At 40.0% G+C, this 71752-nt stretch overlaps 4 protein-coding genes across 10 annotated transcripts; 1 reads left to right on the top strand and 3 right to left on the bottom strand.

Annotated features, from left to right (window-relative positions):
- Positions 1–1159: 1159 nt before the first annotated feature.
- Positions 1160–14780, bottom strand: cass4 (Cas scaffold protein family member 4). 2 transcript variants are annotated; one of them, XM_026344616.1, is made up of 7 exons: positions 14654–14780; positions 5307–5510; positions 4354–4437; positions 4101–4217; positions 2554–3849; positions 2380–2457; positions 1160–2194 (listed from the first exon to the last, which is right to left on the bottom strand). In XM_026344616.1, exons 1-7 carry the CDS (start codon positions 14654–14656, stop codon positions 1781–1783), a joined length of 2196 nt encoding a protein of 731 aa, XP_026200401.1. In that variant the 5' UTR covers positions 14657–14780; the 3' UTR covers positions 1160–1780. The 2 variants fall into 2 exon arrangements, with proteins under 2 accessions (XP_026200401.1, XP_026200400.1); XM_026344615.1 differs by having other exon boundaries at positions 1161–2194; positions 5094–5510.
- Positions 14781–15581: 801 nt separating this feature from the next.
- On the bottom strand, positions 15582–23552 carry cstf1 (cleavage stimulation factor, 3' pre-RNA, subunit 1). The gene is made up of 6 exons (XM_026344626.1): positions 23490–23552; positions 22892–23111; positions 22541–22818; positions 22255–22452; positions 21183–21573; positions 15582–16614 (listed from the first exon to the last, which is right to left on the bottom strand). Exons 2-6 carry the CDS (start codon positions 23058–23060, stop codon positions 16355–16357), a joined length of 1296 nt encoding a protein of 431 aa, XP_026200411.1. The 5' UTR covers positions 23061–23111; positions 23490–23552; the 3' UTR covers positions 15582–16354.
- Positions 23553–26171: 2619 nt separating this feature from the next.
- On the top strand, positions 26172–37789 carry znf831 (zinc finger protein 831). Of its 4 annotated transcripts, none has more exons than XM_026344602.1 (4): positions 26172–26259; positions 28243–32545; positions 33578–33789; positions 35159–37789. In XM_026344602.1, the coding sequence occupies exons 2-4, from the start codon at positions 28291–28293 to the stop codon at positions 36041–36043; spliced, it is 5352 nt and encodes a 1783-aa protein (XP_026200387.1). In that variant the 5' UTR covers positions 26172–26259; positions 28243–28290; the 3' UTR covers positions 36044–37789. The 4 variants fall into 4 exon arrangements, with proteins under 4 accessions (XP_026200387.1, XP_026200389.1, XP_026200386.1 ...); XM_026344601.1 differs by lacking the exon at positions 26172–26259 and adding an exon at positions 26482–26706; XM_026344603.1 differs by lacking the exon at positions 26172–26259 and adding an exon at positions 26482–26706 and having other exon boundaries at positions 28243–32540; positions 33576–33789.
- Positions 37790–45868: 8079 nt separating this feature from the next.
- Positions 45869–53047, bottom strand: LOC113151733 (endothelin-3). Of its 3 annotated transcripts, none has more exons than XM_026344637.1 (4): positions 52837–53047; positions 51402–51621; positions 48479–48625; positions 45869–47755 (listed from the first exon to the last, which is right to left on the bottom strand). In XM_026344637.1, the coding sequence occupies exons 1-4, from the start codon at positions 52904–52906 to the stop codon at positions 47722–47724; spliced, it is 471 nt and encodes a 156-aa protein (XP_026200422.1). In that variant the 5' UTR covers positions 52907–53047; the 3' UTR covers positions 45869–47721. The 3 variants fall into 3 exon arrangements, with proteins under 3 accessions (XP_026200422.1, XP_026200424.1, XP_026200421.1); XM_026344639.1 differs by having other exon boundaries at positions 45869–47752; positions 51402–51624; XM_026344636.1 differs by having other exon boundaries at positions 51402–51624.
- Positions 53048–71752: the final 18705 nt, after the last annotated feature.

Raw genomic sequence — 71752 nt, forward strand, 5'->3', positions numbered from 1 at the left:
CCACCAGGAGTGTTCTCGGTGTCTTCCTTCCAGCCAAAGTAAGTAACAGGATAGGAATTAGTCAGAGAGGTGAACAGAACCCAGTGAATGGCCTTGAGTGGAACATGTAGAAATGTCACTTACTTGCTTACTGCTAGAGGGCAGCATTTGCTCATAGTGTAAACTAAATGTTCTGACTAACTAAATGGCCCACTCAGGTCACGTGAGTGTCCCATGCGGTATTTTTAATACACTAAACTATAAGTTTTTTCTTAAAATAGTACAGTCAAGTGCAGTATTGTGGATTTTAAATTAAACTATTATCTATCATTAATACACAAGTCCAACGAGTGTAACATTTGTAAAAATGGGAAGTACAGATATTAAAAAACAACTTTGAAGACTATTAAAATGTGTATACTATTATAGTCTAAATGTAGCCTGTTAAATATGCATATATTTAACAGGCTATGCTAATACACATGTATGCATATTTTTTGTTAATACACTTTATGCACTATAGCATACACTTAATTTAAATTTTAATACTAGAGTACTTAGCATGGAAGTACATGGAAGCTCTGGGTATATCTATGAGTTTGTCTAATCTATCAATACTTACAACAAAATACCTTTGGTACAACTATTGTACTTAAAAATAGTTCTAAGGTTCTGATGGTAATATTGTAGCTTTTATGAAGTTAGACTTAGGTATATTTTAGAGTATGTACTTAGTACTTTTATTTAGTTATTACTAAATCAAATTATTAGAGTTATTACATATTTGTAATACATTACATACTTACTTTTACTTGAGTATTGAGTACCTCTGGATACAGTATAAATTACATATTAAAATTCATGTGACTTTCCATTGTGCTAGCAGTTCAAATAGTGCTGGCATCCTGTGGTCAGAACAGTGGTTAAACTTTAATGCTGCATCTAATCATGTCACCAACCCTGGTTGGTAAATACCCATGTCGTTTCTACTGCATGCCCCATTTTCTAGTGTAACACAGACTTCATATGTAGATTTGTAGTATTCAAGCTTCTGTCAATGACCACATGTGGCTACTTCCTCAAACAAGTCTTCCTGGTGTACTGTGCATCAGTAGGAGCCCAGCGTCCATTGTATGTTAAGTAGCCTTTATTAATTTCTTTTTTTTTTTTGTCGCATGATTCATTTGGATATGAATAAAACAATAAAAACACTTTTGGTTTTTAATTTAATATCAATAACAACTCAATATGTGATGTCTTTCGTCTTTTGCCAAGAAAATGTTTGGGAATGCATTACACATCTTTTAGAATATTTACATAGATATTCACAAAAAGTAGACTACTACCACCCAGCAGAGTACGCACAATGAAATGAAAAGCCACATAGCAAACAATACTCAAAGAATATAACACTGTTGCAAATTCTATAAAACAAATTGTATTTTGTATTTTATACTGAAATAGCTTTTTAAAATAGGCTTGAATACATTATCATAAATGTGCAATTTTTTGTAGCTTCACTGTGTCTAAGTACTTTACTTGCGTACAAATTCAGCTCCATATTTGAATTGCTGTTTATATTTGAATTGCTAAATGTTGATGATGCGGAAGCCCACATCATCAACATTTAACCAGTACTTGTATTTATTATAATAAGAACACTCGACTTAAAGCAGTGACCTTTGCATCAGGTGAGGCTTCAAGGGGACTGAATATGAAATGAAAGAACAAAGACATACAGTAGCTAGCTAAATGACTAATGAATAAACCAAAGTCCTCCTGTACAAACACACAATCCCTCTCAGAGGTCAAGCGATATCCGAAAGTGCTGTGCTTTTTGGGCCAGTTCCTTTGCAAACTCCTGAGCCTCATGTAGAGCTTGCTTATCTGGAAAATGCAGCGCTGCCTTCTTAGTGGCCACAGCCAGCTGCTTCAGGAGAGCACACAGGTGGTTGCTTTTACACAGCAGGCTCTGGTTGGACCCTTCACATTGTGCTTCCCTGCACAGGGTGTCCACCAGTCTTTGGCCCACCATAATAACCAGCTTACTGTGCGAGATGAATTTCTCTGGTGGCTGGCCATCCTGAAGGCTGCCCACAAATCCCCCTATGGCCTTCTGGAGAGCGCCAAAGTAAAGTCGGCAGTGCTCTGTCATGGAGGATGATCGGTTTTTCGTACCATTGTTGGACTCACAGGAATGACGCTTGTTATCAGCCTGAGAAGTGGGAAAATGCAACAAAGTAAGTGAAGATGGCCACATGTTAGGCCAGAGTGACTACAAGGAAGGTTTTGAAGCCTGCGAGTATGAAATTCCAGTTTTCTAAGAGGCAAATGCTGCTTTTGTTCTTGACATGCTCTTCAGGAAAGAACAAATTCCTCGTAATAGTTGGAGATACTTACCTGTGCCTTGTTGGAAACAGGTTTGGCGGTTTGTTTTGGGCGCCTCTGCACTTCTTTCTGCTGCTTTTCAGTTTCATTCTGAGAAAAAGAAAAGTCATAGTGAAAAGCTCATTCAGCTACCTTGGTAACCCAGGTAGATGTATATGACAGTGAAGAGGTTAAAAAGCTTCTTACCTGTAGCTCTACATAGTCATTGTCATCCTCTACTGAGTCCCCTCCCTGTTCGTTTCTGTTAGAACTCTTCTTTGTGTCTGGCTGACCTGTGGTGTTGAGAGACTCTGGATCTTTCTGAGGAGATCTGAACAGAAGTTTACCATTGGCATTGGTGATGGACACTAGGCGCTTGACGTCTTCTGGAACAGTGCGTGCCACCATAACAAAGCGCTCCAGTTGATCAGGTGTCTGCACATGGTCTGGGTCCTGGCACAGTAAGTTGAGGGGCCAGCCAGCCATGGCCAGAGCACCTACTGTCTGCTGAAGGATCACCCCCGAGTCCTCCACAATGGACAGCTGTTTATAGAGTCTTGTCTGAAGGTTGGCATCAGTCAGACGATGGGCATTACCCTTAATGTCCAGGGCAAAGTTTAGGAAGCATGTAACAGAACATGCAATCGCCTCTGCTGCTTCTTTAATCTCCTTTAGATGTTTTTCCAAATGTTCCCTCCTCCTCCAGTGACTGCTGACGAATTCCATAAGCTGGGGCACAGCCCGGCAAATGGACTCCTGCAGGTCCAGAAGTCTGCGGCAGGCCTCATCCTGGCTCAGGGTCACTTCTCGTAGAGGCTCTGGAGAGGACGAGCTCAGAGCCAGAGAGTCACAGGAGCTGGTGGATGAGCTGGAGGCTGTGCTAATTCTTTGACTGTCTGCTAGCGTGACACGTAATGTTCTACCTCTCTCATCATCCTCCTGCACCAGTGACTGTCCAATTCCTGGCAAGTCATGGAAAGACGTAACAGCCAGGAAGTTTCTCATCCGCTGCAAGCGCACCCTTTTCAGTTCATGAGCATTGTTTGGGTCAACCCTCCACTCTAGTGGTATGTGATCACTGGGAGGATCACTAAGACCTCGGGTGAGGAGCTCCTCTTGTGCTGGAACATATACTGACGCCTGTGTAGGCATCTTAGTTGGCTTGTCATAAATTGGGATTTCTGGCAACTCCTTGCGTGGACTCCAGATGTCAACAGAGCTGTGCTTTGGTATATCGTAAACTGAGGGAGTTGGGCTATCTTTTAGAATAGGCATGGCACCTGTGCCGTGTAGCTGTCTGCAAACAGCTTTGGAGGGCAAAGTGTCATAGGAAGCTTGATGTGGACTCTCTGAGCCAACTGGTACATCATAAATCCATTCAGACTTTTGTGGGTTGGGAAGGGTCTTGTATCCACTAATACTTGTCTTTTGTGTCTCTGTGGCTGAAGGAACAGGGATATCATAGTTGGGGTCCTGATGCAAAGGAGGTGGAACTGCATAGACCTGTGCATGAGAACAAGTTCCATAGTAGTTAGGCCAAATTGAGGACACAGTGGTCAAATCATCTAAGAGCATCTGAGACTTAAATGGTCTGTATAGCAAAGGTTTGTGGTGTGTATGTTGTTGCATTTCTATTAAGTATAGCAAACCTTTAACAGAGTTGAAAAATTTGTAATTTGTAAGTCTACATTTCAAGGTGAGCACATGATGGATTTCTTTTTTTTTATTGAGCCCTAGAAATGTTGGAAACTTACATAAGAGTCTGTTGGACTGCTGCACCTTAAGCTCTCTGGGGAGTTGAAGCTCTCTTCCAGCCGCAAATTTGGAATTAGTGAGTGCTTTCGTGACATATGCCTTGGAGCTGTTGATGCCTGCAAATATAGAATCACATTGAATAAATCACATTGATTTGAATACAGCAGACAAATAACTCACTCTAGTGGCACTATATCTACAGAGAAGCTTGACTAACGATCCTCTTTGTTGTGGATATTTTCATGAGCTCACAGTTAAAGGTGATGTCTGTCTTGCTTTGATTGGGACATCGTAAACATCTGGTGTTGGACTGGACATCGTGCTGAAGAATGAAGGCTGAAAACAAGAAAGACAGTCTGTAATATTGGGATTGACTGGAAACACTTGCACTGCTTTGATCAAAGTAGTAACTACCTCATTGACCTCTGCATCGATGCATTTATGTTTTTACAGGGACAGTACTTGCTCTGAAGCCTGTTGAGCGTGCCCATTACACATGCACTTTGCCAATTAACATAGCTCTATAATAGAAACCATGCTGCTCATTGAATATTAGGTGGCTACTGCAGACGAAAGCAGGACTCCCCTGGAGCTGGAGAGGGAATGGTGAACATATGGGTATATATCCCCACTTTCTGCTGTACAGGCACCCATGCAGACACTTCTGTCTTTCTGGGATCCCTGGTGGATTAGGTTACTGTTTGTAGTTAAAAGTGTCTGAAATCTGTGTCTGTTTGTTTTTTACAAGCCTGTAAAGACTCCTGTGCTGCATGCCTGTCCCCATGGAGGGGCCCCGGGTCCCCATCTGTAAGCTCTTTTGCCAGCAGGGGTTTCACAGCATAGCATTTCTGCAACAGTCTACCTCGCTAATCAGGAGAGTTAGCACTTACCAAGGATGTAAACCAACTTTGACCTGGGAACGACTGACTAACAGCTACATTCATTCAAACAGAATGCAATGATTTATGCATAATTTTAAAGCTATGTTGTACCTTGTTTCCCTCAGGTCTTTCTGTGCTGTGCTCAAGTGCTGATGGATTGTTTAAAGCTGATAAAGGAGTGGACGGGACATTGCATATCATGTCCATGCGTTCGTAAGCTGGGCTGCTGGAGAGTCGAGGCACACTTGGGATCTGGTAAATATTTTGCATGCTGTCATCAGTTGTAGTATCACTTAATTTAAGTTTTTGCATGGCGTGGCTTACGGAGCCTGCGGTGGTTCCAGTTTGTGGTAAAAGCTGCAGTCTGTTTGCAGGGGCCAGGCCATGCCGTCCATACAAAGAGCACATCCACCATCCACTAGTGCCGGCGACGTTTTGATCCATCACTGTGATGATGTCTCCTCTTCTGAAGGCCAGTTCATCTGCACACTCTGCAGTGTTGTCGTACAGGGCTTTAGCAAGTTTGCTCTACAATAAAAAAACAGACAAAATGGAGAGAAGGATTAGTAGGTAAAGGGGCAGGTAGTGTGTACATGACAAAAGTGAGATACTTGACAAAAATCTTTATTTGCATCAGTTTTTATTACCAACTCCACAAACTTTAATGCTTATACAGGCCATTTGTTCCAACACTTTAATAAACCCATACAAGCATTTGAAATAAAAGTGCCCCCAAGTATGGAGGCATGCACCCCTTTAAGTGTTGGGTGCAGAAATGATCTTGCACAATGGCACCAAAATTGCTGTGGGGTAAGACTTATTTTGGTCCTTAACAAGTATGTCATCAAATGGCATATGTATTGATTGTTTTTTATTTTTTTTGGCTGCTGTTACGAACGACCTTTAAAGTCATATTTTTAATTTACATTTAACATTCTAGATTTAGATGGATGGACATTGATAGAGCATATGCCTTTTCTATGCAGATGACAACCTACCTTTCTGATGAAAGCATAGTCTTTTTAGTCTTAATGACAACATTTCCTTTTGTAAAGTCTTGCAACCAGTCATCAGTCATCAGTAGATAAACAAGCCAGTATAGCAACAAGTGAAGTGAAATAATTAACAACGCAACACATTTTTCACAATTTCTAGGATAAATGTAGCAAATTTGTGATGAATGCAAACAAACTGTAACCTGACCTGCTACGGGGTCATACTGTAATGTATTCCCCAGATCATGAACGAATATGGCAATGTCTCCTTTTATGCTGCCTAATGGCAAGATTTCCTTTTGTAAAGATAAAAAAAACAATGTGTACAGTGTAAAGAACACTTTTATTTGCTAGTTTTATGTCTTTTGTATTGTATTGCATTGCACATTCAAATCATCAGACTCACAAGAAAATACATGAACAAACCCATTCTATTAATAATAATAACCCATAGCTAGTTATTTTAAAGTAACAATTTGATTTAATGTTTGCTTTATTGTGAACAAGTCAGAGTGGGAGCCCTGTATTTGTGTTTGAATGACATCTTTTCTTGCTCTGTATTTTCACTTCCTACTTATGCTTCCTCCAAAGAGATAAAAACACAAATAAGCTTCATAAACACTTCCTGTTGCAGTCTTACAAGCACCCTATCATGTCATTCCAAAACATGCTGACTTTTACAAAAGAAGCTTCATTTCACTCAGTGCATACTATGAATCCACTTTGTACTCAGTAGAAGGACAATAACTTGTTCCATGGACATATTGGCACAGTCTTCATCATCACTCATCGTGCAGCCAATGATCTGTCTTGCCAGTCTAAATCTGATTATGCTACAATGAATGACCACAAACACTGACGTGAAAGGCTGCCTTTTGCTCCCATCACACCTCTGAGAAGATTGTGGTTCAACTAACTGTGAAGCCACAGTTAGTCAGAAATGTAAATTTTCAATTCCCATGAGAAACATTTATTATGTTTAGATAAGTGATATGTGAACCACTTCTAACTGGTGGGCTCACTTCCACAACGTGCCAATAAAACAGTGACTATAGAGTCAGCTTATCTTCATTTAATTTGCATGTTGCATTAACTGTTGCCTATTATTGAACACATAAGGTAGCTGTTTGAACTTCATTTAAATCATCTTTATTTAAAAGGTCTGCCATGTAACCATCAGTCTCGTTTGATTTCTTTAATTATTTTATTTCAATTATTTTTTTAAATAGGAAATTCTTACCATGGCCTGTAATAAAAATAAACAGCAACTTTCTAGAATAAGTGTTTTCTTTTAAGAAACATTTTAATCAAGTTAATATAATGAGTTAAGTGAACTCTTAGTAATGAATACATGTAACTCATTATTTGCCATGAAAAGAAGTTTAAGTCAGAAATATTATTTCTAAGTTCTGAAAATAAAAAATAGAAATGGTGCTGGACCTGGAATATTTTCTTTAGTTTATTTATACTTTTTCGGAATATTCTGACTTTATTCTCAAAATAACCCACCCCCACATACACCACCCTCAGCTGATGAACCTCTGTGTGTGTACATGTGTGTGTTTGTCTGTTGGGGTTGCGACAGAGGGAGCAGAGGTTCTGCTGTCTCGGCCCTCTCTCTCTCTCTCTCTCTCTGAGGGTGAATCCTCTGCAACAAAGAGCCCATTCACCATCAGAGTCCAACACGCTCAGCACCTGTTAAGATGCAGGCCTGTGGAGCACACTGACCACAGGAGACACACACACACACACCAAACTTCAGCAATCTCCCTGCCTAATCCCCTGGGTCATGCTACAGACATGCAGCCGAAATACATAGGGTCAGATGACAGTCATCAACCACAGCGCAGAGATTTACGTTGCAGTACTTTCTCTTTGGAATTATCAGTGTACTATCTTAAGATAACATTAGCAGGTTTTAGGAACATCAATAACATTTTGTTTGTGTGATACAAGTAATAAATAATTACTTCATGTATGGTAATATGTATGTGTGTAAAAACACACAAAAGTTTCTGTGCCTTTCATTGCAGTGAGCCACAAATGCCATTTAAACCACAGCTTATAAGGGGGTCTGATTATTGGTGCATTGTTTAAAACAACATTTCAAACCACCTCATCTCATGATGTGTTTACTTGTGCCTGTGGTTCTGGCTGTTGATCACCAAGCACAGTAACAAAGTCAGATTCAGCTGTGACTCTTTTGGATTCCTGCACACGCCTGCTTGTGCTGATCAGCCCCTCTGACAGCTGGCCTTCAGCGCTTCAGCTGCACAGCTGTCTCTGCCCCTCCCTCGCCTCTCCCGCTGCCCTGTTCACAAATTAATATGGGCCTGTCAGGCACAACGCACGAAAGGCTTTTAAAACCCCGACATAGCAGCTTCTGTGCGATCAAATTTAAGCTACTTTTGACATAAATACACAATTATATGTTAAATGAATTAGCTGTTTTACGGAAACAAACCTATTGTAGATACCAAGCAGAACCATTCCATTCTTACTTTACACTCGTTTTTTGTCCTGTTTATTGGATTTTTACTGCATCACTGAAGAGAGCTGATTTCAGTCTCCTGTATATCCTGTATATCTTGATCATATCTAGCAATCTCTTGATTATTGTTTCCATCAGCTGATCTTTGTTTCCACATACATAATGTGCAGTAGAGCGCATTATGTATGTACAGCAAAACACTATTTACCTAAAAATTGATAGCATTAGCCACCCAAGCTAACCATTATACCATGTCAAAAGTAGCATAGTTTAGCTGTAAGGGATTTATGATTATCTGATTTGGATGCACTAAATTCACTGTTTGCCATTGTGTCGAATGTAGAGTGTTCAAATATGCCCACTATATAATGCGCTCAAATATTTTGCTATAGAAAAAGAAAATAGTGTACATGGCATGTATTTTATGTTTGCTATCGACTACCCAGTGTACATTATATAGGAATGAACTAATAGGGAGTGATTCTACCATCTGTTATGCTCTGCATTGCCCAGGTGACCTAATAGTTGTGCTCAAATTACAATTAACAAAACACTAGAAAACCTACAAATCAAGCAGAAATTGTTGAGTGGGTCACAGAAAGCCTTCATAGCACCCCTTTACATTGAGATATGTTTTGGAGCACATTGCCTCTTCAAACATAACAAAGGTTTTATGCTGTAGCTGTAAATGACATGTTGAAAGGCTTGAGAAATGGGGAATTGTTCTCTGAGCAGTTGTAATCAGACTGATCATTACTCATGTAACCAATCTGTAGCCAGTGACGTACAATCATCAGGTATTTCAAAACCGGTTGGAATGGAAATACCCCATTATGAAAGAGTGCTGCTGCTGGGTTTATTGCAGTTTTTCACCTATAGAGACACATATGAAGTCAACATAATAAGAATTCCAGCAGAACAGGATCCAGTCCAGGAAGCAGTTCCCAGTGTGGGAATGACACCCTCTTGGTTCACTCTAACCTTTTGCCAGTCAGTGGACGACCCCAGGGTCAGGTCGGCACCTTCATCCATCAAACATTCAGACACATGCCAGGCCCAGAACAACACTAATGGTGGCTGCAAACAAATCTGTCACACTTGCCTACAAATTCATTTTTTTCCCAGACAGAGTGACAGGAGCATAGTGATGAGGCAGAGCTCATAGCTTAGATAATCTGGACAGGAAGTCAGTCTGTAAATATGACATATCAGACTTTCCCACAGTATCTTAGCTACAGAAGATGGGGGCAGGGAGAAACGTGGATGGGAGACAGGGATAGACAGACAAACAGAGAGAAAAACATTGAATGAGACATTTGGTAACCCAGTAAATGATCTTTCAATATGTTTGGAATTTGTTCCTGGTCGATCAATCTTATAATATTAAATGATCTTCAGATGTGTTCCATGGAAAATCACCTTTCTCAATCTTTTCTCCAACCCAAACAAATCCATGAAGAGGCTGTGGAGACTAATCCAGGCTCTGTGGCAGTGACACTGACTTGCTACAGCTGCCCTGGTATTTCCTGTATGGGAACTGGTGAGAACTATGTCAAAATCTCCTACACAAACACACACGACAGATGAAATCTCCCAAAGACCTTTCAATGGACAATCAACATTCCACATAGACAGCTAGTATTCTCTCAACAAAAACCATAAACGGTCTTAATATGTTTTAAATCTAAACAAAAAAAAACCTCTGAATGATCTTTGAAGTGATGTAATCTCTAATAAATGGGTTCTTTTTGGACGCAGAGCTTAAGATTTGCTTCGCTATGATTGATTTATGTCTTGTTTTTTATCCTGTGTTTTCTTAATAATGAAACTGCAGAGTCTTTCAAGCCACTTTGACTGGTGAGGATGTCAACATGTGGGATAAAGGAGATGGAGTAGGGAACGTTTTATAGGACAGACAGAGTTTTGGGTGGCAACCAACTATTTGGTGAATTTTTAAAAAGAAAGAAAGCACTGGTAAGTTCAGAAACATCAATAAGCCCAGGAGACTATGAAAATTTAACAGTGGTGGATGATAGAAGAATTCTTTCCCTGGTGAAGAAAAACCTTTACCCAAAGCAGCCATGTCTTCTAGAAAGCATGGTGGAGCTGGTTGTACTGTGGTGTGGACTCAAGACCAGCTCTCAAGATCTACTTTACGTCGTCTATGTCTTCTTTATGATGAAGTTGGACAATCCAATAAGCCAATGGGACAAAGGAGTACAAGGGTATTGATGAGAAATGGCTGCATTACAGGAAATCTGTTTAGTGTTGACAGTAAATAAAGCAATGATTTGCTTTAAAGCTCTAGAGGAGCTTTAAATACTAAGAAACTTCTGAAGGAACCAATGACAAATTCTTCCTCTTACAAATAAAAAGGTGATTTCACAAGCAGCAAAATGCACCATTTGTCAAATGAATACACTCTGTGGTTTTCCTGCTGCAGCTTAACTAGGTCAGCTTTCACGATAGCTTGTAGTGGTTAATGTTGTCTAATGTTAGTGACCAGGAGAACTGAGTCATTTTCGAACTTAATGAATCTTCTCTACTTGTGACACTTATAGATCTTCAACACCAGGGCAGGAAATTAGATCACTGGAAAAACTGTGGATGTTTAGGGAAGTTTGAGAGACGTCCAACAAAAGGCTGATTCGGCTACATGTGAATGTTTGATGGCTGTGAGAGACCAACACACTGCAGATTCCTGAAATACCGAATAACAGAAAAATTGTACGATGCGAAGTGCTCAGTAGTTTGTTGTATCCTAGATGTTTCTAAAAATTGGTTGCAACGCTGGTGTCTCTTTGTTGTAACACCAGCGTTATGTAGTTAAAATCTTTAGTTGTACTGAGGATTAAAACATAAAGACGTCCTGAACTCATGTGGAGGAGATTTGAAAATAGCGGTATAAAAATATCTTATTCATCCCTCTCTTTACTGAACTCCACCATGTTTTTTGGGGGTGGGGCTTTGTAGTGCAGCATTCTCCTGTGTATTCACATATTAATCATTTACGCCTACATAGAAATGTAATAATTTTTACCAGGAGCGTTAAACTTAAAAAACGGTGTCTGATACATAGTTAATGAAATGTTACTGTAGGTAAATAACTATTGGATCGGGCTCAGATCAACACATATAATATGTTAACACATTAAAGACATCTAGGCGGAGATTATGTTCTAACACACTAACCTGTCCAAAAACTAAATATCTTCCATGTGAATTCACTGTATAACATCACACACAGAGGGACCGCAGCCTCATTGTAGACAGTTTGTCACCCATTGGTCATTTGCTGAACTGCATCTGGTGGACATGTCAAGTTCATTTCTGAGGACGTACACAACCCAACCAGTCCAAGGAGCGCAGGAGACAGTCCCAACTTGGGTATGAAGTTAAATTGAGTACATGAGCAGTTTAACAGCAGGAGTAGATGGCAGAGTGGACAGTGTGAGCAGTGGAAGATAGCTGGCAGCCTGCGGGCTCGCGGCTCTGTCACAGGAACTTATCTCACTGCTCACTCTGGTTTTATTTAGACTCCCACTTCCTCTGTCTCATCTTCGCTATTTTGTCACAGTGTATGTACTATGTGGTCACTTTGTTGTCTTGTTGCTACTTGTAGTCCTTACAGTATTGTCAGTATGTTTGGTGATTGACGTTGTATTCTTGTGACCTGTGATCAGAGAAACTCATTTTGGGGGTCAGCTTCTACATAGAGGAGGAAACTTAATGGATCATTCCAAAGCTGTTTTTTAACCACTGCTTTTGGAGCCAGTGTTTTGATTAGCACATACCTGTTTCATTGGCATATTCTAGCTGGAAGCAAAGGACACATGTCCACAACTTACATTTAGTCATTTAGCAGTCGCTTTGGATAAAAGCAACTTACAAGTGAGAACAATGGTAGGCAGGGTAAGGATAAGGAGGGGTCTTGCCTACTTTCCTACTAGAGGTAGGCTACAGCTGGGATTTGAACCCCAGTCTCCCACACAGGAGGTAGTGATGTTACCACTACACAAAGCAGCCGCTGTTGTCGACTTCACACTTTGTTATCATGATCAAAATCTTTTCAGCTCTAAATGTTGACTTACCATTTTCTTGTACTGGCAAATCTAAACTTCCATAGACTTCACACTGCTTAGGAAATGAAACTGTGTGTATGCCAGTCTATTCTGCCCTTTCTGAATGTTGGCATTTAGTTTGACAGGTCACAGTTTTTCAAATGAGAGAAAGGCTTTTCTAAATCAGGCTCAGGTTTATTTGTTGCCTTGCAAATGAATGTAAAATAGAAATGCACACAAGATAAAGTCAAATCCAAGTACTCAGATAATTTACTTAAATGTAAAAGTACCAAAACCACAAAGTAGAAATACATTGGCTCAAAAACAAAAGTAAAACTAATTTATTTTATGGCTCTGAATATAATGTTATTGGTAATTCATTATTGATGCATTATCATATGCATAATTTTAGTGCTGCAGCATCTGTTTTAACTCTTTATACACTGGTTTGATGCTCATATGTGTTGAATCGAATACCTGCAGCTTGAATTCCATTATTTACTCCTGGGTTGCTTGTGAATTTCACACCAGGGGTCAATGAAGTGTTATAATATTTGAAACTGTAGCTATTATTTGAGGTTATCAAATAAATTTAGTGGAGTAAAAGTATAATGTCTGCCAAGTCAAAGTATATGGAAATACTAAAAAAATGGATGTACTTAAATATACTTCATTAACGTTCAAAACTGATTAAAATAAGGTAAAAGTGAAAAATTAGCAAATATAGTATTATAAATACAGGTGAAGAAATTCCTGACAATGCTAATAAATAATGGTCTTCACATGAGCATGCTAACAGGATGAAAGATGAAGGAGTCTCTCTCACTTTTAAAGCAGATTAATGGGAAATTAGAACCTAAACGATTATTTCAGCTTTCCTGAGTGGGATGGGAAGCGGATGCTGCCACTTCTTCACGCCAGCCTCATGCTGTGTAAAGCTCGCATGACTGTCTACTGACTCCTACCCTCAGATGACAAAAGCAGACACAGCAGCGACCCAAAATAGCTTTGCGTGAACAAAAACAGAAATAAATTCTGATACTAAATCAAATTATAGATGGAAGTGAGATTGCTTCAGTGGACACTCAGTCATCGGTTTTTGTGTAATGCTTTGCAGGAGGAAATGTCACAGTGATGCATCTTTCCCTCTACTGTGAGGTCCACACACAGCAACAGGGAAGCTTTTGGGAACATTTCAATGTAAGAACCTCCAACAAACACTGTCTGAGTGGAGAGGCCCCCAGTCTGACAGAGATATTCTAAACTGTCTAACTAGACTTAACAAAACAGGAATTACAGCAGAATCCTCTCACTGCTTAATGTTTTCCCCATCTGCTGTTGGCTCCAATCTATCCCCATCAACTGCAGCTTCTCTGTGGCTCTTAGAACAAAAAGCACTGACTTGCAGAGATGACATGTCGCACACTTGTTCATTATATTGTATGCATGAACCAGATAGTGCGAGCATGTGCACCAGTGTTGAATCATACTTCAACTTCGTCACCGACCTTTGCAACAGTTGGTGATCTGAGGCAAGTGTGGCAACCAGACCAGCCACATAAGAGTCACCCTTCGAACAGCGGCTAGACATGGAGCTCGGCAACAGATGCGTGCCGAGATTTTAGATGTTAAAAGCAAACATGCGGACAGATTCATCACCTGTTTGAATGTTTGTAAGATGTCCGATTGTTTTTTTCATTCACTAATCAGTGTAAAATATTAACGACACACAAGCTCACAATACAACATTTAAGAAGTTAAACTGTTGCCTAATGTCCCAACTGTGTGTGTCTGAGCAGCCTGAGTTGATAATCCCCCTACTGATGGCCTGTGTGTTAAAGAGGCTCATAAAGTTTCACTCTCTGCCCTGAGCCTCTCAGGTTACAGCCTGCAGCGGAGCATGTGTAGAAATAGGTGGTAGCTGACACCGCAAGTTGAAAGTGACATCCAAGCAGGTTGGTTAACATTTCCTCATGGACAAGAACCAAAGTCAACAGATACAGCAGATCCTCATCACAGGTTGAACTCACATCTCACCTGACAGATCATTCCAGTATCACCTCTGAGCTGGGAGAAAACCTAATACTGAAGCAAGAGAAGTGGCGACACGGCAGCATTACTCACCATGTTGGTTAAAGCAGTTGTTTCCACACAGTGCACAAAAAAAAAGTGTGTCCACACAGGGTCAGTTCTCAGAAAGCCATCTCAGTCATGAGTGTGTGTGAGCTCTGGGATTTACTCCTGCTCTGTGTCTCACAGGCATATTGTCTGAGCTGTCACTGAGAGACAGACTGTTTTACACCCTGGGCGTGGAAACCAAGCTCCATGTCATTGACAGAGATGCTTCCCTGCAGCCCCATTGGCCTGGAGAGTGACCCCCCCCCAAACCCCTCTGTGCAGCTGCCCCACCCCTACGACTACTTTTTTTCCACTCTACACTCTTTCCCCTCCATCTTTCTGCTAAAGGAGAAGTACAATCACTTGTTGCTGGTTTACTTTTCTAAATAACTGAGGGAATTTTTTTTTGCTCATCCTACTTTGTAGAGCTTCCTCTTTTCTTATAAATTTGATGTACAACTCTTGTTTTGGAGGGAGAAAAATGGAGTGGGGGTGATGAGGGGGGTAGAGGGAGAGTTTGTTTGAAGCAGAAATTCTTGTGGGTTTCCTTGTTGTTGTCTGGACGATGCAAGACAGCAGCGTCTGGGAGAGTTGGGGTGGGGGTTGGGGAATGCAGGGGCACGGTGACCTTCCAGTTGGAGGGTGCAGGCCAGAGTCAAGAAGGAAAATCAGCAAATTAAAGAAAGTTGATTTTTGTTCAACACTGATTTTTGAAACTAATACCACACTATTTCTAAATGTGTATAATGCCAGTAACAGGTTTGTGTGTGATGTGGTATACCAGTGCTTACTTGTGCGCCAGTGCAGGCTGCAAACTTTCTACAGCAACAACTGTGATCTTAAAATATCTACAGGATATCACTACTAATGTGGTGAGCTGCAAGAGAGCCGAGGGGGACTTTTCAGCATCCAAGTCACAGAAGAGACTTTTTTCTTTGAACTGTTTAATAAAAATTCTGAATCACAACAGTAAGGACATGGACTATCTAGAAAAGTAGAAAAGACAGCAAACCTAATCTGCGATCGGTTCTGACGTAAAACAACAATACGTGAAATGTATGTTTCTGCGCAGGGACTCATTTTAAATGTCACACCTTTTACTCAGAACACAAATGTTGATTATTCACAAGTGTTTGTGTGGCAAAGACTTTTTCATTCAGTGTTTTCAAGTCAAACTTCAACTTCCCATATGATGAAATAGGCTTTTCTTGCTGTAATCTTTTTCCGGTTCCTGACGGCCTTTAAAAAACAACAGTGAAATTTGAAAAACATAACGAATGGGATATGTAGTCCTGCTTATCTGACATTCAGCTGAGATCAGTGTGAATTATTAAATCGTAGAGTGTAAAGTAGTTAACATCCACATTTACACTTTTTTAGTTTTTTTAGAAGAATTCTGTGGTGGAGGATCAACAAATTCTACTAAAATACTGTAACCAACAGGAACAAGAGAAATGACACAAATGCTGAGGCAAGCGAAAGCATATGGTACCTCACCTACGCAAACTATTTTTGTAGTTCTGTCCCCCGTATTCCACGGCATAACTTCAAATGAAATCAAAATGAAAGTAAAAGAGCACACAGGTCTGAGCAAAGTGACTTTGTTAGTCACTCAGACAGAAAGAGTCCACAGTCCTGTTTGGTTCTCTACCGGAGGTGGGGGACAGGGGACGCAGCAAGCATGGAAACATGGAATGGGTCTGGGACTCAGTCTGTGGTGGTGCGGCGGTACCAGAAGCGAGCCCTGAAGTCGTCGCTGCAGGTCATGAAGCCAGGATTGGTGGGCGAGTGGACAATGCAGCGCACAATGTTGTTGTGTCCCAGAGACAGCAGGTTTTTCCTCTCAGCTGTGCGAGAGTCCCAGCAGCACAGGCTGATGGTACGCTCGTCTGGCAGCAGCACGTAATCCTCTGTGTGGTTGAACACGCCCTGTGTGCGATGCATCTGACGCCCACTCAGCCCCGCACCTGTGACAGCAGGCAGAACATGTAGCAGAGGTCATATCACCACAAAGACCATTAACATTCAGTCAAATCAGAGCTAACAGTCCACATTTGAACTGAGAGTTGGCTACAGTACGCTCTGCCCCCTTTACTTCCTGATCAGAGCTTATTAAAATCTCCATCATGAACAGCCGTTACACAGTTTACCATGATGTTGGTGGCCGAGTTAACAGAGAGTCCTTGATTTCAGACAAAGGTAAACACCTATTTCGAGTCAGCAATCACTAAATACAGCTATGTTCACATGTCAGGCTGTAGTTCAGTTGGCAGGGCAGTTTTCCATATACAATTAGTAGGGTGATTCCCAGTTCATCCTGGTCCAATGGCATCATCTACAGTATGTGCAGCTGTCCAAGATCTATGAGGAAAGTCATCTCCATATAGTCTCTTCTAAAAGCAGAGAGGATGAGCTCTGATGGGGTGGACAGCGGAAAAACAATTGGAGCGCTGAATAAGGATTAGTGAAAAATAAATCAACTCTTCAGAACCCTCAGAATTTGGTCCTATTTAATTTAAAAAGTCCAGAAGAGCTGTGGAATAATTTTACTCATGTTCATATGGGGGTTCGTGGAGCAGCATGTGGTTCTAGGACACATGAAAACCACCTACCAAGTGAAATCAGATACAGAGAGTGTACAAAGATTGTATAGCTTTAATATAATTAGCTGGATCAATGGCTATTGTTAGCACTGGATTGAGGACTTCTGGATTTGCTGCACATTTTTCCGAAATTACAAAGCTTCCTCTGTAAAAGAGAAACCAGGCTCCCTTTCCTTACTGCATCACCTAGCACGACGCTAATAAATAAATGTTGTTGACTCTTCTCGTTCTACTGATCTCTGCAGAGGAGTTCTTAACCACCGTTTGACTGACCGTTTTTGGTCACCTCTCTGACAAAGGCCGTTCTTAAATTGTTACTCAGTAGCGTGCTGGTGGTTTCAAACGTCTTTCATTTCACAATTATTGAGTGGAAAACTCAAAGCCTTAGAAATTGTTTTTTACCACACAATGTTACTGTGGAGGGCTACAGAGAGATCCTTGGACTTAATGTCTTGTTTTTGTCCTGACTAGCAGTGTGAATTGTGGGTCCCTATAACAACAGGTGTGTTTCTTTCTAGCCTCTAAGAGGTTGCACAAGGTTTTACAGAAACATCTGGAGCCATTAAGAACTGATAAGTAAATGCTCAGTAAAACTAACTTTTGTGTGGGCTCACTAATCAAAGTTAAAATCATTAGTGGTATTTCAGTCTGAAAATAAACAAAGGAAATATGACAATTTTATCAAGAAACAGAAGTCATGAGAAAAGGAACTCAGGAAAGTACCTGCGCCCTCGACTAGACCAGTGGTTTAGTCGAGGGCACAGTTTGTGTACGAGAGCATTTAACAGAAATCCTTTAAGACTATTTTGCAAGTTACTGAACATCACAGTAAAACTAACTTCTCAATTATAAATGATACAGCCTTACCTAATAACAGACAAGTTATGAATAAGATGAGATACCAAGGCTGGATAGAGACATGGTCATCTATCATGCTGTCTGCACTAGTGGAGCTAAAAGCCAAACAGCACAAAAATTGTGTGACTGTGTGAGAAGAAATAACTGTGCAGGTATATCTAAGTATTTTTTGTTACAGTTTCACTTTCTTTGTTCCAGTTGATTAAATTGTTGTAAAAATATTCTTGTGTTGGAATGTTCACGTCATCAAGATAAAAAATAAGAAGAGCCCTCTTGACTATATTGTTTGCTTGCTTCTATCATTTCAGTCCTTCTCATGCACTGATGCATTAAGTCGAACAGCCTGGTACCATCAGTATGGTCTCTGTAACTGACCACACTGCTGCTGAAAAGTCACCAACTGGGGTCCAACCAGTGCTGTGGAACACACCTCAAAAACTAGTCCGACAGATCTTAATGGACAGCCAGACACTGGCTAACAGCTGGTCGCCTTGATGTGTCGTGGTTCTTAAAAGAGTTCCACTATTGCCAACTATTACTAAAAGATGAAACTATGAAAAAATGAAGTACCTAATGCAACATTACAAATTCAACAGTAAACTATTTTTATAGTAACAAATGTTCAGACATTAGGAAAATTACATTACTCACTGACCCTGTTGCTGTTTTTTGTACAACAATTCTTTCAACAGCAGCAATAACTGTACATTGCTACTAATGTGTTCAGTGTAACAATACTGTTAATGTTCACTGTGTTCCTGCATTATATGAACAGTTACATATGAATATGTAAAGGTAAAAGGTAGTTTTTCCTCTGCACTATCGCCTAGTGCTGCTCAAGTGAGATTGTTGGATTTTTCTATATAATTAATTATTCTGTATACAGTTACTTTTGTAAGGTCCTAAACCTTAAACACTGTAAAGTGCCTTGACATAACTTCTGTTGTAATTTGGTGCTATACAAATAAAATGGAATTGAAAATGAATTGAAAAGTATGATCTGTGAACTGTACTGTTATCACTGTTTTCTTAGAATTGCTACTATTCATTTCTTCAGCACAATTCATCTGAACTTTACATGCTTTCCACTGAGTCTCTCAACAGGTCTTTTCTGACGCTGAACTCTATCAGTGTATTTTAGTTACTTTTGAATAAAAAACATTAAACACTGTTGGATTTACTCTATCTAATCAAACTGCAAAGTCCTAAAGTAAGTGCTAATAATAACATTGGATTCCTATTCAAGTCTGTTTTCAGTCCTAAGTGTAAGTGGTGGACGGAGCAACATTTCTTTCTGCTTAGGACATTAATACTTTATAAATGTGGGAAATTAGACAGTCGACAACAGCCTAAATAACTGCTGATGAATATTCTCAATCATAGATCTACAGAAATAAATAAACACTGATGACTTCTCATATACTATACACTACAAATCATTAATCGACCCGGATGAACCTGACAAGCGTAGTATTGATAGTGACCTTACTGTTACTGTTCAGGAGTTCACTGTTCATAGGTTCTTTCAGTTTATCTGTGCATAAGTGTACAATGCCCAGGAAGTGGAAGTACTGCATCAAGGTCTGTAATCCTGCCTTGGGCTGCATAGTCATCTTGATATACAGTATGTTTGTTCAAATTCCACTTTTGCAATTCTATTGCTCTCGGTAAGGTGCCTTTTTTCCTTCTTTCCTAATCTATTCCTTTCTCTGTCACATTGGAATGATTTAAACCATTTTGTTTCCAAATCATCACTGCTTTGAATAAAAGCATCTGCTAAATGACTAAATGTAAATCATGCTAAAGGTATGGGGAGTAACCCCTGGTAAGTACTGTAGCAGCCACAGGTAAACAGAATGTGTATTTTACAGTATGGCACTGTACCTCCCAACATGAAACAAGATGAGACTTCACTTCACATATTTTCTGTTCCTTAAAACCATTCACTATGTCTAACACAAACTGAAATTAACAGATCACAAAAAATGGTTCCTGCAGCACCTCCTCTATGTCTGTATTAGTGTTCTGTGTTGGTGCACTTCTCCACTAACCTGCTAGGGGGCATCACTGTCTCTGTGCCATCTTCACAGACTTATCAAAGTCCTCCAACGCAGAAGTCAATTAGAGCAGTAGTAGAGCAGAGTGTGGTTTCTTAACTCTAATTTATTTTTTTATGCTAATTGTGAATCTACAGGCTCCTCAGTCCCTCCCCCCACACAAATCAGCCACCACCCACAATGTCCATCTCAGCTGAGCAGGTGAGAAGAGAGCTGAACAGGCTTTACCTTAAAAAGGCTGCAGGGCCAGATGGAATCAGCCCAAGGCGCTGACATCCTTTGCTCTTCAGCTATGTGTTGTTCTCCAACATATCTCTAACCTCAGCCTGCATCTGTAGAGAGTTCCTCTTGGGTGGAAAAGGTCATGCCTAGTTCCCGTGAATAAGACGCCACATCCAAGTGTCCTCAATGACTACAGACCAGTGCCTCTGACCTCACATACAATAAAGGCATTTGAGAGGCTGATCCTGGAGCCCCTCTGACCTCTGGTCAAACCCTCACTTGACCCCTCCAGTTTGTTTACCAACCCTATTTTGGAGTGGATGATGCCATTATACACCTTCTCCATCGCACCTACACCCAGCTGGACAGGTCCAGAGCTTAGTTAAAATTACAGTTATGTTCAAAATAATAGCAGTACAATGGGACTATTTTCCAGAATCCCCCACAAAGTCCCTCTGTTAAAAAAAATATTTTGAACATAACTATATGTTTTTAGATTACTCCAGTGCATTTAACACCATCAGACCTTGACTGCTTGGGAGAGAAATTAAAAAACATGCCTGTTGCCACTCCTCTGATTTTGTGGATCATGGACTACCTCGCCGACCATGTCCAGTATGTCCACCTGCAGAACTATGTCTGTCTACTGTCTGACAAACAAAGTATGTCCCATAAACCATGAAACATATTAAATGAAATTATCTGATCTGTATGATTTCATAACACAACACACTCCTTACACACAGTAGCCGAAAGCACACTTTGGTTCTCATCAAATATAAAAATCATCTTCACCTGTGTACTTGACCAGTGTGCGGCCCGTAGAGATCTCCCACAGTTTCACCACAGAGTCTTTCCCACTGGACAGGATGTACTTGGAGTTCTTGGAGAAAATGGCAGAGCAGACCTCTGCGCCGTCATGGGCCTTCTCAAAGGTGATCACGCAACGATTGGAGACACCGTCCCACAGCTTAATGCTGCCATCCTTGCTACAGGTGACGTAGCTGTTGGCTGTGGGGTTGTAGCTGACACCACTAATGGTGTCTGTGTGCTGGTCCAAGGGGTTGCAAGATACAAAGCACTGGAAGGTATTGACGTCGTAGAGACGGAGGGTGGGATGTTGCGTTCCCACCAGCAGGAAGTCACCTGATGGGTGGAAGGAGATTGAACGTAGCATTTCTGCTTCCTATAGGCACAGACATGGAGACAGGATTAGACTGACACGGAGTTTAGTAAAAGCAAGAAAACAAAATTATTGTTAGCATAACTTCTATTAGTTTATTGAAATGTCCTGAGTTCTCAGAAATGTCCGAGTATGTGTAAAGGCATTTCTAAATTCATTAAAACTTTTCGTATTAGTCCCAAAATAACAAATAATAACTAAAGAGATTTTCAAATATGCCCTCCTGACTACTACGGAGGATCGGGTCAGCATATTGCACAGACTTGTGCATTCACACATGCCGCACACAGAAGGAGGAAGTCCAGGGGACGTTCTTATTCAGGGAAATAGGTTGCTGTGTAGAAGTGACACAAAACGTATACCATAGAAATCAATAGTGTTTTGTTTACTGCCAATCAGTACAGCTGTTTATATCAGTAGAAACTACACTTTGTGTTTTCCCAAAGGAAAGAAGCATGATCCAACAACAGAAAGCTGTTGCAGCTTATACTTTTATCTCCAGACTATCATGTGCTGTTTTCACACCTGGTCATTGCAAGGGCTCAGAGGATAATGTCCAGGTAATCTCTGAGCTGAATAACTGAGATGTTTGCATTCTCACATGCAGCTCCAGAGTCCAAACATGTTCTGGGTCTCAGTACATGTGTGAATGCAGATCAAAAAGTTTTGCCTAAAAATTCTGACCTGTATATATTTAAATGCCCTTTTTGCAGAGGGTTTTGAGTAATCAAACAGTTTGAGGGTATAATCTCTTGAGCCAGAAGCTAGAATCTGTTCAGTCGGATGAAAGGCGAGACAGGTGACTTCATCCACGTGGTCATAAAGTGTCCGAATAACAGGGTGATTCTCCATGTTCTGCTGCGCTGTCTCATTCATCATCACCTGACATACACAAAAAGAGAAACACAAGTAAATAAGGGTATTCTGCTTCAAAACATTTAGTGTATCTGTATTCTCCAACCGGTCACACCTCAATGGGCATGGCACTCTTGGCCAACATGCGCTCAGTATCCAGGATCTTGATGGAGGCGTCAGCAGAGCCAGTGGCAATCAGCTGACCATCACGGCTGTATGTGGCAACACGGCATGGGCCCTTGTGAGACGTAACATAGCAGGTTTCATACTCTGACGCCTCTGGAGACATGGTCTGTACATCTGCATCAAACTCCAAATCAATGCCCACTCCAGGTGCCACTGTATCTGAGCGCCCAATGGCATACTGCACCGCACTGTCGTCATTCTCCATGCCTGAAAGTGTTTGCAGATTGTGATGTTAGTGTTACTCAAACCTGCATTAAAAATTGTGGGAAACAACACTCACCTATCTTTGCAAGCTGCATCAGCTGCTCAGAGGGCGATACTACGTTCTGTGGTTTGACCTCATTAATGAGACTGTTGGCGATGCTGGTGTATCCATCATACAGCAGTTGGCTTATGATTAGCTTGTAGAGGTGCTGTCGGTCCTTCAGAGTCGGTTTAGGACGGTACATATTGGGTCAGTGTGACCAGAACCGGCCCGTCAATACTTATAGCTCAGTTAGCTGAAACAAAACAGAAAATGTCAACACTTCTGACTATGATAGCTGCTGTTGCCTTATCTTATTTCACAAGTAGCTTAGGTCATTTCTTTATCATGTCTAACAAACATCTCCCACACGGATACTAGTGTAGCTAGTTAACGCTACAGCGAATGAATTGAACTTGTGATTAGCACTGTTGCTAGTATCGTTTGCTTTGTGGCTACGGTTAGCTAAGCCTGAGCAAAAACAACGGCGAAGGCTAAGTGCGGGTAAAATTGGTTGACCGTGCGTGTGCTCTCCAACAACAACAACATGCGCTACTTAGCAGCTGAACGTGAATTACAGGTGCTTGTTTTTAATATGAAAGCATAGAAATAAGTAGCTAACGCTAACGCTAACCCTTTCCAAAGTTCCACTGGCGCTTCAGGACGAAACGTGCGTTGCGTCTTACGTTTTGCGTCCTACGTCACAACACCAAAAAGCTGCGCAGAGAGCCCGCCCCCCGCCCCGCCCCGCCCCCATCCAATAACCTTTGAACTCAAAGTTTATTGGATGGTTAATAATTAAACAGCAGTTTAATACGTGTCTTATAATACTTTGCTTAATATCCAAGCGGCATTAAACATAATCAGACCTGTCCTTCATGGATGTCTTGTTTCCAGGGCTTTATAGTCTAATTGATTAATTTAAAAACAACACATTGATGTCATATAAATAAAACAAGTGTTATAAGTGGGTTGGTCTATTATTTGTTTTCTGTGTTCCATTCATCATTTCAAATTCTGAGTAGTGCATCTGTGTCTGATTTTCCTCCTCATTTGAAGGAAAACACTCCAGCAGAGGGTGCTCCAGTACAGCAGCTTGAAGACAAAGACATTGTCTGCTTCTGCTGGGGCTATGATCTCAGCTTTTGCAAATGTGTTGTGTATCAGTCTTTGCTGCTTTTTGTTTTTCTTTGTGACATTAAAAATGCATTTCACAGAGCTAGACACTGAGGACAACAGCTGAGACTTTCTAAGCAAAATAGAGGGCATAATTATAGTTTGTAGTGAAATACTAACAGGTATGTCCACTGTGTGGACTGTTGAGCAGCTTCTGGTAGTAGTGTTCTGGAAGTGGTGTTGAAGATAATAATGGAGAATGAGATTGCTATACCATGGTACTGAAAAGGACTAAGCGAACATGTAAGTCGATATAGGCCTCCAGCAATTCAGCACCCACCCACATACAGTCTCTCAGTTGCTGCTTCCTGCAATGAGGCCAAAAAAGACAGAAATGTAGTGTAATACATGAGGATGGATGATGGTAGCTTAGGCTGTTTTAGATATTGGTCTATTCAAAGCGGTCATAAATCCATGTACAAAAACGCAGCAAGGGACCCATTCAGACACTAATGAAGTAAGCTGGAGATTTCCCTCAGGTGCCTTTAATCTAAAGCCACAACTTGAAAGAGCTGAGCTCCTGCATCACACTCAAAAAAATTAGGTTAAGTCTTTTTGAACATAGTATTAAAAGCAATTGGAATCATATCACCACCATTTGTCCAGCTCAACATGTGTTTGACAAGCTACTTGATTATTAAAAACACATGCGCAGCTGCACCCTTGTGAATAACAGAAAAAATGCTTCAAAAATGATATTACGTTTTTTTAACAATGTAGAGGTTTTATAACTGTAAGATGGTGATGGGGGGGGAGACACATTTTCTTAGTGTTTTGTCACTGCTGATCATCAGCTGTAAAACTTGACTCAACCTTGTATCCTAGTAACAGAGTAACATGGCCAAAATATCATCTATCAGGAGCAAATCCACCCAGACTCTACTACACATAGTGCGATTAAAAAATACTTCAACTCACTCAGTCTTTTATAGACATGCCTGAAACCCGGCTCCCACCCTGCAGGATTGCGAGCTGTGAAAAACATGCGTGGTAGGTGGTGTCTTGTTACCATGTCAACACAAAGCATGCTCTTAGCAGACCAGCTTGCAGTTGCCTTGGAGACCAGCAAGAGTCTGTAGCAGAGAAATGATATTAAAAAAACTATTTGTTTTCTTTCAGCAGATGTCATCTAATAATTGCATGGTGGATCCCACACGATGACAGGCAAGCAGAACTTTGAAAACATCGCTTGACACCCGAGAGTAGAAAATATATATTTTCAAAGTTGTGCATTTATTTATATAGAGAAATAGGACAGAATAAACTCACAGTCCTCCTCTGTGGACAGGATATAATCCATAAATCTCTACTGTGGCATATAACAACGGATCAAACAAGTGTAATGGCAAGGTGGCTGTTCGAGTGACCAAATTCTCCTGTCTTACAACCAGCCAGCTGTTTCTGTCTCACTGCAGCCATCAGTGGTTCCAGCAGGAGGAAAAGAGCAGATCCACAGCAGACTACTGAGTTAGCAACTAGTATTTAGCTGCTAAAGAGTAAAATATTACTGTTAGCTAAAAGAAAAGTGTATAAGGTACTTATAATTGAATTTGTAAATTGTTAACTGATTGTGACAGGGTCCAGAAACAGTTTCAAATGGATGCTAATTATGATGCTAATGCTGATAGCTACTGGGTACCAATATGCTAGTATGTTAGCATAAACTACTTAAACTGCAGCAAACTGTTGGGCTTGTTGCAGAATGTGTGTGTTGCTTTGTCCTTTTATTTTGCTGTGAGCTGTAAAAAATTACTATGATCAACAGTATTACAGCACATCAAAATGATTTTTTTTAAAGAAGCTGATAATAATTAGTGAAAGAGATCAGTGCAGCACTAGAAGATGCAACAAAAAATATGAATACAAGAGACATGATTATTTCTTTAAAAAAAAGGCATCTGTACTATTGTAAGCATGTGCAGTGTGAACTTGTGCACCCCTGCAAAATGAGACATACTACAGCGGGGGCTGTGGTTGGAGGTGGGAAATGTTCTCTAGCCACTCACAACTGGTCCATTTGTTCTCTGCCTGAGAGAGTGAGAGCAGTGCACATGCAGCCAAGCGCACCCATGGCATTGCTGCACCCTTGTCTATGTGGGTGTATGAAACACAACGTGTGGGAGGAAGTAGGTAGATGGGGAAGCGGGTATATAAGTGAGTCAGTAGTCAGGTACTGCTTCAAACTGTTGATGGTAAAGTCAGTTACTGAACCAACATGACTGTTGAAGGTAAGCACTTCTTTTGCTAAGCAGTCGCTTGAACTTGTGCACACTGTGCCGTATTGGCCGTAAATCCCTCCATCTGTGCTCTTTTGGTCCTGCTGATCACTTTGTGTATACTATGTTTTCAACTTGTCCTCCGGAAGTCTTTGTTTGACAGCCACACACCCACCCAGCTCAGCCAGCCCTTCTCCTTCCCTCATTCTCCTCCTCTCTGCCTCACCACTTTCATAGTGCATCTTCTCTCTCATTTGCATTTGTTCCGCTTCCTCATGACAAGAAACAGTCCATGTCAAATAGCTGTGAGAGAACAGAAAAAACCCCCAGATTGGACAGGAACACACAGCCCAGATGACAGGACAGATTGAAAAGCAGGTACACCGAGGCTGGAGCTTTTCAGTGTAGAAGACTCTTTGAGCTGAATAACTCTTACTGACTCTAGAGTAAAGCAAGACGGTAAGTGACTTGACAGGTTGTTGCGCTGTCTGTTTTCTGTTTTTTAAGTGCCTGAGTTTTGGCCTAGTTACAGCATGTTCTGGTTTCTTCTAGTGTTATTCTTACCTACACTGTGTGGCAGCACAACAACACCATCAAATATTTCCTCTTTTTAAACGTTCCTTTTATGAAGTCAGGACAATCGTTGGCAATAAAGTAGGCAGCGTGAACACAGAAATTAGAATTTTTACTAATGTTGTTGGTCTTATAAAAGTAGAAGCTGTTATTCTATAAAGTTTGACTTTTTTTAATTCATTCCACCCACGACACACTTGCATGCAATTTTAAACTAACTACAAGTGTTTATACAATAAAACATCTCGTTTGTAATTCAAAGGCGCATAATATTTACCGATAATACAACAATATGGCTATATATCGGCTACATTAGCAGCTGTAAGGAAGCCAGGGCACACATCAATATGAGGATAGTTTCTAAGTAAATTGTGTTTTAAAAAATTAAAATACACTTGTTGTACACATCTTGTTATTACACACAGCACGCTCGAATACGGAGAAAAACAAACTTTCCGTAGTTATAACAGAACCATAGAAAGTATCTTAACATGGGTGTGCTCATGCTGTAAAACTAACAAAGAATACACTCCATGCCAACTGTACTTCTGGGGCTGAACTATGCAAAATCACCGTACATGCTGCATCACAGCAACAGGAAATGAACTCTGTTTGCTGTAATATGCAGCTATTTATCTTAACGTAGGTGGTTTTACGCTTTGATTAGATTACTGCACAAGTATGACAGTCTGGTGTGAGACAAAGCTGCCACATGCTACTGTGAAAATCAAGGGTATGCCATTTAGTTGCTGAAGACTGGTGACAGTGGCAACAGATAATGTTAGCAGACACATTCACTTGGGTAGATAAAAGCCTGTGATGTACTGTATGAGTATCTCATCTCACTCTGTCACCCCTCTCATGTTGTGAATCTCTCTCCTACATCACCGCATGCTGCACCCTCTTGTATATACATATTTTTCATGTAGGTTTCATTTTTTTCTTCTGAATCTATTCACTGACCGCATGCAAAATGCACTATGTAATTAAACAGATACAGATCAGATACAAATGCCTATGTTTTTCTCTGCACTCTGTAGCCATGGGTATTATTGCTCATCATAACAGTGACATCACTCAAATGTAGATGTGTTTTTGTTTTGGAGCTGTAGAAATTTGAATATCATTGCAAAATATCCTGCCTGGGCTTTATCGTGGTGCCTAATCTAGCCTGAATTAATTGTGTTATTAGCCATCTGTCCTAAAAGGTATCTGTCATCATTAACTGCTTAAGCACGTTTAATCAGTGTGATGCTCTTTTTCTCTATTTCACTGGTGCAAGAAACAAATATTCTCAGGAATAAAGTCTCATTTTCTTTTTTTAGAGTAAGACCTAGAAACATCCCCACTCAAATAGACAGATTTTCCCCTTTTGATCTCAGGCAACATAGAGGTCTAAAGCAAACTGTTCTTATCTTACAGGTAATTAGAGACCTGGCACTGGTACATCACGACAGCAGTAGTGTTACCATGGAGACTGGCAAACCAGGATTGGCAAGTGCTCCAGTGCACATCAGCTCCGTCGCAGCACAGACAGAGAAGAGGATGGACATCCAGGCCCCGCTGACGGCTGTTTACATCCACACAGTGCCTGCACTACCAGCACAGCCTTACCCACAGCCTACTGCAGCTGTCAGGGAGCCAGCCACACTCCATCTGGCTGTGCCGCCACTTTACTCCAAGGAGACGCTTCCCTTTCTGACACTCCATATTGCAGGTGGGCTGCAGGCTCAGTCGGGATTGAGTGTGGCAGCTGTTGCTCCTGTGGCAGCCAGGCCCAAATCGGCAGGGAAGCACGTGTGTCCTCACTGTGGACGGGACTGCATGAAACCCAGCGTGCTGGAGAAGCATCTCCGCTGCCACACAGGAGAGCGGCCTTATCCCTGCACCACTTGTGGAATTTCTTTTAAGACTCAGAGCAACCTCTACAAACATAAGCGTACTCAGGCTCATGCCCGCCTTTCTTCCGAGTCAGAGCAGAGCAGCCTGGGCAGTCTAGACAGCATGTCCAGCTCCAGAGAGACCTGTACATCCAGTTCATCTATGGATGAGCATACTGATGAGTCGGCCAGCACTGAGAAGGATGCCACCCTACCTGCAACTACCTGTCCAGCCCATACTACAAAGATGTACTCTGTAAAGACTCAAGGGTTTATCAGTGAACAGAATGAGTTGACCCCTGCAGATCACAAGACAGAACTAATTAAAAGTGCTAAGGAAACAGTACAAGAGGAAAGACAGAGAGTAAAAAATGAAAAACCTCCTTTGACTGTTGGTCGGCATCTTCCTCTCCAAAGACAAGAGGCCACTCTGTTCTCCAAGCAGTGGGAAAGCTCTGTATCAAGTGGAAAATCACAGAGTCATGAGAGTACGGACTCGGGCTTCAGTGAGAGCAGTGACCACTACCCAAGCCCTGCAGGCATTTTACCTGACCACAGTATGGACTCCCTCACCAAATCCACCAAAGAGCATCTTGAGGAAATCACCAGCACAAGCACATCTTCAGTACCAGGCCAAGGTGGACAGGAGCTTAAAGACACTGCAAGGGAGCAGGAGCAGAAGACACTGGAGGAGCGCATATCTAAGCTAATTTCTGAGAATACAGCTGTTGTTGAGGACAAACAACTGGACACTGTTAGGCCACGGAAGACAGTTCTATCAAAGCAGGGTAGCATTGATCTCCCTGTGCCATACACATATAAGGACTCTTTTCACTTTGACATGAAGATAGGTAAGACTCAGAACGTTGGTTTGCAAAGGACCAGAGCACCGGGACTGTACAGCTCTGTGCCGACTCAGTGCTCCTCCACTGTTGAACATGCCCCTTTAACCCGTAGCAACTCCCTACCCTTCAGCGTTACCCTCCTGCAGCCTGAGAGGAGCAGTCCAACCTCTTCCTATCAAAGTGATTATGTAACACTCGTTCGCAGGGGAAGTTCTGGCCAGATCAATCCAACAAGTTTCATCAAGCCTGTAAACCAGCAGTCATCCACCCACCGCCCACTGGTCCGGCAGACAGCCGTAGACTGCAACCACGCAACAGACGGTCTCTTCACGAATTCATCTGTGGAGGAGGCGTGCACCAGCAGTCTCAGCTGCGATGGGGATGGCAGTGACATTTGTGCAGAGCCAAGCAACAAAAAGTTCCGGAGGAAGAAAGCACAGAAGTTTGCTTACAATAAGTGGTACATGTACGGAGGCGGGACATTTAAGAAGCTCTACAATGCTGACAAAGGTGGTGATAATACTGTTATCAAAGGCAGGAAATGTGTAAACCCAGAGCATGAGGTTGTTCAGGGTACACAAAAGAGATTTTCTGCGGTCCACAAGGACACAGTAACAACAACAGTCTCAACTATTAACATAACAAGCAGTTCAGCAGTGTGCTATCCAGGTTGCCCTCCAGCCAAACCATCCTTTGTCTCTGCTTTAAATTTTGATCTGAAAACTAGCCAGCTTCATTCATTAAACAGTTCTCTCAAGGCCCCACTGCGGAGAAATATGTCTCTGTCAGTGCTGCCGTTGCCTTCAGTTGGATCACTGGTTAGCCTCAAAACAAGCAGCATGGGCAATGCAGAGGCAGGAAGATTAATTAACCAAGTCAAACATTCAGAGTCCACCTCGCAGCTCTGTGGAGCCCATGTTCCCTCCGATAGAAAAAAGCAGAAAACTGATGACAAAATCGTTTTTCCACTGATGATGGAGACCGACCCAAACACAGTGACTCATCCCATTCCCTCTGTCACTGGCAGTGTGCCTCAGCAGGAAGCAAATTTCAGTTATATCAACTTTCAAAAAAATAAAAAACACACTGAGCTCAAAGGAGCTCTCTTCCCGCCAAGCACAATCAATGCAAATGCACAGTCTGTTAACGCCTCGCCGGCCACTTCCGTCTCTTCCCCTGCCAAGACCAGCTTCCTGCCCAAGTACCAGCTCAAGTTACCTAATACTGCTGAAACTGATTTAAACACTTCATCACATGTTGTGGATAAACCGTCAGGAATTGATGGACAATGCACGTTCAACTCTGCTTTGCCATCTTCTCACCCTGAGCAAAACTCACCCTTAGTCACAACTTCTGAAAACATAAGTAGTGATCACCACAGTTCTTCACTGATGCAGACTTGTGACATCAAAGAGACAAATTCTTTTAATTCCACACACACCCCTCTTCTCCTGCCCTGCACAGCTGCCTCTAAAATGTCAACATTCAATGAAAATGCAACTTCAAGTTTGTCTGTATTTCACAGGCAATTTGCAGCAACCACAATAACCACAACCTGCCTAAAAAAATGTCAGGCAGGACTATGCAGCACTTTGATACAACCCTCAAAATCTGCAATGGGTTCGGCACCTATGCAGTTACCCAGAACACCTGCACCTGTGGTTGCAAACTTCCCTGATAGACCTTCCATAACCACAGCAAATCATGCATCTGCTGCTGACATTACAGCTTTCTCTCAGGCTCATCCTACCTCTAACCCTCCTCTGTCAGAACCCTCGCCAGCATCAAACCAGTTAAATCCAGTAAACAGAACGTATGTTGGCCCAAACACTTCAATGGTACCTTGTCACATTGTACCGTTTGACCAAGAGCAACCGGCTGCTCAGAATGTGTTTCATGTTCAAACAGCAGACCTCCAGATCTGCCTCCAGATCATATCTGACGAGCAGCTTGCGCTTATTGAACCACAGATTGAGCGGCAAGCAGGTAGCAGCTACTTACAGACAGGAGACACGGGATCATTGGCGCCAGAAGTGATCCAGAATAAAGCTCAGGACTCTGTCACCATGAAGATGAGCAATGAAGGAACAGACAATCAACAGCCAGGACATCAAAAGGAGATGAATCCAAGCGGGTCTTTACTCACACTTAATGTTGAGAGCATAAAACCTCCACTGTCTGTCCACTTTGGGAAGGTAGAGCCAAATGTCATCTTGAGTGAACACAGTAATTCCAGGCAGGGTACAATATCAGCTGAATCTAAGCCTCCTGAAACTCAAGGCTTGACACTGTGCCCACACAAATACAGTAATGTAAGCACAGCCACAGAGACATTGAGCTCTGTGGGCGATGTTATGTCAACTGCTGCTTCACTCAAAAGTGTTAAGTCAGAAAAACATCAAACTTCAGATGAAGAACATGACATGTCTCTGAACTGTTCTGCTGAGAAACAAATTTTGCAGGTCAGCCAAGATCAATTGATCTCACAAGCACTCTGTGGTCAACAAAACCTCAGCATGACCTGTGTTCTTCCCAGCACAGTAAATCAGGACAGCTCAAGAAGGGAGCACTTGGGTAAAGAACGCCAAGAAAAACTTCAAGGGGCAATGAAAGCCATGGGTGAGGCCGACCCATCTGTGCAGGCTAAGACCAGTCAGGCCTCCAGTGCTGTATGTGCTGAAGAAGTCTCTGGGTCAGTTTCAGCATTTTCGATTAATAAATGCAAAGCTCTGAAGCTGTTGAATGCACAGACAATTATCTACTGCAGCGATCCTTCTGCTGTGAATATATCTAAACATGCAAACCGTGGCTGTGACAGGGTGGGGCCATCAGACAATTCTTCTGCTTCACAGGAAATAACTCTCAGCAAATCACAGGATGTAATCAACTCAGCCCACTCAAAAGATCTCCTGGGTCAGTTTATTTCAGTGTCCTCTAACATCCAGGTGGAAACACCCCAAGACATCCCAGCTGTTTCAATTATTCAAAGTCCTGCTGCAGGTAAATACTCTTTTAATTAATTATATTATATGTGATCTGAAGGATATAAACCACAGTGTAACATGTATTCATTTGTCCTAGTTCTACCACAAGATGGCAGCAAACGTTCACAGGTTTGCAGAGTAAAGCTGATCTGAGTACTGTGGAATCACCAAAACCAACAAATGAATTGGAGGTCTTCATGAATATGGCTCCTTTTTAAAATGCTTATGAGGAATTTTACTTAAAGACAAAATAATCAAATGGCGGTTTCCCTGAAATCTTCCTTTTGATGAAATGAAATTGCTCCTCTTAAAGTTCATGTGGGTTTAATTTTGATTGCGATTGTCCTTACTCACTGTGAGGTGCTCCCCTCTACCTCAACTGAGAAGTGTAGTGTCCACCAGTATTTGAAATTTGATCCCCATCACAGCACAAAACACCAGCATACCTACGCTTTCATTTAAAGGAGCTGAGGATTACAGACAATAACAAAGTTATGTCTCCACATCCTGGGAGGAGAGGATAAACAAACCTGAGACCTCTATCCATTACCTCCCAGCTAAACTAAAACAACAAACTTAAGTTTCTAGTTGTCACTGAAAGGAATTGTCACTGACAGTGGAGGTCAGAGACGTGGTAGTCATGTAAATTTGTTCACGGCAAATGTAATGTTCCATCACATTACGTGTGAGTTTGACTAAAGAAATTCTAATTCTCGAAAGTCTGTGAGCCTATTTGTTTTACAAGCCAATGTTCACCATTGCTTATATTATACTCTTATTGCTATTATATCTGAGCACAATTGTCCATGCGTATATTATACGATGAACATTCCTTCCAGAAAACAGGCTTTCAATTTGATTTAAGACATTTTAGTATGGAATGCATGTAACGCTTGTGGTCATTAAGTTTCTACCTTCACAATCTCTGATTCTTACAATGGGTTAAAAACTAGCAAGGTAAAACTGACTGATTGGTATTAACATAGAAGATTTGTCATTTTAAAAAATAACAAAAACAGCTGGATTTCATTTGTTTTTCTTTTCCTAGGGGTCATGGAGGCAGCCTCCCTGATGGCATGTGAAGGCCAGAAGGAGCCACAAGCCCGGGGACACGGAGGGACCCCTGTGCAGCCAGACAGCACAGACTGCAGGCTGAAGCTGAGTGGAGACGCTGGAGAAACAAATCACCAGTGCGCAGAGGGTCATGGTAGTGGAGGGGCTACGGGGGAGGATAAGGACAGAGGAGTCAAGAAAGACCAGGTGCCAGGACTGTGGGACAAAGTGTTCACTGGTTGAATGTTTGTCACACAAATGATTTTTTAACACATCAAGAATATTTGACTATGTTAAACACCTCCAGTTTAGTGATTGTTCAACATATGCTTTCCTCTGTCTGACACACCCCATGGCTTCTATTTCACACTGTGTGTATATAGCGTGTGAACCCTTTACAGATTTCTCATTTTATTATAAGACAGGGAGCCCAGTTAAATAAAACAAACAAAAACCAAAACATGACAGTTATACATGACAATTATCCAATCTTGTAATATCTTACCATACTGTGTGTGGTAAAGTTATATGAACCTGTTTGTTCAGTAATTGATGTGGCCTAGACGTTACCCTAGGGTTTTTTGAGCCATCCCTTCTAACTATTAGGTGCCTTGCTCTTGGTGTGATCTTGTAGATGCATGTTCTCAAGCTGCACAGGATCTGCCTCACAATTGACTGGTGGAGTCTAAGTGTTTTAAGGGTAATATTTAGTCTCACTTGGTTAATTGGGTTTCCTTGATGTAGCTTTAGGACTTACAGAATGTGACAGTGTGAAAATGTTTTATACGGAGAAACAGAGAAAATTCTGAACTTTCAATTGCCACAAATGAGAAAAACCAGAAACCAAATTTACAGCGTTGATTCCAATTCTGCATTCTTTTGAAAAAAACTTTTTTATTGCTTTAATTATTCTTAAACTAAATCCAAACTTTTCCATAAATCCATCATATTCAGATATATTCAGACCATCCTGATCTGGGGATCATGTGCAAGCAGGTTTCAGGCATGAATATTGTTACATTACAAAATTGTTTTTTTTATTTCTGAAGACATTTACGAAGAACAGAGATACACTCTAGCCAGAATTAATTTTTTTCCCCCAAGAAATATCTGCAGCACAATAAATATATGATCCCCAAGGTGTGTCAAGACAGAGAAGAAAGTGGTGCAACAGAAAAAAGATACATTACAGAGCCACACACAGTGGCAAGACATATGAATTATGAGTACTTATGAGCTTTGTGCCAATGTAAAACAGCAGCGATGCATTGAAACAATTCCAGATCTAGGCAGCTGACAGTAGTTTACTTGCAGAATTTATTCCATATGATTTCAAACTTCAAGATGTATAGTAAATATTTGAACAGCTGTGCCTCTAACAGCTGAATGCTCCATCAATTTGGTTTGTTCCCTGTGAGAATTCTGAAAGATTTACAAGTCACCGGACACATTAAGCTTTGAGGCATTTCAAAAATCTACTAAGCTAATGAGAAGTTCAATGAAAACAGGACAATGATGGTTTTGTTGTGATAGTATCATGCTAATATTCATCCTTATATTCTTTTTTTATTAACAGGGAGACGAGCTAAAGGTCAAGGTGGATTCCTTTAAGAATTCTTTGCTATCTGAGCAGCATCTTTCCCAGACACAATCAGGAATGTCTGGGTACCATCCACCAAGCTCTCAGCAAGCTCTCAGCACATCAAATAAGCTTAATTTACCGTCCAGTGGCAGTCAGACTAGCCCTTTCAACTCTCCACAGCCCCCACTGGAAATGAACAAATATTATTTCTCACAACAACAATGGGAAAGCAGCATCAGCCACAACCACCAAACACAGATCTCATGTGAATCACATTTCAACGAACATATCACAGCACAGGCCCAGTTAACAGACACACACGATGCTTTTACACGGAGTGAGACAGGTCCTCAGCAAACGGGAACATTGTCACATCAGAACCAAAGGCACGAGCTGCAAGGAAACACTACTAAAGGTAACAGTGCAGCAGGAAGCATTTGTACTAAAATAACATTAGGAAGTCACAAAGGCCCAAGTCTCTCACCTGATGTCAAAACACCATCCACCACACATCACTGCCGAGTCTCTCATTCTCTTGAAGTCACTAGAGGTACTGCTGGGTGGACAGGAAACACCCAAGCGCCAAACAACAGTATGGAGGATAATAATACTGGGATGCCATTGAAACCCTCCTTATACCCAGAGCCTGAACAGGACACCAAGGACTGGTCACCAAATGACTACACAACACAGAACAGTAACTCTGGGAGATCAGATATGAGCAACAAATACCAGTCTTTTTTCTTGACTCCTCAGTTTCATGGCTTTCAGCCAAGTGAGTGTCTGAACAGTGGAGTGAGGCCCGTGCCAAGCTGCCAAGACTATTCTGAAGACACCAGCAGTAGCGACGATGAAGGAAAACTTATCATTGAGCTTTAGAGGAAATGTGCACATATGCAAACTCAAGTTTCATTTGCTGTCATATATGTGTGTATGTATATATATATATATATATATATATATACATATATGAGTGTGTGTATGTGTGTGTGTATACATATACATGTATTTATTTAGGCTCTGGAGGCAGAAATAATATCATTGGGTGAGTTAACTCAAAGTGTACAGCTGAGGAACTATATGTGTAAACTCAAAATTAAAGGTCAATCGGCAACTTTGGAAGTACAGCCGAGTGTGTACATGGCTGTACGTGTTATATTGTACCAAGTATAATTAGATGCAGAACTGTTTAGCTTCCTAGTTGTGAGTTTGTTTGTTATGTTAGATACGATATCTGTCACAGAAAATAACAAACCAGTCACAAAAGAACTGCAAAATTAATTCAAATTAATTAAACCAAACTAATTTAGTCAACTACATTACAACAACATGCTAGACTTGCTAGGTTCCTCAAATATACATTTGAAAGTATGAATACATAAAAATATAAAGGAAAATATGTCAATAATATGTTTTATTTAGACTAGTCAGGAAGCCAGCTAACGTAGAGAATTACAACAGCTTCAATCTCCTCGGTCTTCCCCCTGCTCCTCACTCTTCTACCATCTGCTACGCTCTGTGCAGCCCTTCAAGTATTAGTCATCAGTTATTGAATAACAATCATTCAATTTAACAAGAAGCTACAAAACTTACCAATCAAACAGAAATCACCTAAATTCTTTAATTGGTTAGAATGGTGAGCCTCTTAACTTTTATAAACTTCCTCTTGTTTTTTTTTTACATTTTTTATTATAATTATTTTCTTGGCTTTATGACTGTTGACAGCTACATCGTGGCTTCCACTGCTACTTAACACAACCAGTGAGATTACTTCTGCCTAAGAAATGTTGTGTGACTTCCGTTCTGCTCACACACGCTTACACACACATAATTTGCTATAATTTATGTCTACCTTCCCACACTCACTCTCTCATAAATTAAGTGAGTAACACTGTAACCTTCCCAGACAACACCTGTGTCTGTGAATCATATACACATGGTGCCAAATACCCATTAAGTTGATATCAGATCACCCAGGTGAAGCAGGCACTGGCTGGCGGAGACATAACACTTTACCTTGGTGTAGGTTTTGTAATGAGTCAGCAGCTATGACATGGCACCAAAGTTCACGGGAACAGGATGAACAGGGAACAGTTGGATGTGATCAGTAATGTAAATAAATCCACAGCTACAGCTCACAGTGACTTGCTTGTCAATCCTCAGCCCATTTGTGGTCATAAAATGTTTTCGGACCTTACAGGCATTATGTGTGCAGTGGTGCTGAAAGAGCTTTAACTCCAGGGCATCTGTTCCGACCTGTTTGACAGAGAGAGACAAACACAGAGCAAAGGCAAAGGCACAACATGTGCAACATCTACAAGCTGATTTATTATTGCATTATAAATTGAATGATTCTCGTCCAATGTATTGCACATAATTTTACGTTTTTAACCATTTTAACTTAAAAAAAGAGGTAAATTAAACTGTACTCTTTGTGGTTTGAGTCTATTCTTTAGTGAGACCTCTCCTTAACTCAACGTGTCACTATTATAACATTGTTCATGTATGTCTGTAGTGGTGAAGTGGTAGCAGCTGTGTGTTTTTCACCAATCTGTTTTCCCATATCAATAGATTTCATCTCTGGTTTTAGTGATGTCAACTGACTTTGTTGGAACATATATACAAAATCCTATAGAAGCTCCTGACTCTGAGTGACTTCTTTGACGTTACAGTTATTTGACTCATATAAAGAGACACAAGTAGGTTTAATAGTTTTTCTTTCATTAAAGCAGTGATAACAGTGATTGGCTGCATCCACAAAGCTCAGTACAGCATGGGTCAAAGTTTAAAAAATGTGAATCTTGCAGATGTTGAGTAGGTGCAGCGCTCCACATGCACAGTAATGATGTCAACATGGCTCAATATTGGGAAATGGTTCAAATTATAACCCTAACCCTACCACTCACAATTTTGGGATCACTTAGATGTTTTCTATTGTTTTCCAAGGAAACACACGCGAAATTAGTCTGAATAGGAAATATAGTTAACTGTTTAGTGTTTAATCATTTCCTTCATCAAAAACAAAACAGGCCTGGCATTCTAGTTGTCACTTTGATAGTTTTCCTTCTTCAGTGTCCCTTCCCCTCTGTACAAATCTCCTATTTTACCACCTCCAAAGCAGCCCCAGACCATCAAGCTACCTCCACTATGCTTGACTAAAGGTATTAAGTACTGTTCTAGTATCTGTTCATTGTGCTGCATCTCACACTTGGACACATCTGTAGACAACACCTTCTTCAAGTCTTCCAATGTCCAATGTCTGTCCTTTTGCCCATCTCAGATATTTTTATTGAGATATGGCTTTTTCTTGGCAATTCTGCCCTGAAGTCCAGCATCCTGAAGTCTCCTCTTAACTGTTGATACTGACACTGATGTTTGACAGATACTATTTAGCATAACTGCCAGTTGAAGACCTGTGAGGCTACATACACTCAGATATTTATCTGTCCCTGTTAGAGCCAGTTTGTGCTGCTGGCTGAAGGGAGTAGTTAACTGCATGATAAGAAATTTTAAGGTTCCTCGCAATTTCTAGCATTGAGTAGCCTTCTTTTCTAAGGACAATAATAGACCAACGAGTCTCTAATAAATGGTACTTCTTTCTGCCTATTGGTACCCATTGGAACTGCTGATGTTCAGACACTAAACTAACCTACAGATTGCCATGCCATCCCTTGTTTGCTCCATTAGTACAACTGTTCTCAGCTGTGCAACACATTTGAAAAAGGGTTTTCTCGTAATCAATTAGCCTTGATTGATGACGAAATGATTTGAATTAGCAGCCATACAAGGAGATTGATGCAGAGGACGGACAACCGCTAATAATAGGCCTAGAGGCAAAAATCTAGCTCATTCTTTAAAAATCATCCGATTAATTTTAATTGTTTGTGAAATGGATGAAAATGTGTTATTTTTTGGAAAAAAAGACATTTGCAAATGATCCTGAACTTTTGAACAGTAGTGTATGTTTTAAAAATTTCTCCTCAAATAGATATAAATAATAATATAAAAAAACGCTGCTATGCCTGATGAATTAATCAGTGACTTGATAATAGTACTAATTTTCCACACAGCAGGTAGCTCAGCTTTTTAAAACATGAGAGGTATTTTCAATATTGCTTTTTTTTAACCAACCAGTTAAACTGAGATACAATTGATAGTTCTTTGTGAGGATGTTTTCAATGGCCTTCTGATTAATATGCAGTTACACTGTCTAATCATGTCCTACAAACAAATTGAGGTCCAAAGATTTCTGTGAAATGCCTTAATTGAAGACACACGTCAACAAAAAAAGGAAAAGGCAGTGGTTTGTCTGCCTGTCATATCTTCTCCATCTCCTTGAACACAAACGGTGAGCAGAACTTTAGAGAGCATGACAAGACTCTATTGAACACATGCAAGTGTCAGTATGACCTTAATTTTACTTGAAGCTTCTGAATACTGAAAACATTGAAAATATATTTTCCACGTAGAGATACTCAAGCTGAGTGAGCTGAAAAGCTGAGGTCATATATTAGCCTAGATATACTCAGAAGGACCATGAGTCCTTCTGCGATTCCATCATGGTTGTTTCCTGCCTCCTGCTGCTGCTGTTTTTCTGGTCTGGTTTCAATCTTTTAAAAATCATTGGAATCTCACAGAGTTTTGGATTTTTCACTGTGATATCAAAGGATTAGGTTGGCAGGGTCTATCAATTCATCATATCAATGTCCATGACTACGACTGTTCATTAATTCGTAATTTCTTTGTGTCTGGCTATTTACTTTCTTATTTGTCATTCCTAGACCCTGCCACACATGCCCACTGTTCTTTAATTTCCCTGTTCCCCGCCACTTCTGTCACCTGATGCTTCACAGAACCCCTGCTGTTGCTCATTCGCTCATTAGTTCCCCAGTTACATGTTCTTACCTGTTCTTCACATGCCTGTTATTGGAAAACTCTCGGATTCCCCCTTTGCTTGACAATGATAACTCTCCAGATATCCTGTAAAGCAGTATATGGCTAACCTGTTAGCTTCTTACCTATGTTAGTCCATCACCTGGGGTGACATGACAATTTTATCAATTTACATGCACTCAAGTAACTAGGTTACAGCTGGCTTTCTCAAGTAAGCTGATTCCTTAACTACCAGGAAACCTAATTACCGTAATCGGGGTAGGGGATTAGAGATATCTGATTTCCCTAGGTTGATTTCTCCCAGAGAACTCACATTATTCTGCTATGTAAATGCATTAAATAGGTTTCTAATCAGCTTTTTACAATAGTGAATGTGAATAACAAAGGCTGCCAACAGTTAGGGACTCTTTTATCAGCTGAGATGTGTGGCTGGATGAAAGGACGGATCATAACACAGAGCGATGCAACCAATTTAAATCAAATCAAGTCTGCCCAAAATCCAGCTAAAACTGAAACCAACACCAGAAGACATCTAAGTAAGTCACTTCTGTCAGTTTGTGCTATAAAAAGGAACAATGTGACTGTGTAGGTGTCTCTCTCACAATGCTGTCAGTCACCTCCCCCAACACAGTGCATGTTAATTCTTTCCCCAATTACCCGAGAAACCTAGTTTCTTTGAGTAACCTGGTCCGGATCATGTGTGGTTAAGAAAAAGAAAAGGCTCTCGCAGAGACCTGGAGGGCAAAAAACTCTTTGGACAGAGCTGCACTACAGGCCTGTTCATTTTCCATTTATTTCAAGCAAGATATATTAAATCACATATAAAAAAACAAACAACCAAAATCAGCTATTTTTGATCATGTGCGGTCCTAGTCAGCACCCACTTCTGTATTACAGTCACTTTAAACAGCCCAACAAAGCTCTGTTTTGGAGTTGTCTATATGAAACCTTTCCCTGGATGAAAACAGACAGCTGCATATATTTTCAATGTGGATTGCTCAATAATGCTGCTGTCTGAGAGCAGCGTTCGCCAACATTACCTATGGTAACTATCTAAGGCCGATAATTAATTTCACGGCCACTCTAACCAGCTTTCAGTAGCGACAGTGCCATAATATTTCAGATAACATAATATCTTGTTATATAAGTCTAGTTAATCAAACATTTTACCAATGTAAACAATTCTTACAAAATTATTATGTATATTAACCAAGATGGAATACAGAATGTTACCTGTGTTACCAGCCTTTAATGTACTGGAAAATACAATTGACACAAAAAAAGGTCTTATTCTCATCATAAAACTGCCAGTTTAATCTCTTTAAGTTCTCTCTAAGTGTATTATTGTAAGCTTTCCATTTGATCATCTAATTAGAGAGCTAAAAAACTAATGGCCCTCACTGTGCTTGGCTCACATAGGCATGGCAACAACAACATCCTCTGCTGAACAACAAGTACAACCTGTTGATTGATTTACATTACACATACTAATCCCAATAAGGCATCTGTACTTTGACATTTGAGGCAAGTTGGTCTGCCGTCTTGTTGAAACATTAATGGAGATGATGGAGATGAAGGATTCTACTATACTGTTAACATACAGTACTCCCACTGTGTTGAGGTTTGGGTTGAGGTATGAGAGATGTATTGTGTACAAAATGAGAAGAAATGTAATCCCAAAGTTGTCTTGTTCTATTTTTGTGTGTTCTTGGCTGGCTGATTGGAAACATGTTAGCCGCAGACATGTTTAGGAGGCCACGGTTTAGAAAATCATGTAGATGTAAATTTTAGGAGACGTGGTTATGGGTCAGGTTTTCCACTGCGACGTTGTTCCTGCCATGGTTGACTTTCTTTATGGCAAGATGCTATTACACTACTGTATCTGCAACATTTCAAACTTGCATATGAACCACTTTCATGAACTTAGTTAACCATTAGATGGCCCATATTACACAAAATCCACATTTGGTCAGGTACGTTAGAAGTGCACTCAACCCTATTTTTACATTCCTGTTTTGTGAAAACCAGTTCTTGACTGTTTGAAATTTGTGCTTGAGGTGTTTTGCTCTTAGGTGTGAGTGTTCTCTGTTTGTCATCGCTGTGACATGTTGAGGTGATGATGTGCCCCGCCTTTCACCCAATGACTGCTGGGATTGGCTCCAGCACTCCCAGGAAAGTGGTTAGGATAATGGATTGATGGATGGATGGAACTTTACTAACTCAATAACTGCAGCTTACAAACCACAAACCCAGATTTATTACACAGTGGAGGATTTAGATTTCATTATGACCCCAGACAGTGGAATAAGTCTGGCTAACCCACAAATGGCTCCCGAGCCAAGGGGAACAAGTGTGAGGGACACATCAGTTCTCCCAGCCGATGTGACATGTTGCATAATTGAAATTCCCTGCCTCTGGTGATAAGTCGATTGTGGTTTTAAAAGACCAGCGCATGATTGTGGAACAGCCTGGTTTTTGAGAACAAGTTGAAGAAAATGCAAATGCATGTGTGAATGTATTTTCACCCACCTGTACAAGCCTGGGGCTCTGTGAAAGTTATGTTTTTGGATTGCATTTAACATCGTCTGGCCTGCACTGCTGGGAGAGAAAGAAAAAAAACATGCAGGTTAACACTCCTCTGATTTCATGTATCACAGACTTCCTCACCGACAGCCCCCAGTATGTCCGCCTTCAGAACTGTGTCTAACACTGTGGTCTGTAGCACAGGTGCTCCACAGGGGGCAGTTCTGTCTCCCTTCCTCTTGACCCTGTGCACCTCAGACTTCAGGTACAACTCAGAGTCCTGCCATCTTCAGAAGTTCTCAGATGACACCCCAATTATAGGATGGAAGCAGGAAGTTGGAAGTTGAGTCATGACAACTGGACTTCCTTTTGTTAGGTTGAAACGTTTCGCTACTCATCCAAGTAGCTTCTTCAGTCTGAAGATAGTTGGTTAGAGGCCAAGAATTTATGCTCCAGGTTCATTCTTGGCTTCTTAGCATTTATCTTCAGACTGAAGACGAAAACCAGGACAGAACAAACTCAACAGAACTCTACAATGAAGCCTAGAGCTGGATGTGTTTTCTGAGGAGGCTCAGGTCCTTGAATATCTGTAGCACCCACTGCAGATGTTTTATGAGTCTGTGGTGGCCAGTGTCATCTTCTATGCTGTGGTCTGCTGGGGCGGCAACATGAAGGTGGCACACACTAACAGACTAAACAAAATGATCCGGAGGGCTGGCTCTGTTCTGGGGGTGGAGCTGGAGAATGGTAAGTTAGAGGAGGATGTTTTCCAAGGCACATTACATTTGTTAATACTCTTGACTCAGATGGAGATCACATCACACGTTTTGACAAATTAATGCAGAAAACTGTTCCAAAAGGTTCACATAGTTTTTCTTGTGTTATCATTCCACACAGTCTATTATTATTATATAATAAATAATAATAATAATATATATTGACCTATTTCATCCATGCATCATGCAGCATGTCCATTGTCAGAGCCATTGAATGCATGCTTCATGCCTAACCTGTAAATTCTATTTGAATTATACAGTGAACAATTACACCAGAGACTGGCTAAAATGGTTGGTCCTGGCCAGCACATAATCTGTTGTGCAGATATGACCACAGACCACAAGTCAAACACAAGTAATAGTACACATGAATGGATTGTAAATGTTTAAATGTCACAAGAGCAGTACATTTCAGCTCTATGGAAGCAGCAGTGAATTACAGCATTGCTTGCTGTTAGTTGCCAAAATACGTGTTTCCCCCGAGGGCTATAATCAGAGCTGCATGTGAACATGAAATGGCCTGTGTTAAAATCAATGTTTTCAAATGGTTGGAAATAAAAATGAACAATGAAAGATTTTGTGCTATGCAGCCTTCAATTTGGGATTGTTTGGTTTTAGAATAGTGATTCATTGTTGATCTTCTCCCTCATTGTGTTTCTATAGTATTTTTTATGGATCTTTTTCACAATAAATGTATCTGTCCCTGTCTGTCAGTCCCACTGTGAAAGGGGAAGTCTTTGTTTACACCTTTAGTCAAAGAAAACAAAACAGTGTGTCAACAGTTCATGTGCCTGCTGAAAGATTTTCCAGCACTGCTCGGCGTCACGTGAGTGTGAAACCTGAATGCGTCGACTACAGTGATTACGAAAGATGTGGTTTATGTCAGTTGTTATACTCATGCAGCACATGCTGTTCAGCAACAAGCTGTGGAAAGATACAGTATAAAACTGCTACTGTGTTTGAGATTAAGGAGCACATCAGAACTGCATTATTTCACAAGCTACTGTACGTCTACTTGACTTGAGTTTTTCTATATTGTGCTGCTTTATACTTCATTTTTACTACATGTCAGAGGTAAATATTGCACTTTTACTACACTACATTAAGAATTGTATGAGTAATATAAAATACTGTAGAGTAGGAAGACTTTACCGATCCTCAGTGTGAAATTCACAAGCCACATAAAGTACAATGATGATCAAAACAGCATATGTATAAGCTCCATTATTACCAGCTGCAACACATGAATGGGTACCTTTGCTTATCTGGTATATACTGTAGATTCACATTCAAATCAGAAATTGCCGTTATCACCTTGACAACTCTTTTATTTGGAAGTTGACTTTGAATTAGTGTACAGCGTTTAGATCATTTTAAAAGTCTGTGATGAATGTGTACATTGTTCTTTTCTTGTTCAGTTTGTAATAAAAATATATATTTTTACCTCTTACGTGTTTACGTCACATGACACAGAGTGAAAAGAATCATTTTTCCTGTACCTGAAAAATACTACTAAGTGCATGATCTGGAAATTCATTCAGTATTAGGTACTTTATTATGTCATCTAATGATGACCCCTTGGGGAAATTGTTGTTTGGACAGCTGCAGTAGATGACGGGGCTACCGTGGGGTGTCTGTGTCCTGTCCAAGGACACGTTGACATGTAGCAAAAAGGAACCAGGAGTTGAACCACTGACCCTGGGGTTTATAGAGGACTAGCTCTATAGACGACTGCTCTACAAACTGAGCTGTATGTCTATGTCTGCCAGCAGATCATAAAACTATTAAACAACTCTCCTGTATTTATTGTATGCTAATGATGACAGCATAAACTGACATGTTACAACTGCCGCTTCACTTCTGAAATGCATTTACCTGTCAAGTTGCACGTGATCCAAAGAGTGAACTCCTACCGACAGTACATTCCACAGATAAGTGGATAAGTGTTAAAAGATGATTTTAAAAGATGTCTTTGGAGAAAAGAGATCATTTCTGTGAAAAACAGTCATCAATCACAGCATTAGCAGTTAAAAGATATTAAAACCAGTCACTGTGGTATGAAGGTTGCAATTTTTCAGCTACTGACAGATATCTGATCTGTAAGTGGGAGGCACTCACGCTCATTAGTTAGCACAGTTGCCTCATGGCAAGACCAGCCTGGGACTGGATGTGTGTGGGTGCTCCAGAGTCCTCCCACAGTTTACACAGTTTAAGATATGAAAGTAACTTGAATTGGAAACTCCACATTGCCTCTAGGTGTATGACATTATTTGCTGCTCTATAATGAACATATTAGCCTGTGATAGACAATCTGTCCAAGTTGAGACTTTCTTAGAGTGTGCTGCTTCAGGCTCCAGCTGGAAGCACGCTCTCTCATCTGATTCTAGGACAGGTGCTTAGAATACAGCATAATATTACACCTGCACGAAAGTAATAATATTACAATTCACAGATTTTAAACAAAATTGAGCAACAGGCAAATAATTCCTTTTTGCTTTATTTCAGCCTTGCGTCATTAAGGTCACACTACTTCTTGCATTGACAGGAAATCATATTAACAAAAGTATATAGAGTATAGAGCATGGTTTTGTATGTAGTGCAGAGACATAAATCCATTAGCAGAGACATTACATCACATCATTCGTGTTACAGTGCAGTGGAGGTTTTTACCTTTTAATTTTTGTTCGACATTGAATCATGGCTGGTTTTGTTTGACTTTGACTTTTTCATGTTAAAAAAGATTGAAGGCCATTTTTGCACCTAAAAGTCTGAACCAAGGTCTGACCCAAGATCTATGTTTGTTTTTTCACATGCCAATTATAGCAGCACACTAAAACTTTGCATGACTGTTCCTCTCTATAGGCTACTCCTGCACCCTGATGTAATGCAGCTGTAGTTGGCCTACCTACATGTATAAGTTGAAGTGTTCTCCTGTCTTCTCCCATGCCTCTCATTATCCGAGAAAAAAAAAAACATTTCAAATCAAAATTACATATTCATTCTCCCCAGGTGATCCAGCAGTTCATTTTTTGGATCTTTTCCAGTTGTTTTCTTCCATTATTTAAGGGAAAGATAGGTCTAATATAATTGGACCACGTTCTGGGTCTTTGGTCTGAGGTACTTTTCTCACTGACTGACGTCTGGGCTTTGACAAGTGGCTTTAGAAGAAGTGTCTGTAATTCAATCAGGTAGCAAAATAACAGTAAAAACTACTTTTTATTCACACTGTACTTGTACCTTACTGGCCTTCCAGTTCAATTTTAAATAGGTTTAAATAAAGCTAGAGGTGTAACAGAATATATCCAAATAAAATGCAATCAACATTTCCAACAAACATTTCCTGTAATATCTTTCCTTTCCCATTGTTAGAATAAATTTGTTGCCCAGTCAGTAAAATACAGAAGATAAATACGAGCTACCACACATTTACTGTGTACTGCACGGTACACGGTACTTATTCTTCACCACAGAGGACTAAGCATGTTCTTATATACTATTTTATATACAACATCTGATTATACACAATTCCTTGTACATATAAGTATTGTTTAAAAATATAATTTATAACCTATATATACTGAAACACATTCCACATACTGTACACTTTGGCATGAGTTTAGCTTAATAAAGAAAAATATATTTTGCTCGTTTTTGTTTCTAGTTCCATTACCATTAAAAATCTCATAGAAATAACAGTAATTCATTGCAATGTTACAATACGTGAGCTTTCAACTGCTGATGAAACAAACTTCATGCACTGGGGAACAAGGAAATCACCAAAACAATATGCTGAATATTTCAAACATGGCCACGCAGAAAAAACACAGTCATGTGTTACGCTTCTTTTAGTGATGCTTCAACAATATGGGTTGAAGTAGTGGAGTTGGAAGCCTGTGGCTTTTGAAGTGGCCTCCACATCACATGGTTTGGACATGTGTGAGCAACACTCTCTATCAAAGTCATTTATAGCTGACACAAAGTGGCCATTTGAACTATCCACAGCGGTGACGGGTTAATAAAGAACATCGTTCACACCTGCCAAGCAGACACAAGGCAGTGAGTGCTGGGCAGCATGCACTCCGCTTAAATCCCTGCTGGTGCCCCTAACTTTCAGTTTTAGTACAAGCAGCCACTCTGCAAAATCTGCAGTTATTAATGCATCATTCTGATGACAAGGCACTGAGCACATTACAAACATGTGTCCATCTACAGACATGCAGATGGACACATAGCTTTTTCTAAATAAGGGGATGCCTTTTGTAAAGTCAGTGTCTGTCCACTTCTCTGGATCTGAGCATGTCACTTCATCAGTGCTCACTACTCTTTTCAGGCCAACTGTGAAGAGTTGCTGTCCTCTTGTCCCTTTTAGGCACTGGTTGGGGGAGGCCTTCTATGACTACTGGAAAAAACAGAGAGGCAGTCAAGACAACATTTAGACAGTTCTTGATAAATTAGCAATAATTTCACATGATCATTTAGAGTGGATTTTCCTCCAATACCTTGCAATAGTTCATTGTGCAGTCCTAATGCATTGTATGCATTAGGACTGTTTGATGAAACCTAGATGACCCTCTTGTCTTTAGTGTCCTTTAGTGTCATGACAGTTTGATCCCCCAATCCCTGAACACCCACACATGGATGATTTACACTCCATACTGTCCCTGAACACAGCACACTACAGTAACTGCTGCTAGATAGCTCATACTATGCAGAACACAACGTTTCTTTGTTAATGTGAAGCCAAATATCAGATTTCTAACATACTATCAAATTTGCAGGTGGCAGGGAGCCACTATAAAAAAGGTACTGAACCACAGAAGAGGCGGGATGTCTGCCTGAGTTAGGTGGCTTCAGAACCATTACATCCCCAACCCCCAACCATTACAATATAATAAATACGGTACATTATGTTAGCTCCACTAACCAATAACCACTGTTGCTGTGCTTACCTGTAGGTTCATTTGTTTAATGGTTTGATTTGATTTAATGGACACATCGCCACCTATTCTATATGTGTGTATGAAACTGCTGTGTGATATGATGGACATGGTTTTCTGTTGGTGTCTCTTTTAATATTTCATACATATGCACAGGACATTGATAAAAAGACTGTTGCAGTTACCTGTCCATGCAGAAGTTGCTGCAGTCAGAGTCATTCTGCAGAGTACACCTGCAGCGCAGGGCCCCCCTCTTACTCTGTTCAGTTCCAGCAGAGCGTCTCATGCGCAGAGAACCCTGGTAACTGGACATACCATATGGAACAGTGTGCCTGAAAAAGACATACATGTGGAAAATACACTGAGTGACCAGACGGAGAGACTGACTCACCACTTTTCAGTGCAAGACAATGCAAAGCAGAGATGCAGCACTGTGACATACTTAAAGATGTTTCTAATATTCTTACTCCATCATTTGGATACAAGATGGGGACAGAACATAGGAAACACCTTTTAGTGTAATGCAAACCAGTGAAAAACTACCAAAGACTGCAGCCTTCACAACGACCATATTTAATCTCTTAAATCTCTAAAAATAAAATGTAATATGTTGGAGCTATATTTGATGCCAGAACACTTTAATGTCAGTGAAGGTAATGGTTTCTCTGTTCCAGTCCCACTGTTTACCACACTAGCATGCACGTGCACATCCAGAGCTGTGGCAGGTAGGTCAGGCACATCTGATCTGTTCTGTATACATTTAACTAGCTGGGCAGTTTGGTTATAACCATCAGATGGTCTGACTGCTCATGTCCACATTGTAGCAATGTTCCCAAATGTTGGGAGTTAATGTGGAGTATAATTATTATGGAAGAGAGGGATGGCAATGCTGCTAATTTATTAAACATGTGGCAATAAAGCAGATTTCACAGCATGCACGTTGTGAGCTCATCACAAAGACCTTGTCCTAGAAGAACAGGCTAGGCAAATTACAGAATTTCACAGTGCACTAAAAGCCATTTACTACTACTACTGCCATCATTAGGAACTTTATGCATTACAATTATGCACCTGCCCTGCAAGATATCACGTCATCCACTGGCCACTCGTTGATATCATTACCACAACCATGATATAGCAGTATAGCAGGATCCCTAATTCATTATCATGCTACAGTATTGTTTGTTTAAAAAAAAAAATACTCACCTATGGTTAGGTTTAGGCACACAAACAAGTAGGTTAGGTTTCACTGCATGCTCACACATGTGCACACATGTGTGAGCACATGTGCAAGATACAAACAACAACAAAAAAACAAATAGGAATCCAGTTAGAAAAACGGCACTACTACAGGCCCAACAATCAAAATGATCCATGTAAGGAGGGAGATTGCATTGCTCTAAATCTATTACAGCTTCATTTTATGACTCAGTTTTAACAACAGTCTGGAATGACAGATGCGAATTTGTATCTTCAAATCTTGCCGAGAGCAGCTTTAACTCTGCACCAAGAGTCCTGAATGTAGCTAATCGTTTTCAGTTCATCTTTAAACCCCAGAATCAACCACATCTAAAGATTTGTCATCACCAGCTGCCTGTAAGCTACACATGTGAAAGCATGTCCGCATCAGGCCCTTGTGTTTGATCTTCACCTTTCACCTTGGGATGAAGGTAACCACTGTGTCTGACATGACTTGAAAAATGTGAAGCATTTTGATAGTTCTCACAGTTTATCATTGTACAGATTTTCTATCTGATCTAAATCCATTACTGCAACACAGCCTTTTCAGCCTGTTTAAAAGAATCTGTAACCAAAAGTGCTGGTTTTTAAAGCTCCACGACAACTTCGAAAGGTCAACTTAATGTAATAGTTGTAGCTACTTGAGAAGCTGTCGCCTCAGGTAAAAGGGTTGTAGTTTTACCCAGTACACACATGCTGCCATGTGATGTGTCAATCATGAACTACAGCTGTTCCCTTAGGCCCAAAGTGAAGGCTTCAAAGTAAAATATTCGTTGTTTTCAGACAGTTGTGCAATAGCAAACATGGAATTACAGCGAAAGTTAGGGCATTCTATAAGTCAGACTTTAATTCGCTTGTTAGGTCTGTTTCCTTCTGAATCTTTTGGTCTTTTTGTCACATTGGTAGAAGTTCATCAGGGTCTCTCTGTATTTCTGCTCATAAAATCGTGGTTTCAATTGCTGGACTGTGCCTTCATCTGTCATCAGCTGTTGCTGTTTTCATTGGCTGACATGTTCTGCTCATGTTGCTCAGTCCTACTTTTCTTTTTTTTAGGACATCTAAATTGTTCTTTATTCTATGCCTAGTGCATGATGTGTAATTTCTCTGAATCATTTTCCCTCTTCTCATATTGAAAATGGCTTCTTATTTCCCAATGACTGGCTATGAAAGCAGTTTTCAGTGTCATTAATGTCAATTACATCAATGACAGTAGCATTTTTGCCCATGAGATCTTCTTCAGTTATATAAATATATAATACATGTGCTCCTGGCTGGTGAGCCTGAGCACATGCAGCCTGAGCCTGTTGGTTTGGTTTAATAGTGCGGAGACCCCCAGCTGTAATCAGACTCCTTGTTATAATTCACAATTGGCAACACAAAATCACAACGTCCCAGAGGGCCAAAAGGTGGACTCCTCCCTGCTGCCTGTTGGCCACTGTCAGAAATCCTCAGTGGAATTAAAATACCTCAGAGCTCAGGGTGTAGACTGCTTCAAATTACATCAAGTCTTTACAGTTCACAAAGTCACAGGAAATACTGAAATATGTGAAAAAGCCGGGTTTGTTGTGCAGCTCAGGTTCCCTTAAATCCAATGACTTAAAAATGAGAAGTGCTCCTTTAAAGTTGAGCTGAGGACTTTATCTTGTGCATAACTCAAATAATTGTGCCTGCTACACTATACCTGTACTAATATGATGGTAGCTGTCCAAGACATAAAGTGTTCATTTGAGAAAAGAGATCATGTCATGACACTGGATAATCTGCTTTCAACTTTAAATGATGTACTGTAAATACATGAGTAGTGCAGTAATAGAGTGTAGCTCATTGAATGACTCATTGAGGCAATGAGGATGTTGAACAATGACTTACTCTGGTGTATTGATCCAGATAATGTCCAGATGGCAGTAATAGACACACTCCTTGTCTTTGTAAGTGTAACATGTGCATCTCTTTGAACGCCTCCTGGCCCTTGACTGCTCGTCATCAGAGGTGTCTTCGGAGAGGCCGTCCACTCCGCCAGGCAGGAGCGTGTTCAGTTTGAGGGCTTCTGCATTTCTCCTCTGGCTCACATCTTTGCTAGATGAGGAACCTGCTGGAGCAACCGTTTGAGAAGCAATTTCAGAATTCTGGGTCGATACTCCAAAGAGAACACACAGTATAGTGTGTCTGTAACAGCACTGCAACGACCATCTATTTATAAACGAAGGTAGAGTCCTTACTTCTGACCAAATCTTTATAGTAACGAAAAGTAGAACATTATTTGTGTTATAAATGAGAATCCAACCTCAGTAACAACAGTGTAACATCAACACTGACTGCAATTTGACAAACAAACTGATGGCAATTGTTTTACGTTTACTCAATTCTAAAGTTTCCATTTTACCTTACTTTCACAATTCAAAGTAAAATACTGTATTTTTACTCCACTACTAACTAGTTTGCAGATATATTCAGTTCAATTTTATTTTATTTACATAGCGGCAAATTACTATTGTTATTAATTCAAGACACTTAGTAAAGTAAATACTACATAGAGAAACCTAACAGTCCCACTTGAGCACTAGAAGTTTCAGCAGTCATTCGTTTCTCAAACTGATCTGAACTAGACTTGTACAGTTGTCTTATCAACAGCATCAGTACTTTCTAAATTACATAGTTTTCTTAGTGGCGCTGGTTCTGCTAGAGGTTTCTTCTTCTAAAGGGAGTTTCTTCCTCTCCATCGTCTCCTGGTGCTGCTCAGGTAGGGTTGTTGGGTTTTCTATAGAATTCTGTATACAGTTGTATTTTATAAGGTCCTAAACCTTAAACACTGTAAAGTGCCTTGAGATGACTTCTGTTGTAATGTGTTGCTATACAAATTAAATCAAATTGAATTGAATAGAGTACATTTCAGACCGTGTGCTTTGTAGGTCAAGAGTAAAGAAATTCAAGTGGTACTTCTACTTGTGAGTATTTCGTGGTGGCAAACACTACTACTACTACTATTCATTTCATTTAGTACTTTCTGAAGCATTATTACCAAACAAATGCTTTTTACAACATGGATGCAATTTGCTCACGTTCTCAGTTACCTGAGATGCTTTCTGATGTTTTCTGATTCTCCTCCTTTTATCTGGACTCAATATGATTCAATCAGAATGCTTTGAAAGAAATGTGTCATGTTGAGTACAGATTCAATTCCTAGTAGATATGAATCATGACAGACAACTGATCCTAACCTAATGATATCCACTTGTTATTTATCTCCATCACGGTTTGTGTGATGTGTCCATGTGTCCCCCATGTGTCCCCCCAGTAGACTCACCGTTCGCCAGAGATGCTGTCACCACGCAAAGAAACAAAACTCCCACATCAAGCGAAGATACAACGGCCATCACACACGAGATGGTTCAAACCAGCAGAAACAAGAGCGTTTAGACGTGCAAACAGGATAAAAACTACTCCCAGAGGTCCTGTCCTGTCTGTCTGTCTGTCTGTCTGTCCTGTCCTGTCCTGTCCTGTCCTGTCCTGTCCTGTCCTGTCCTGTCTGTCTGTCAGGAGTCCTGATAAAACACAAAGTGCTGCTGCTGCTGCGTTTGGCTCCGTCGCGCTTCGCTCGCACATCCACTAATTCACTCCACGTTTCTCACTCTCACTTGTTTGTTTGGCCCCACCCCACAGAAGACACAAGGAGAGAGGAAACTGGACTGGATAGATCCTTTCCTCTGAATGAACACTGGTGAGTAAAACCAGGATCAGCACTTGTAGTGACGCACAGTTCCCACCTACAATAAAGCCGGGTTTTCTTTTTCATTTGGATGAATATGGTTGATTTGTACTTAGTTAGAAAACTGCTAAACCAAAGTATTTTCTCAGCAGCCCACAGTCATAAATCTGTAAAACTGTTGTCCTGATTCTTTTAACTACAAACAAGGTCAGATGGGCTTTTTAATTTTTCTGTTCTCATTTGGTTTAGTTTTGTGTCTGTGTACATGGTATTTAAATATCAGCAGGTAACTTCCTAAAAGTGTTCAATAGAAGACGTTTTAACAAGCGTTCCCACTCCACTCTTCAGTATCTCCCTACCAATAGGAAAATGTCAGATTATAATATTATTAAATAAGTAGTGGGGTTCACTATTTATTTTTGTTTGCGGAGTTTATTTGTATGAGACGCCGTCTTTTCTCATTTTCACTTACTCATACTTCTGTAGTGCTTTAATGTTGAGGGCAAAATGATTACACATTTCAGTGATTTGTTTGGAGGGCCGAGGTCAGCACCTCTACGAGGATGCCGTCTATCACAGCTGAGGGATTTGCAGGGGGGAGTTACTGGGGTCCACCGCCAAATGACAAACAGGCCTGCATCAATGCAGTTCTATTCATTTGAAGTTAGCAGATCAGAGGTCATCTAAACAAAAGCCTTAACAGGTGTTTGCCAGGTTGGGTTTTCCAACTTGGGAACTGTCTCAGGACCCAGACCTTAGTAGGGACCAGAAGGTCCCAGGTACACTGTGTTAATTGTATTGTATTGTATTGCCAAGGCCCTAAAGTTTATCTATCTGTTAGTTCTCTTGAGTTGTAGGCACACAGTCACTTTTTCTGTTTCGGGTAACTGTTCATCAGCCCTGCACATCAGCCTGAAGACACTTCAGCCCATTGATCTTAAAAGAACGCCTTCAAATAAGAGGTTGGTTGGTTTCCTTGCATGAACTACCAGCCGAGGTCCATCTACAGCATTATAATAGCTTGTGTGTTTTGGTTGTTGTCTTGCTGCATGATACACATGTGACAGTATTATACTGCCACCACCATGTAGTGTGCCTTTGACTGTGGGTCCTCTCCCATTCTGTGGCTGATCAGACGTTACATTGCAGGTTTATCTTGGGTATAAAAGTGTGAATGTTAAAATCACCAGGACTTAATTGGCTGAGGAAAAGCCAGAAGTGGAGGTGGCTGGGGGGATTCATGGAGAAAAAAGAGGAGTTGGGCGGGACAGGGGGCACATTTGATCCTAGAAGTGAATCCCATGTAGTTTAAAAGCTGTTGAAAATCATATGTCCAGTGTAGGTATTCTGTGGAGCCCCTCAACTGCTTGACTGGTGGTAAACACCTCAGTATTCAAATAACATGAATATGAAAATGGCCATTAGATTAATACAGCCTTCTTATAGTTTGTTTAGGCTTTACTTGCACAATCATACTTTCTATTGTTGTAAGTCAGAAGATTTGAATTGTTTTTATTTTGGGATTCATCATGTCAGAACCCCAGTGTTTGGAAATGCAGGAAGAAATACCAGATGTTACTATGTTATTTACAGTCTTAATAGCAAAGTCACCCCCAACCAGAGTTTGAGTTTAGCTTTCAGGATATCTTTTTGCCCCTACTTGAGGATGAGAGGTTATCCAGGTCATCTGATCCAGGGTCCTGCAGCAATGGTGCAAATCTGTTCTCAAATTGATCACTTTGTTGTTGGAGAACTCTGCTGCTAAGTCTCCTTTTAACAGCTGTTCACCTCTGTGCCCTAATAAGCAAAGGGGATGATTTGGCCCTGCCTTGAGGCAGCAACAATGCAAATGTCTGGCTGCTGATTCTTGGTTTCCAGTTTCCCCATTGAAAGGTTTTATTCTTTTACATACATTTATTAACAGGGGTAGAAGTATCAAGGTTATAGACAAAATAAATATGGACTGTGCACAGAGGTGATACGGCCTTTCAGTCTACAAAGGCTGGCCAAGTTTTTTTGATGATATTATTCTGCAGAGAATGAAAGTGTCCCGACATCTTCTATCTCAAAAAAGGGAATTATTTAGTATAGTTAAACTTTGGAAGAAATCTATGGAACTCCATTAAGCACTCTGTCTGACCTCCATAAAAAGAAGCCGCTGAACAAAGTACAGTTCATCCTGTCTAACCACTCCCACCCCGTGCATTTAGAGTTCCATGTTTTGCCTTCCGGCTCTCTCTTTAGTCAGCCTCTCCCATTCTACCCTCATCTATTAGTATGAGAAAATTCAGAGTGATGAAATTGTGAGCATTTCCCTATGATGTACTTTATGTCTTGTACTCTCATGACACTCTGTATCATGTCCTAGTGTTTTGCTTAGCAAAAAATAGCCCCTTGGGGATGCTAATAGTTGATCGATTGATGCGTCCTAATGCAAGGATGTAACAGCTGAATAACTAATCCATGCAGGACAGGCTGTGTGTGATCTGTCCAGGATGAACTCCACCTTTTGCCCACTGACAGATGGGATCAGACCCAGCTCCCTCCACACTCTTAACCATATAGATAATAGATTATTTAGATATTTTTGTGATTAAAACACACGTGTACAGCTTGTACTTGTGACTCTCACCAAAATTGAATAAATGGTAAATGTTCTACATGTAGCCATGCAGCTGACCTGACTCAAAGGGGGCAACTTAGGGTTCAGTTTCCTGCCCAAAGACACTTCAACATGTGATAGCAGGAGCCATGAATTGAACAACTGATCCCATGATAATTAGTTAAGTTAAGATAGTTGGAATTAAGTTTTCACGTGTCTGCTTTGTGGTTTATAGTTGATGAATACTTAAAAGTGACTTAACATCAAGCCAGTGAGAGAATTTAATTGTTAGCTAAGTCCACAGCAAAGTTTTTTCCTCCATGGTTGTTTAATTAGTGTAGTGGTTAACACTATCGCCTCACACAGGGTTCATATCCACGGTGTTGGCTACGTGCCTTTCTGTCTGGAGTTTGCTTGTTCTCCCTGTGACTTCGGGGTTTCTCTCTCTGGCTCCTCCCACTGACATACATGTCAGGTTAATTGATCACTCTAAATTGTCCATAGCTGTGAATGTTTGTCTTTCAAAATCAACTTATAGAAGCTCATATAAAGAGTCAAAACTCTAAACTATTTGCAAACGAACAGTTCCAGCATCACATGCAGTAAAGCAAACAATGAAAGGTATTTGTGTTTTAGCCCAAATCACTGAGGGGAAGAATCAACAGCTTTATTTACCACGACAGGAATGAAATATTGTCTCATCGTGGCCCAGAGAGACTGTGAATACTGGGAACCAGATTTGTAATTTGTGTGAATACTTTGTGTTATACTACAATAACAGAAATGTTGATTTTCTTCACGATTGCTTAGCTACACCCTTTTGCTGTATATCCCCAAACCCTCTGAGTGAATTTCAGACTGGCGGTTTGAATGGATGCGTGCTTGCTGAAATGATTATGCAGCTTTTCAGATAAGTTTCCAGATGACTGCATACATTTGACTGTGGAAAATCAAATGTGAAGTCAATTCAAAGCGTACCTGGTCAGTGTTTATGTAAGAGCTGCATTTTTACTAATGCATGATTAGTAGATCTTATCTTCAGTTGCATTTATTTTCAGTTAGCCAACATCTTACTCTGGGGCCCGGTGGTATTTTAACAGAAAACACTGCGGCATAATGATGTCTGGAGAGCAGCTCTGATTGGGTTGATACCTTGAAAGGCATGAGAAGGCATGACCTGCGATCAGAGCCCAGTAGTGCTGGTTCAGTAGCACAATGACTGCGTGGTGTTGACCACAGTGGTCAGCCATTAATTGGATCACACTGTACAGGAAGTTTATATTTACTGTTAAAAAATACAACCAATTACAGCTCCTGATAACTTGTTTCTGTATGTTGCTGCTCTGCCATGAATGTGGTGTCTTTGGAATCTGCTTTGTGTTTTTCTGAAGTTGCAGTGCAGAGTTCTCATGCTGTCTTACTAATAAACAGGCCATATAGGGTAATAGGTTTTGTTGAGGCTTGTCTAAATCTTCCTGAGTAAGATCCTGCCTTCATTCAGTTCAAGGTGAATAACATTAAAGTTATTTTAACCATCTGCTAAGCAGAACTCGGTCCTCAGACACTATAAGGAATGAAGTGTTTGCCTCAGAGCTATTATTCACTCTGTGATTTTGAGCCACAATCAGCAACTATTTCATTATGTGGAGTTTTATAGTTCAGACAGTAAGCTGAGATCCATGTGAAATGAGTAAAAGTGAGCTGCTTTCATGACACTGTTTACGACATAACAAGGGCATTTCTTCGAGTCCTTTCAGCCATCAACAAGGCTCCTTAACACATCGAATGGCACTGTTTGTTTGTTCCCACCACACTGGTTCCAAATTAACACAGGCACTCAAGTTAAAGATGTTTTGGGAAACATATTTATGATTTGCAACTGTCCTTGTGTAAAAACTTAATCAATAATGTGCAGGAGTTAGCAGCTGTAATAATTATGATACAAGGAAGTTGGTGACATATTTATAGACCAAGAAAATGACGGCTATAGAGTCAGGAAGCTGGTAGAAAGAGGATAGGGACAAACAGCAAAAAAGAACAGAAAAAATGAAACTTTTTTAAAGGTAACTAAATTCACCTGTCTGTACCAGCATTTCTGAAATTTAAAATGCACTATAGCTCACTTGTTTAAATCCATTTAGTCTAAAGTCGTTGGCCCAGTCAAGAAATAGTCCAGCACATAAGTGCAGTCGACTTAGTGTATAAATTTGTTCCTCCGAAGTTTAACAAAACATGATACACTGCTAATTAGCTAGTAGTGGGAGGCCTCTGCTTCTTAATTTAGCACCTTGTCATCACACTCAAATCTTGCTTCAGGGTGATGACATTGAAACTGAAACATTTATGGACACACCACAGTAAGGTAAATGAATCATAAATCATGAATCACTGAATCATGTAGAAATCAGCAGCTCTCTTCTCACATGGATCAGTTGTGTTAGTAGAGAAGAGACTGCTGTCTTTCTTGTAGCATATGGGACAAAACAAATACAAATCTTTTTAGTGTTACATCATACTAAGATATTATGCAACATTAGTAATGATTATATTAGTCCACTTCAAAAATGAAATGCACATATTAAAGTCAAATTAATCTGTTCATGTCATCTTGATTTCATTTTCAATATGAATGTTGTGGAGAAGTTTAGCTTGATCACTTGCACCATCATAATTATTATTAAAAATTCAGGCATTTCTATTTAATTTGCTTGTTATAGACTTCATAGCAAAGTCGTATGTACATTCTGCACCTGCATTACAGAGAATAACTCTATATACCAGCAGGTGGGTGTACCTAGTCTGTATTTGTCTCTCAAAAAGGGGAAGCAGAGGAAAACCTAGGAGCACAGACATACAAACTATAATCAAAGCAACATTTGCCCACAATTTTTACAGCACTCTCACCACAGACAGTTTATAGCTGCTTCTAATGTAAAATATTTCTGATATGAAGTTACTGTTTCTGGTCCCAAAGGTGTGGGACACTCATTGAAGGCTGGACATGGGCTGACAGTCAGCTGCTTGCTTGGTGCTTCACAGGCTTACATGTTTGTTGGGGTAAAAGCCTGTAGCATCAGCGTGCTTTTGAACAAGGGCCTTTTATTTCTATAAATAAGAAAGGCATTTCCTAAAAAATAATTGGACACTAATTTAGTTACTCTTTATTTTGCTGCTCATAATACAATATGTTTCAAACCAGCACTCACATCAATCACTTAACTGTGACACAAGGACTCTTTTATCCATTGTTAACTGTTGTTACATCAGACTAGCTACCTCATCTAATAAAGCAGTATAAGAAAGCATGCACCACAAATGTCCCCTCCAGTCATGCATGGAGATGTTTGAAATGACTCTGTGTTGATTAATGTTATTGTCCCTTCCACAAATTGTTTAAGTTTTAAAATCACCTCAGAGAAACTTCAAACGCTGCACACACAACATTCGGACCACTAAAAGAGGAAGATAGAGGATAACACAGAGAATTAAAATGTCCCCTCCTGTGTTTCTGACATCTTCCTGCTCTCACGCTTTTGTTTTCTGACCTGCAAACTGTACTTTTATTATTTCCAGCAGACATCTGTTTGCAGACAAAGGTGGATTTCACTGCCCAATCTGTCCAGCTCTGAGCATCTGCCCCCATCATTGTAGGGTTTACCCCCCAGCTTCCCACCCATTACCCCCCATTGTGCAGTTCCTAAATACAGTATGTAGAGTAATTTTAAAATAAAATGACCATGCATTGTTAAAATTACTGAAACAAACAATGCAGAGAGAGGAAATTAGCAATTATAAACAGGTATTACATGCATATTCCTTTGCATGCACATTGTTGCCTGATTTTAGTACAGTCCCACTGCTGTTGCCTGTTGTAGATCCACTACTGGTGGAGACCAAAGCAGGACACTTGACAGAAAAGAGAAATCAGCCATTAGTTACTGTACTTGTTCCTCCTACTATTCTTTAGGTAACAAGGTCATAATACTGTATTTTTAAGTAACAGTGATAAATTAAATGTTTATGTGAATAAATAAAAAAAAAAGCATAAACATGTGTGAGTAATAACATCTATGAGGTTATTACTCATATTCAGTAAAGACACTTGGAAACATGCTAGAGTCAGTTCAGCATTCTCAAACCTTCACTAACGTTGAATGTTCCAGTGAGACTTGGTTTAAGTCGTACTTTTGAAGAAGGTGTAATGAAATTGGGATTGTTTCTTGTGAGGAATGTGCTGGAAAAACAAACAAACTTTGGCACAAACACAGATGTAAATAAAACTGCACAGGAAATGAAACCAATCAGACCAGATGGTGTTTAGAAATACAGTAACTATCAAATATCTGAAATCTGGCACGTAAAACTCATTCACAACTGTCTAATACTTGCAGGCCAGTTTAACACCTGCACTCTTTTACTACTGAGCCATGTTGTTGGAATATGTGCAGAATGTGGTTTGGTGTTGTCTTGCTGAAAGAAACACGACCCCTATTTACGAAAAGACCCCGGCCTTTTCGTAAAGGCCTCCTTTATGAAATGAGTTGCATGTCTGAGAAGTCACAGTCTAATCCTGCTGCCTCCTGGGCTGGCTCCATGCAGAATTCCCATCCTCTACTGTCAATAAGCCCCTGTTGCTATTTCTTGCATGCTGCCATTTTTAATAACAAAAATAAAAGAAAACCTGACCATGGCAATTGGTAATGTCCAGAGTCAATGTGACTTGTGTAAATGAGGACATGATTAATCAGAAATTGAACTGAAATAGGTACAATCACTCACAGATGTCTTAAACAGTTTAGCATTTTTATTATTATTGAAAAGGAGTAGAAAAGAAACATTATAGAGGCGCATGATCTTTGGAAGATAATGTGACTAATACAATTGAAATGTAAAAGTGCAACTGCATTTGATTGCATCTGAGACTATTTTCTACTTCTATGTCAATCATCATCATCATCATGGGCATTATTGTGATGCTCCCTCCACTGTACTTCAGTGTTGTTTTCATGTTAGTCCATGGTTTCCTTCCTATGCCATACATACAGTGGCAAGAAAAAGTGTTGCATATTTGTCATAAAATGTGATGTGAATTTCTAAGTGTATGCATGGTTTTTATGGTTGTCTGAAAAAGTACTACTTTACAAGTTAATTTACTCAACTAGTTCTCGACTACTGACTTCGTTATGTGTAAATCTGAAGGTCAACATGTTGAGCCCTTGGTAAGTTTAATGCATGCGCAGATTCAAGGAGAAAAAGACCATTTAGTTAGTAGCATTAAAAGTTAAGGTGAAATATCTATTTTCTAACTCATTTCACATATGTGCCGTAAACACATCTCTGTATGTATTGGTTGGTGATCAATGCATGATTATACTGTACTTTGCTTGATCTAATCTGCATCTGCAAAGTAACTAGTAACTAAAACTCACAACCTCAAAACTGTACTTTAATCCAATATTTGAGTAAATGAATGTAGTTACCACCTGCAGACCGTGCTGGAGTATTTCACAATTTGAAAAGACACAATACAGTTCAAAAGGTTTCTTTTATGAAAGGTCACAAAATGAGCCAGATCATTTCAAAAGGCAAAAGTGGTTTCAGAAGAAAACAAAACTGGACAAACTAGACAACCTGGCAAAGAACTAGCAAAGACTGATATATGGTAATGGAAGTGATTAGAGAAGGGGAGACAAGTGGATGAGTGGATGGAAGGAGCAGAGAGAGGTGATGGTAAGGCTGCAAGTGGGACAGGAAGTGTGGGGCCTGCAAAGAGAGGAGAGATAGCAGGGGAATAAGATAAATGGAGATTGATGCAATGAATATTGAGCACAAATATTATCTGGCTAATTTGTGACAGGTACTGTGTGATGTTTGAAAAGCCGTTTTCATGAGTCTACGTTAACAAAGATCAGTTTACATTACATTTTTATACAAAACCATTTGAGAGTAGAGCTGAGGAGAACAGACCGACAAGAAAAAGCTCAGTGCAGTGTACAGATCATATGTGATCACCAAGATGAGTGTGGGGTGCTGTTTGTTTTCTTAGAGGTTGACGTTAGGAGATCGGTAAGTGTCCGCGGCACATTGGTTCAACTAACACCACATCTGTGAGCTGCAGAGTGATGACCTTTGGCCACGAGGCAGGAAGTTTATTGTTAATCCTGCCGATCTCTCCAGGACTTGGATGAATTCCTGCCCCAGCTCTTGTCACTCATGTTGATGTGTTGTCTAAGTAGCAGTTAAGGTGACAGATGTTTTGGTTGCACCAGGAAATTTTATGCAATTTAGAAAATCTATGATTTTATGCTGCAATAAAACACTTTTACATGGTAAATGGCTCTGAATAAAGCCAACTCTAAATACTACAGTATAAGCTATGAAGAGGAGGCATGTGTCAGTTTGGCAAAAGGTTACCGAGTTAATTCAAAATGGAAGCAGAGATCTGAACTACAGGTATTTTCTCATACCAGCATGCAGTCTTAAACCTTTAACATTATAGAAGTCACATTTTTGTAGTGATGAATCCACCAGTGGAGTCTCTCTTCAAGCCTCAGGACTACACTAACTGCATATTAACCACGAGGAAGGTCACACCACATGCAATAAAAACTAGAGTGTGAATTGTAATAGAAGAAGAAGAAGAAGAAGAATGAAAGCCTTTATTAGACCCACAGTGGGAAAATTGAATGATGTGTGTAAAATGAACTTCCTGGCGCAGCTGGTTTACTGGTCTGGACCATCACAAACTGTAGCTTGTAATCAGTCCAATAGTGACCTCCACCATTCAAAACATCTCTGGTTCAAAAGTTAATTTAGCTGACGAAGATCTTACACCTAATCATCTTACATTCAGTAACACTATATCTCTTTGCCTTGTTTGTTGATATTTGTTTTATGTTACTTTTTTTTTTTTTTTTTTTTTTTGGTAATTGTCCTGCCAGAGTACGTGGAGAGAACTTACATAGCAAACTCCACATAGAAAGGCACCCAGCCGATCCATGGATTTGCTGTGACGATGCTAACCACTACACCACTGTGCTGCCCTTGTGTTGTTGAACCTTCTTCCCTGAATTTTGAATTCCAGTGAATATGCATATGCCTCTTACTAGCACAAGACAAAGAGGCCTTCTACACCTCATGTGGGGCATCTGTTTCTCTTTCCTTGCCTGATTCACGCTCCTAAATCTATGGATCTCCTGGATCTGGTCACACACACCATACACAACCATGTCTACTAGAAATTACAACAAAACTGCAAACACAAATGCAAAAATTTTATAAATAGCAATTTATAACTATTTAATTAAATTTCAATTCAATTTTCCTTATAGCGCCAAATCACAACAGAATTCTTCTCAAGGCACTTTACAGTGTAAAAAATGAATATATCCATAATGAAGATTTTAGCAGCCCTGGTTCATATCCTAGAGTCAAATAGTTTTTTTTGTTCAAAATTTGTGAGTAAATTCCTGACATGATCTTTTCAAAGGAGCAACTGTTTACTATATTAAAAAATTAAACGACCACTATAGGTCATCAGAAAATGAAAGGAACATGCTAAGTTGTTGTGCCACGATTGTAAATACTATCAGCCTGACCCACAGCCTTAGCTTAGTGGGGTTGGCCATTTGACTGTGTAGTAGTTAATTGATTTCATACAACAACAACTTCTGATGATGGTATTTAGGCTTTAAAATAATAAACGTGGTGTTCAATTGTTACGATCATCTTGCTATAGCATTCAAATATCATAAACTTCACTAACTTTTGTTAAATAGAAAACAAAACAGAAAACAGAAACAAAAACAGGCTCAAAACATTTTATCTTTCACTATCCTCTCCCTACTTTTACTAGGGAAATGCAGACTTTTACACCATAATAAACTCCATATAAATAACTGGAAATATCGACAAAGACAACACATTTATTATGTGTGCTAACTTTGTTTTTATGCTATTTATGTGTGTGGTACATGTTTAAAAAATTTTGGAATGAAAATCTTTTAGGGGCTGTGGCAGAAGAACGTTTTTATTTGGAAAGAGCGTGCACAATCAGAGGAAAGTTATAAAGCTTTTTGGGTTGTCTGTGTTACATTGGGGGTTTTCAGGGAGCCAAACATTGTGGATGTTAAACTGAGTAAACATCAGGGTAATTTTGATGCATAATATTTTTGCATGATTGAACATTTGGAGATGTGTGGATAGCAGTTTGAAAGAATGAATTTTTTACAGTGTTGAGGATGAAGGTGTTCTGATTCCTCTGACAGCATCCACTTGTTTTGTGCCCAGCTTGTCTTTCTTTCTTGCCTACAGGCTGAACTTGAAGTCTTCAGGGTGGGTTGAAATAATCAACTTCTACGAACAGAACGAAATCTGTCTCCACATCAACTTTGGATAAGGGGGTTTCTCCAGAATCCCGTTAAATTAAAGGATTTGCTAAACAGTGTTAACTAAAGTGTTAGGTCCAGTATACACGTAGTTTACCATAGCAGAGCACACACCATTAAAACATACATATATATATATTAGCACTAGTACTGGGCTGCCAGTCTCGATTGTCTTTACATAAATAGTGTAAAAACCTGATTTCAACCATATCAGTGAGTCAGCTGAACCAAGAGTCATTCTTCCCCCTATTGCATGTCCACTGAGTCAGCAGGACAGTGGAACCAGAGCATCTTTACTGGTCATATCTTTACTTAGAAGTACTGAACTAGGTATTATGTCATATACCCTAGACACATGAACCTAAGGTTTGCACCTGTGTCCTGAATAACAGAAAAGTAACTGTTCAATTGATATAACAAACACTGTAGTTCAAAAACTACATGCCGCTTATGAGAACATTATAACAATGTTTCTGATCAAAAGGGCAACAGTAATCTAGCTTTTTACACATCTAAAGTGGTGTTTAATGAAGTACAACAGTTTCTTGAAAATCACATTTATAGCAAGTAACAGTCTTGGCACATGCTGCTTTTGTCTGTCTCCAACCAAACAATTCGAAACAGGCTTCATGAGGGTGGCCTGAGGGCCTGGGACATTATGTTTTAGCCCATCCAGTGCCACCAGGTTGCACCTTAGACTGTCTGGGAGCTCAATGATGGCTTGGAACACATCTGGGAGGAGATACCCCTGGGCATCATCTGTCATCTCATTAGGAGCATGTCCCGATGTTGTCAGGCATGCTTACAAACACGTGGGGACCATACAAATATTGAAAGAATAAGTTTAGGTCAGAGAAGTTCGAAATAAAACAAAAACAAACACACCTGTAGATGCCACTGTCAAGGTCAGTCCGAGAATATATTCCTCTCATAATGTGGTCTTATGAGAGGAAAGAAACCATGCTCAATTCCTGCAACCATTTTTGTTACCATCATTTACTGCAGTGGTCCTATGCCCTCAGTGTCATTATAGATAGCAATATAAAAATATAATAAAGATTACAGAATGCACACACTTTCAGCCCACTACACTTTACCTGTTTTTTAAAGAAAACTATTTAGGCATTAAATTCTTCTAATTTACCACTTAGGTAACCAATTAGGTAAATATCTAGAAACATAAGGAACTGTAAATGTTATAATCAGTTTTTTGTTTCACCTGGGAGAATTTTTTTTTCTCAGGGCACCTGTGTCCACACCTGCCTCCCCAAAGAAAGCCACTGTCAGAGAAGATGTTGGTGAACGGGCCACTGCGAGCGACCTCTCTCCAAGATATTGGTTCTTGCAACATGCATGTTGAAATCTTTCCCTGTGTCAACCCTTTCGTAAATGGTGTCCAGTATATCATAAATACTGCCACTTGAAAAACATTAAAGGATATTAACAGATTTAAACAGCAACTGTTTAATTCACTTTCTGGTGGAAATAACATAAACAGCACACAGTATTACCATTTAACTTGCTTCTCTCTTCTCTCTTGGCTGTTGACAGTTGCCCCAGCCATTTCAACATCTTCTTTTCCTCTAATGTAAAATACAATATGGAGACATGCTGTGGAAGTCAGTGAGAAATTTGCTGTAAGAAAAATAATGTAAGTGTCCATCTAACATACCGTTCTCCACATGTGCTTGCATGTATTTATAGGAACTGTGGTGTTAACAGATCGGACATGGAACCTTCAGACAGGGATACGAATGGTCACAGAATCAGCTATCAATGTTAAGTACCTCTTCACGAGAAGACCTGTCTGTCTCATTCTGTATAGGGAGAGATGTCATAGAAACCAGTCGGACTTGTTGGATCATGGCAAACTCAGTATGTTCCGAATTATTTTTTGTATGATGATACAAGGGTGCACAAAAAAGGGTAAATGATGATGAGAAAATCCAGAAGTAGCGAGGATGTACTATGTACCACCTAAGTCACTATCCCTTATGATGTGTGACTTTACTTAAGGTACAGTATCTTATTACATTGTCTGCTCAGTGATGGAATAAATTAATAATAACCAAGGACTACAGAAACTATAGAAAAGTCAGAGCTACACAAGAACCACTACTTCTTCTAGGCAACTACAACAATGATCAGTCCACAGTAAAATATCCTTATTATAACTCATTATTGGTGAAAGTTATCCTATATGCCATTTATTTGTATCAAACACATTGAAAAGAAGTGACAGAAACTGTTCAGTACTCGCTGTAATATGAACACACTCATTTGTTTATCTAAAAAAAAAACAGAAAGTTCAGGAACCCTTCACAGCCCTGTCGCAGCAACAGAAATGCACAAATTAAGTAAAACATTTGTTTTCTATTGTATTTTGACTACCCTGAGAAGATATCACTGCACCGTCCAGGTCAACATCTGAACAATGGCACTTGTGGCTCTGTTGTCAAGATGAAGAGTCGGGCTTAAAGAGCAGAGAAACATCTTTCAACACATGCACATATAAGTCTGTTGGTATGTTACAGTAAATCATCACATTGATGAAAACAGAGTGAAGGTGAATCAACTCCACAGTGCTTGTTTTATATGGTTCTATTCCAACAAGAGAAGAAGTGGTCCTCCTGCAACCAGTTTGGTTCAGTTTATCCACAAAAGGAAGAAAGTTAGGCACAAAAAATGCAGCATTAGATTAAGTGAAAAGATAAAATTAATATAGTGAAAAGATTAAATAAGCAGGCCTACTATCTGCAATAATATTTATTATTAAACCTACCTTCTCAAAATTCACTGGACACAGTACTGTTGGGCTTTCCTGTGGGAGGATGTTTGTTTTTTTTCTGTCTTCAACTGTTTTTGGGATTGAGACTGCTGAGTGAGCAGAATTAGGTGCATCACCTGGGACCAGTGAACTGAAAAGCTTTAACAGGAAATAGTTTCATAACATTTTTTAAAGTCAGTTTTTAAGGTTCTTGAGTGGCAATCAGGGTGGGACTATCACAGAACCATGTTCAGAGGGATCATGTTCTCTCTGCAATAAGTAAGATTGTTGATAGTTGATAAAGAACTCAGCTCAAAGTATAGTTTATTGCCTCAGTTATTTAATGTCAGCATCAGTAAATTCAATTAGTCAGTATCAATTCAGACTGTGAAATTCGCAGCTGGGTCCATAAACAATGAACAACAGCCAAATAATACTTGATTTAGTTTACTTTAAGGAAAACTGACCAGCTGCCCTTTCCTTTGTATAAAGAGTGCATTTAACAGACTTTGTGCTGTCTTGTGTATTTTTATCTAATCTGTTCTGGTTTATTGGTTGTTCAAGTCCAACAGAGAATCTTGGTATAGTGTCAGTGATAAGTTGATCACAATGTTTGTGTTCAAGTGCTTTACACTTTCATGGATAGCATTACTGTGCAACTTCTCTTCTGCCTGGAGACACAGACAATTTATTCATCCTTCCATCTGAGGAGGAGCATTTCTGTTTCGAGTTATAGCACACAATACTGCAGTTGGCACAAGTTGAAACATTTTATAACACTAGAAAGACTAAAACCAAAGTCTGTGACATATTCTTCCTCTCTTTTCCTTTTTTTTATGTTTGCTTTCAGGCCCTGCAGCAGCCTGTGAGGTGAGACTGCAGCTCCATTCAGTCTGAGCACAGACTTTGATATGGAAATCCAACCCAGCTGTGGCCTATACAATAAGAGTCTCAGATTGGTGCAGAGAAGGGAAGGGAAGTGAGAGGCAGGGTACAGAGCTTAAGAAGAAACATGAGTGAGAAGCTGTCATTTTGATATCTCACTTAACAATGCCTAAATTTACAGTAATTGCTGAGCTGACATAGTGGTAGATCACAAGCTGCAAGTTATTTGATTAATCAATAATAAACTTGCGAACCATTTAAAATTTTCTTGCAAGTCCTGAAACTAAACTAACAGGAACCGAATTAAACAAATAAGACAACAGATGGATACCTTGACACTTTCCTGTAGAATTTACTTGTACAACTCAATTCATAGCTCCATCAATGGTGGTGATCCATGCTGGTCCAGGGGCAGCAAAGCAGGCCCAAATCATGACACTGCCACCACTATGTTTCACAGATGAGATAAGGTGCTTATGCTGAAATACAGAGCTTGGTTGTCACCAAACATAATGCTCATTCAATCCAGAAAGTTCTAATCTTCCCATCTATCCACAGGACCTTTATCCAGTAGCCATCTGGCTTTTCCATTTCAGAGCCCCTCAGTGTTGCAACAGAAGAGTTTGAGGGTTCAAAAATGACAGCAGTTAATGCGATTCATGTTGGCTGGAGTAGTTTCAAAAGAATGATTGCCATATATTGAAAAACAAAAAATCAGGCAATAAGTCAAAAATATAAGAGCTGTCATAAGACTAAACAATTTCAACTTGTTGCCTTGGTAAAACAGTGTTGAAGGCACCTACTTCAACAACACCACTACTAGTTCCTAGTGTTAAGAACTATTTAAAGTCTCCGTCATTCAACATAGTTGAATTTTATTTTTCTATTTATTTTATCATTATTATTTATTATTATTTTATTTATCTATTTATTTTACCTCTGCCGCAAACACTATTGTTGTTCAGAGTTCTCCTGAAAGTGGACACGCAAACATAGATATCAGCCACTGTAAGAGAGGCCGACGTTACCCCGGGGTTGTTTGTGACCTCTCCATCTGCATGGAATCTGTCTCACAGTCCAAACTCTTTTGAAATTCTCTCGCAACATGCTTTTATTCAAAGCAACTTACACGTGAGGTACAAAGGCATAAGCGTAAGGAAGTAATGCCTCCTTGAAGTAGGCCACAGGCAGGAGGGTGGCGATCTTACCACTGCACTATCCAGTCGTGTTTTATGTAAACTGTGGTTTATTCTGTGATAGGATGTTTTCTTCAACTAAGCAGTTCGTGTGTATTTCCAGGATTGTACAATAACAAACTGTTACTGAGCAGCAAAATGATTATAAGTACACAAAAGCAGCTACCAGATGCATGTTCTCATGATCACTTTAAAACTACAGTAAGTCTGTAAGTTTCTTTGTATATTTTGTAATAGTAATATGCCCCTAAATGTATTTTAATGTAGAAAGGTGCTGTTCAAACCCCCTATGAGGCACACTCATTGAACAACTCTGGTAGTAGTGCAGATATATTCGAAACCTTTTTAAATGAAGCTCACCAAATCAGAGAATTTCAGAGATTTATGGTTTCTGATTTATTACTATATTTTGCAGCTTCTTATTTATTTTAATTTCATAATAACGGCTAACTGACGTGCTGGGCTGCGTGGACCAGAGCCCTGTGGAGCGGAGTGGATTGATTTTGAAACTCATGCTTTAAGTTGTCTATTTCAGCTTTACAGCTTTACATTTGTCACTCTTAGCAGAATAGAGTAATTCTGGCTTGTGTCATAGCTGCTACAAACATTTGTGTAGACAATTCCTTCACAATTATTTTGTTTTGTTCATTACAAAAATAGATTTTTTTCACTAATGCACGTTGCCCGTTCTTCATCATTTTATTACTACTCAACCTCTGGACACAGCGCTCATTGGAATCTCTGTACTCTATGAGTTGGTTATTCTATGTTTCCTTTGACAGTTTGCTGTGACCTATGCTGTGTTTGAGTAATGGTAAGATGTAAATCAGACAGAGTGATAATATTGTTTTTTAAGTTAAGTTTGAACTTTGATGTGCACACAGAGACAAGATCAGACTAATGTGGTTCTATGTTTGGGAAAATGACCACTTCGGGGAGTTCAAAGGAACTCATTTGTCTGTCAAAACGAAGTTAAAGTCTCCTGGGCAAAGTGTTAAGTATGTGTTTTCTGTGTTCTACATGTCAGGGGATCTAAAATGTCTACATGTATTTATTTGGCTTTACATCTGAGACATGCAGATGGTTTTACACAAAGGAGGGTGGACAGTAAGTCTGCAAAAAGTCAAGGCATTTATGTCATTGAAGTGCAGAATAGAGTATTTTGTGTGTGGAGTTAATTGAACTTATCTGTCTATTACTATCATTTTAAAAGGAGTTTAGCATACTACCCCATCATCATCACTTACCGTGTAAAATCACAGAGATGTTCACCACAAAACACCACAAAAAAGTCCAGAATACAAATATTCACCAGCACCTCCTGAACTCGCAAAACCCAAATTACAAATTTACTTATAAACAATGGCCTATTCATATGTTGTTGTTGTACAATGTGATTTCAGATGAAAACGATGTGAGGAAAAACAAAGACAAAGGGAACTAGTATCTTCCAGCTTCTGATTCAATCAGATCCAGGTTCAGTCCAGATCCAGTTGGAAAACAGGCAGGGTCGGGAACCCAAGTAATAGATAAGAAGCACTGAAAGTAATAGTATTAATGATAAGCAAAATGTTTTTTTATTATAGAAGTTTCACAGGTTGGCAGGTTTAATTACAGCAGACAGGGCAGAGACTGAATCAACCAATAATCAAAAAAACCTGAGCTTAACAAATTTGCAGAGTTACTGACTTGAGAAAGACAGAGAGCAGGTCTAAAACAGGCATATCAGTGGACAATCAGAATGCTACAGAGTTTAAATGTGAAGAGCCTAACTGACTCTGAGCATGTATACACCATGTGTCTGAACTGTGCCAGATCTTAAAACCAAAGATGCGTCCTCCATCCTGTGTATTTTTGCATACAGATCTGTATCACAGCCCATTATCCAATAGGTTTTATTATCATACAAGCATGAAAGTTGATGTTGTATCCAGGTTTAACAGAACCATGTCTGCCTGTGGCTGCAATGAACTTGTAAGGCTGCCGAAATCTCACAGTCAAGTAGGACAAAGAGGAAAGTTAACTGGCAACAGGTGAAACTGATTGAGAGCACAGAGAGGTGGAATGAACTGGATCTCATTATTCTTCCTCATGTTATGATGAGATGTGATGTCACGGGATACTAAAAGTGACTTTTAATTAAGAAATGTCAAATCTATTTCGATAAGATGACTATTTCTTTTTGATAAGATGACAACCCAGTCAGACAATTTGCTCCATGAAACAGTTAACTGAATATTACCATGTCAGTTGTATATATTGTGGCTGGGATCTGCTTCAGTGAGGCTTTCACTAGGAATGTGTCAGACAAACAGTTACAAAACTGCAGATACAAACTGCGTCTACAAACCAGGTAACTTTTCTTTAAGTATATGTCAGGGACATGCTGTTTCCACAAACAGAAAGTGAGTGCAGATGTCTCACCTTGTTTACTCAGTTTGGTGATGAAGGCCAGAGGAAAGCAGTGGAGCCAGGACCTGAGTGAAGGCTGAGAATTCAGCTGTCTCAGCAAAATCCCACCTTCCCACTCAACGCACAGGTCAGTTATAGTCTCACTGAAAACAGAAACATCCTGGAAAAATATATCCAGTATGTCATTCGGTTTATTTACTAGCAGCATCTGTCTACAGTTTAATTGTGTTATTCCTCTAGTGTTTGACAATATGAACAATGTGAA

The sequence above is a fragment of the Anabas testudineus genome, chromosome 5 (genome assembly GCF_900324465.2).
Source record: "Anabas testudineus chromosome 5, fAnaTes1.2, whole genome shotgun sequence".
Classification (NCBI taxonomy): domain Eukaryota; kingdom Metazoa; phylum Chordata; class Actinopteri; order Anabantiformes; family Anabantidae; genus Anabas; species Anabas testudineus.

Coding starts and splice junctions, on each gene's coding strand:
- cass4 (XM_026344615.1), bottom strand. Junction 4,438..5,093: donor AAAGACCTGAGGGAAACAAG/GTACAACATAGC, acceptor TCTTGTTTTCAG/CCTTCATTCTTCAGCACGAT. Junction 3,850..4,100: donor GCAGTCCAACAGACTCTTAT/GTAAGTTTCCAA, acceptor TCTCATGCACAG/GTCTATGCAGTTCCACCTCC.
- znf831 (XM_026344602.1), top strand. CDS start 28,291: ATGGAGACTGGCAAACCAGGATTGGCAAGTGCTCCAGTGCACATCAGC. Junction 32,546..33,577: donor TATTCAAAGTCCTGCTGCAG/GTAAATACTCTT, acceptor TTCTTTTCCTAG/GGGTCATGGAGGCAGCCTCC. Junction 33,790..35,158: donor GAGGAGTCAAGAAAGACCAG/GTGCCAGGACTG, acceptor TTTTATTAACAG/GGAGACGAGCTAAAGGTCAA.
- LOC113151733 (XM_026344636.1), bottom strand. CDS start 52,906: ATGGCCGTTGTATCTTCGCTTGATGTGGGAGTTTTGTTTCTTTGCGTG. Junction 51,625..52,836: donor GACAGCATCTCTGGCGAACG/GTGAGTCTACTG, acceptor CGGTTGCTCCAG/CAGGTTCCTCATCTAGCAAA. Junction 48,626..51,401: donor ATCTGGATCAATACACCAGA/GTAAGTCATTGT, acceptor TGTCTTTTTCAG/GCACACTGTTCCATATGGTA.
- cstf1 (XM_026344626.1), bottom strand. CDS start 23,060: ATGTACCGTCCTAAACCGACTCTGAAGGACCGACAGCACCTCTACAAG. Junction 22,453..22,540: donor AGAGTGCCATGCCCATTGAG/GTGTGACCGGTT, acceptor TGTGTATGTCAG/GTGATGATGAATGAGACAGC. Junction 16,615..21,182: donor CACACTGGTCAAGTACACAG/GTGAAGATGATT, acceptor CTGCTGTCACAG/GTGCGGGGCTGAGTGGGCGT.